General features: G+C 52.5%; 2 protein-coding genes across 2 annotated transcripts in view; both read left to right on the top strand.

Annotated features, from left to right (window-relative positions):
• LOC146396428 (uncharacterized) overlaps positions 1-1,764 on the top strand; it is a 3,916-nt gene extending 2,152 nt beyond the window's left edge. Inside the window, exons 3-4 of the mRNA XM_084993540.1 lie at positions 1-1,657; positions 1,718-1,764. The exon at positions 1-1,657 is cut by the window's left edge and continues 1,047 nt beyond it. Of these exons, the coding sequence (XP_084849666.1) occupies positions 1-1,592 (1,592 nt within the window). The 3' untranslated portion in view covers positions 1,593-1,657; positions 1,718-1,764. The remainder of the gene's footprint in view (positions 1,658-1,717) is intronic.
• A 41,182-nt stretch (positions 1,765-42,946) lies between these two features.
• LOC146396427 (uncharacterized) lies at positions 42,947-46,952 on the top strand. Its single transcript, XM_084994167.1, has 3 exons — positions 42,947-43,158; positions 43,627-43,825; positions 44,077-46,952. Exons 1-3 carry the CDS (start codon positions 43,003-43,005, stop codon positions 46,836-46,838), a joined length of 3,117 nt encoding a protein of 1,038 aa, XP_084850293.1. The 5' UTR covers positions 42,947-43,002; the 3' UTR covers positions 46,839-46,952.
• Positions 46,953-71,100: the final 24,148 nt, after the last annotated feature.

Genomic DNA, 71,100 nt, shown 5'->3' with positions numbered 1-71,100 from the left:
AGGATGAATACCCGGCTCCTCCTACAGGAGGACGAGGCTCTCATGCAGATGCACTGGCCCTGCCGGATGAATATCCTTCTCCTCCTCCTGGAGGACGAAGCTCTCATGAGGACTCATCAGCCGGGCCCAATGAAAATCCTGCTCTTCCTCCTGGATTACGAGGCTCTCATGACGACTCAGCAGCCGTGCAGGATGTAAATCCTGCTCCTCCTCCTGGAGGACGAGGCTCTCAGGAGGACTCACGAGCTGGGAAGGATGAAAATCTTGTTCCTCCTCCTGGAGGACGAGGCTCTCATGATGTCTCACCAGCCGGGCAGGTTGAACCTCCTTCTCCTCCTCCAGGAGGACGAGGCTCTCATGATGTCCCACCAGCCGGGCAAAATGAACATCCTGCTCCTCCTACAGGACGATGCTCTCATGCAGACACACCAGCCCAGCAGGATCAAGATCCTGCTCCTCCTCCTGGAGGACGAGGCTCTCAGGAGGACCCCCCAACCGGGCAGGATGAAAGTGCTGCTCCTCCTCCAGTTGGACGAGGCTCTCAGGAGGACTCACCAGCCGGACAGGATGAAAAACCTGCTCCTCCTCCTCGAGGACGAGGCTCTCAGGAGGACTCACGAGCTGGGCGGGATGAAAATGCTTCTCCTCCTCCTGGAGGACAAGGCTCTCAGGTGGACTCACCAGCCAGGCAGAATGAAAATCCTGCTCCTCCTCCTGGAGGACGAGGCTCTCAGAAGGACTCATCAGCCGGGAAGGATGAAAATCTGGATAATCCTCCTGGAGGACAAGGCTCTCTGGAGGACTCAGCAGCCACGCAGGATGAACATTCTGCTCCTCCTACAGGAGGACAAGGCTCTCCTGAGGACTCAGCAGCCGTGCAGGATGAACATCCTGCTCCTCCTCCCGGAGGACGAGGCTCTCAGGAGGACTCAGCAGCCGTGCAGGATAAACATCCTGCTCCTCCTCCTAGAGGACCAGGCTCTCCTGAGGACTCACGTGGCGGGCAGGTTGAAATTCCTGCTCCTCCTCCAGGAGGACGAGGCTCTCAGGAGGACTCACTTGCTGGGCAGGATGAAAATCCGGCTAATCCTCCTGGAGGACGAGGCTCTCACGAGGACTCACTAGCTGGGCAGGATGAGAATCCTGCTAGTCCCCCAGAAGTCTCCCGTCCACTCGAACCCTCGCCAGCCCTGCAGGGGGCACTTGGCGCTGCTCTGGCCAAATTCCCGGACACTGATGTGCCTTTCCCTGTGCTAGATGGCAACATTGTCCCGGCCCCTGCTGGGGACAAAGGGCCCGAGGAGCATTCAGCAGCCCTTTGGGGAGTGCCTGCCCTGACTGCTACCGCACCCCCTGTACCAGGTCCTGGCCTGGCTCTTTCAAGAACCCTCGGCCCAGTTCCAAAACCACCTTCCCCAAGGTCCCCTCTGCCCCTGCCAGTGCCCTCCCCATCAGCTTCCCCCAAACCCCATCCCCTTGCTCCCCCTCCTGACATGGACGCTCCTTCCCCTCTCCTGATTTCTCTTTGGAGATGTGTCCAATTTCTCTTTCTGACTCATGTCATTTATGCTATAGTTCACTTTGTGTTTTGACCCTAGAGTTGTTAGAACCTTGAAACAAAATAACAATAAAAAAGGAAGTAGTTATTGATAGGGAAGTAATAAAAAGCACAAATTATTATATAAATCTAAAAAGGCAGCAGTTATTGAAAGGGAAGTAATAAAAAGCACAAATTAATAAATAAAGCTAATTATTCTCAATCAATCATTGAGAAGAGAAAAGTGATTTGTGTGTGTGTGTCTTTTGGCCTTTGTCTTCTGTCTTTTGAGGGCTTCCCCCATGGCATATGGAGGTTCCCAGGCTAGGGGGTGGATCGGGGCCAGAGCTGCCGGCCTCCAGCACAGCCGGAGCAACAGGGGATCCAAGCCGTGTCTGGGGCCCACACCACAGATCACGGCCACGCCGAATCCTTTCCCCGTGGAATGAGGCCAGGGATGGAACCCACTTCCTCAGGGATACACGTCGGGGGCGAGACCTGCTGAGCCACGACGGGAACTCCGAGAGCCAGGAAACCATTGGAGGACCGTCCAATGTCAGCTGAATTGACGGCAGGGGCGGGGGTTGTGCACTTGTGCACAGCAGCTGCCCTTTCACCAAGCGCAGGGTCGCATTCATTCTTGGATGTGGTTGCACAGTATCCAGATCATGCTGATTCCCAGAGCTGAGGAATGACAAGGTTGCCATGGTTTAAACATGCCCACCAAAGCAAACGGGCTCATTCCTCGGGTTGAGGTGCCCCATCCAGGTCCCATCTCGTTGCGTTGGGGCGGAGGGGCTTGCTCTCTCAACCTGTTTCTTCTGCAGCCGTCTTGTACCTGCCCTCATGCGGACAGGAGGAGAGGTTGCTTCCACCACCTCCCCAGGGAGCAAAACCAGCAGCAGAAGTACAAGGCACCGGTGCACTCTCACACACATACAAGTGTGGGCACTGACTTGCTTAGAGCGTTTCACATCAAACTTGAAAGGTGAAAACAGGAGTTCCTGTCATGCTGCAGTGGAAACGAATCCCACTAGGACCCATGAGGCTGCGGGCTCGATCCCTGGCCTCGTTCCGTGGGTTAAGGATCTGGCATTGCCATGAGCTGTGGCGAAGTTTGCAGAGAAGGCTTGGATCCTGCGTGGCTGGGGCTGGGGCTGGGGCTGGGGCTGGGGCTGTGGGAGGCAGCTGCAGCTCCAACTGGACCCCTAGCCTGGGAACCACCATATGCCCCGGGTGCAGCCCTCCAAAGCAGAACAGAAAAAGAAAGCACGAAAGAATGTAAGAAAAGAAACAAAACAATGAGAGAAATAGAACAAAGATAAGGAGTGCCTGTGGCGGCTCAGCAGAAATCAAGCCACCTGGTATCCATGAGGATGCAAGTTGCATCCCTGGCCTCGCTCACTGGCTAAACCAACCAGTGCTGATTAGCCCCCGAGCCTGGGACCTTCTGTGTGCCTGGCCCTGTGACCCAAAAAGGACAGATAGCAAGACGGAAAGTGACACCAAACAAAAAAGCAAGCAAGCAAGCAAGCGAGACTGCCGATACCAAATGGGAGGAGGGAGAGAGATGGCCCAGATCTCTGCCTCCCCAAACCCTGGGCCCGAAAGCGGGGCCACTCTAGCAGGTCCTGTGTGCCTCCTCCCCTGCGGGGGCTGTGGGGTGGTGGCACGGCTGAGGGACAGCGAGGCTTTCCGGACCCTGATACAGGCTCTGTCCTCCAGCCAGGACCCAGGGCTCCCCCATGGCAGTGCAGCTCATCCACGGCTGACAGGATGGACCCTTCCGGGCCTGTGACCCTCACGGCCCCGGGAGGAGGCCAAACAGCCAGGCAAGGCCCCCAGCGGACGAGCGGGTGCTGAGCCGAGTGTGGAGGGTCAGGCAGGGGCAACGAAGGCAAGGAGAAGGGCTCGATGAGATCCCGCAGGAGCCAGGGTCTCATGGAGGCCGAGGGGGCAGGGGCAACGTGGCAGGGCCGCCCGGCAGAGCAGCCCTGGAAGAGGCCTGCTGAGGCGGGTGTTGAGGTTGCTGGCAGGGGTGGAAGCGCATAAGAAGACCTTTGGGGGCATGTGCTGCCGGGGGTGTGCCAGGCTCCTCTGGCCTGCCCCACATCTGGCTTTGGGCCCCTGAAGAGGGATGCCGTCATCCCAAGGACACGGTGAGCTGGAACCCAAGCCTGGACCTGGCTTCTGTCCCCAACGTGGCTCGCGCCTTGCGTTGAACAAAAGCAAAGAGGGTGAGAGTCACTCCGAAGGACAGCATGATGTGGACGGGATTTGATTGGATGCTTGTGTATTGAGGGCTGCAACCTTGGCACAGGGAGGGTTCCAGGCTAGGTGTGGAATTGGGGCTACAGCTGCTGGGCTGGGCCACAGCCACAGCCACAGCCATGCAGGATTTGAGCCACATCTGAGATACATACCACAGCTCACGGCAATGTTTATTATACATTATATGTATATATGTATAAAAATTTTCTTTTAGTTCTTACCTGTACCTGTTGAATATGGAAATTCACAGCCAGGAGGGATGGAATCTGATCTGAACCTATGACCTACACCACCATTGCTGAAATGCCAGATCCTGTCCCCACTGCACAGGGCTGGAGATCCTATGGGTGCCTCCACAGACACGACTGGATCATGACCCCACTGAGCCCCAGGGGGAACTCCAGCCAATCTTTTGGAAAATAGATCTTCCTATTAGGAAAGAGAATATGTGTATACGTCCAGATGGAACGTCCATCCTTATGAGGAGTTCCCGTTGGGGCTCAGTGGGAAGGAAACAGCCCAGGATCCATGAGGACACAGGTTTGATGGCTGGTCTCGCTCCATGGCTGAAGGAACCGGCATGGCCGTGAGCTGTGGTGTAGGTCGCAGACGAGGCTCCAATCCTGGATTGCTATAGCTGTGGTGGCGGCCGGTAGCTGCAGCTGCAATGCCACGCCAACCTGGGAACTTCCATATGCCACAGGTGAGGCCCGAAAACACAAATACAAATGAAGAAAGCGAATTCTTAAGAAATCCATTTTGGAGAAAAATGAAACTTTGTGTTTGTGTGTGTGTGTGTGTCTTTTTTCTTTTGTCTGTTCAGGGCCACACCCTCGGCATGTGCACCCTCCTTTGCTAGAGGTCCTATGGCTAGTGGACATCGTTTTGGAAATCCTAGCTAGTCAGGGCCCTCCGAGTAGAAAAAGACAGAGAAGGGAGCCACACTGGAAAGGAAGAAGACAAGCCATCCCTATTTTTAGACGAGAGGATCCCATACCTAGAGCATCCTCAAGACGCTCCCGGGAAACTGGTAGAGCTCATCAGTGAATTTTGTAAGGCCACAGGATACACGAGTACTACCGAGAAAGAGACTGCATTTCTATATACCAACAACGAATGACCGGAGAGAGAAATTACGGGAGAATCCTGTTTACTGTTGCATCCCAAAGAGTAAAATACTGAGGAATACACCTACTAGAGAGACAAGAGACCCATGCTCTGAAAACTCAAAGATGCTGATGCAAGCAATCAAGGATGACACATATCGATGGAGAGACTCGCCATGCTCTTGGACTGGAAGATTCCACATGATCATAATTGCTATCCCACCCAAGCGCATCCGCAGACTCAATGCAATCCCTATCCACGGACCAAGGACATTTTTCACAGAACTTGAACAAAATATTGTAAAGTTGGTTCGGTAGCACAAAAGCCCCAGAAGAGCCAAAGACATCCTGCAAAAGAGAAATGGAGCTGCAACAGTCAGGCTCCCTGAACTCAGACTCTACCAAGAAGCAGCAATCCTCAAAACCGCACGCTGCTTCCACAGAGAAAGACATGTACATCAGTGGAACAGGATGGAAAGCCCAGAAGGAAACCCCCCTCGCACCTACAGCCAACTCATCTGTGTGACAAAGGAGGCCAGACTATGCAGTGGACAAAAGACCGCCTGTTCAAGAAGGGGTGCCGGGAAGACGGGACAGCCGCAAGGAAAAGAATGAAATGAGAACACTCCCTAACACCAGACACAAAAACAAGCTCCAAATGCATCAAAGACCTAGAGACACGACCAGACACTATAAAACGCTTAGAGGAAAACATAGGCCAAACACTCCCCGACATAAACGACAGCAACCTCTTCTCAGACCCACCTCTTAGAGCACTGACGATAAAAACGACAATACACCAATGGGACTCAAGGAGCCTCAAAAGTTTCTGCACAGCAACGGAAACCCCAAACCAAACAAAAAGACTTCCCCCGGAATGGGAGAAAATCTCTGCAAATGAATCGACCCACAAGGGATTCATCTCCAAAATTTATAAACACCGCCCACCACTCCATACCGGAGCAACACGGCAACCCCTTCAAAAAATGGAAAGAAGATCTCAACAGCCAATTTTCCAAAGCAGACATATGGGGGCAAAAAAAAAAAAAAAAAAAAAAAAAAAAAAAAAACAAATCACCTGAGAAGATGTTCAACATCACTCACTGTTAGAGAAACGTGAATCAAAACCTCCGTGAACTGGGCAGAACGGGAGAAAAGAGGAGAGTGAGAGAAGGTGAATCCGAGCTGGATGGGCACTCCGGAAAGGGTACTGCGAAGGAGAAAGTGTTCCCGCACCCTGGAAAGTCACATACCGGTTGAAAGATCAAACAAACTGGAGGGTCTCCAGATGCAGAGAAGAGTGTAGCAGCAAGTTGGAGTACGGAAAAGCCGATCAAGAACCCAACGGACCATCTGAACTACGGGCACAGTCACCAAAAATTGAGACGCCTGGGTGGGGGCTGGGCACCGAGACCTTGGCACCGGAGGTTAGTCCCCGGGCTGGGGGGGCGGGGCAGAGCAGAAACTGCTTGGGAGGTCTAGAAACCATTTGACGGGGCAGAGACTGCCTGGGAGACTAGAAAACAAAGCTGTCGCAGAGGAAGGGAACAATACTCTAGGGGCGGGGAAGTGGAAAGCCGCATCAGAGGGAACCTGGGAGAAGAGCCTGGTCTGCGCCCGTGCTGGGGAGGGGAGAGAAGGAGGGGTGGGTCCCCATAGAATACCCCCCACACCACAGCAAGCTTACAGGTCCGCTAGCTAGCTGAAAGCTGTGCTTCCCAGTGCATCCCCTCCCCCCACCCCCGCCACCCCCTATGCTCTCCCCAAACCTGGGGCTGCCTGCCATCCAGGAGGGCTGGCCTCAACAATTGCCTGAAGCCTACCACTGCAGGGGCTGTCCCTGCACAGGCCTGCTTGCCCTTTGGAGGGGCTACACTTCCACAGAGCAGCACCAAACACCACCAGCCCCCGAGAAAAGGCCTGCAGCCCAGAAAAGCCAGAACAAGCCTAGCCAGGCCGTGAATAGATTGGCCTAATTCTCGGACAGTTTTTCTGAGTCGGGCTGCCCCGGGGAGGAGCCTCTTGGGTCTCCAACGGCCCTGCTACCCGCCCAAGCCCCCAGGGGGTGCTGAGACCTAGTGGACCAGCTGCATAGGACTGCCAGCTCCAGGCAGGACCCCCTGCAGCCCAGAAAAGCTGCAACAAGCCTGGCCGAGTTGGGAAAAGATCTCAGACGGTCTTTCTGAGTCGGGCTGCCCTGGGGAGGAGCCTCTTGGGTTTCCAGTGGCCCTGCTACCCGCCCAAGACCCCAGGGGGTGCCCCACTCCCGCAGAATAGCTGCTCAGCACCACCAGCCCCCTGGAAGAGCCCCTGCAGCCCAGAAAAGCTGCAACAAGCTCGGCCAGACTGTGAAAAGATCCGCCTACATTCTCAGGCTGTCCTTCTGAGTTGGGCTGCCCTAGGGAAGAGCCTCTTAGGTTCTCAGTGACCCAGATAGCTGCTCCAGTCCCCAGGGGGTGATGCACCCCTGAAGAGCAGCTGCCCAACACCGCCAACCCCTGCAAGAACCCCACAGCCTAAAAACACCAGAGCAAGCTCTGCATGACCAAGTGAAATCTGCTACCATCGTGGAGTGGACCTCCCAGTCCTGTCTGCCCTCAGGAAGCCCTCCTTTGCTTCAAAGAAACACTGTTAGCCCCATCAACACTCCAGAAAAGCCACACTGCCTCAAAAAAGATTGACCAACAACGCCAGCCCTCAGGAAATATTCCACGGCAGTGACAAGGCAAACACTGCCCGATCACGGAGAGTACAACTCCCTCAGGAGAAAGAAAACCACAAGCAAGATGAAGAAGCTGAGAAACCACCCCCAGTCAAACCAACAGGAGAACTCACCTAAAACAGTCAGCAATGAAACAGATCTCTGCAGTCAGACAGACCTGGAGTTCAAAAGAGAAATAGTGAAAATACTGAAGGAATTAAGAGAAGATATGAACAGTAATGCAGATACCCTCAGAAAGGAACTAGAAAAGATAAGGAGGAGCCAAGAAAAACTAGAACATTCATTTGCAGAGATGCAAACTGAACTAGGGGCAGTAAAAACCAGAATGACTAATGCAGAAGAACGAATCAGTGATATGGAAGATAGAATAATGGAAATCACTCTATCCGGTCAACAGACAGAAAACCTAATCAAAAAACTGGAAAGCAATATAGAGACCTATGGGATAATATAAAGTGGGCCAATCTACGCATAATAGGAATTCCTGAAGGAGTAGAGAAAGATAAGGGGATGGAAAATATATTTGAAGAAATTATCGCTGGAAACTTCCCAAATCTAAAGGATACTGGGTTCAAGATACAAGAAGCACAGAGGGCCCCAAACAAACTGAACCCAAACAGACCCACACCAAGACACATCATAATAAAAATGGCAAAAGTTAGTGATAAAGAGAGGATCCTAAAGGTAGCAAGAGAAAAACAGAATGTTACCTACAAGGGAACCCCCATAAGAATATCAGCTGATTTCTCTACAGAAACACTACAGGCCAGGAGGGAATGGCAAGAGATATTTAAAGTGCTAAAAGGAAAAAATACGCAACCTAGAATACTCTATCCAGCAAGAATATCATTTAAAATAGAAGGGGAAATAAAAATTTTTCCCAACAAACAAAAACTTAAAGAATACAGCAACACAAAACCCAGGTTAAAGGAAATATTGAAAGGGCTTCTCTAAACCAAAAAGAAAGGAAGGAAAGGGAAGAAAAAAGAAAAGAAAAAAAAAAGAAGAAGAAGAAGAGGAAGAACTAGGACTGAGGAAACCGCAATCAGAGAGCAGTCACTCAAATAAGCCAGCATACAGATTTAATCATGAACGTGCTTCAAACAAAATAAAATTAAAAAGAAAAAAATAAAAAAGAGTCATCAAAACCACAAGATGTGGGCAAGGGATGTTAGGAAGTAAATAACCCTTTTTGTTTGTTTGTATGTTTCTCTTCTTAATTTTAATATAGTAATGAAGTGTTTGAACTTACAGCACCATCAGGCTAAAACACACAATTATGGGAAGGGGTTAGCATATTTAAAAAACAGGGCAACCACAAGCCAAAACCAAATATTGCATTTGCAAAAAATGAAAAAAAAATACACTCAAGCAGATAACAACAGGAGACCATCCAACCAAAAAAAAAAAAAAAAAAGAAAGGAAGAATGGAGAACCATAGAATCAACTGGAACACGAGGTTCAAATGGCAATAAATAATCATCTATCAATTATCACCTTAAATGTCAATGGACTGAATGCCCCAATCAAAAGACACAGAGTGGCTGAGTGGATAAAAAGGCAAAAACCTTCAATATGCTGCCTACAAGAAACTCACCTTAGGACAAAAGATACATATAGATTGAAAGTGAAAGGCTGGGGAAAAATAGTTCACGCCAATAGACAAGACAGAAAAGCAGGAGTCGCAACACTCATATCAGACAAAATAGACTTTAAAACAAAAGACATAAAGAAAGACAAAGAAGGACACTATTTAATGATTAAGGGATCCATCCAAGGAGAGGATGTTACTATCATCAACATATATGCCCCAAATATAGGAGCACCCAGACACATACAACAAATATTAACAGACATAAAGGGAGATAGTGATGAGAATACAATCATAGTAGGAGACCTAAATACCCCCCTCACATCAATGGACAGATCCTCTAGACAGAAAACCAATAAAGCAACAGAGATCCTAAAGGAAACAATAGAAAAGTTAAGACTTAATTGATATCTTCAGGACACTACATCCAAAAAAAGCAGAATACACATTCTTCTCAAATGCTCATGGAACCTTCTCAAGAATCGACCACATATTGGGACACAAAGCGAATCTCAATAAATTTAGGAGCATAGAAATTATCTCAAGTATCTTCTCTGACCACAATGCCATGAAATTAGAAATCAACCATGGGAGAAGCAAAGAGAAAAAACCTACTCCATGGAGACTCAACAACATGCTACTAAAAAACCAATGGGTCAATGAGGAAATCAAGAAGGAAATTAAAAACTACCTTGAAACAAATGATAATGAAGACACAACCTCTCAAAATCTATGGGATGCTGCGAAAGCAGTGCTCAGAGGGAAATGTATAGCAATACAGGCCTTTCTCAAAAAAGAAGAAAGATCCCAAATGGACAACTTAACCCTTCACCTAAATGAATTAGAAAAAGAAGAACAAAAAAGTCCTAAAGTCAGCAGAAGGAAGGAAATTATAAAGATCAAAGAAGAAATCAATAAAATAGAGACTCAAAAAACAATAGAGAAAATTAATAAAACCAAGAGCAGGTTCTTTGAAAAGGTGAACAAAATTGACAAACCCCTGGCCAGACTCACTAAAAAGAGGAGAGAAAGAACCCAAATAACCAAAATTATAAATGAAAAAGGAGAAATCACAACGGATACAGCAGAAATACAAAAAACCCGAAGAGAATACTATGAACAACTATACGGCAACAAGTTTGACAATCTGGAAGAAATGGACAATTTTCTAGAATCTTACAGCCTGCCAAAACTGAATCAAGTAGAAACAGACCAACTGAACAGACCAATCACTAGAAATGAAATTGAAGAGGTCATAAAATCACTCTCTACCAATAAAAGTCCAGGACCAGATGGCTTCACAGGTGAATTCTATCAAACATACAAAGAGGAATTGGTGCCCATCCTCCTTAAACTCTTTCAAAAGGTTGAAGAAGAAGGAATACTCCCAAAGACATTCTATGAGGCCACCATCACCCTCATTCCAAAAGCAGACAGAGATACCACCAAAAAAGAAAACTATCGGCCAATATCATTGATGAATATAGATGCAAAAATTCTCAACAAAATCTTAGCCAACCGAATCCAACAACATACCAAAACAATTATACACCATGGCCAGGTTGGGTTCATCCCAGGTTCACAAGGATGGTTCAACATACGCAAATCAATCAGCATCATACACCACATTAACCCAAAAAAAGTCAAAAATCATATGATCATCTCAATAGATGCAGAAAAAGCATTTGACAAAGTCCAACATCCATTCATGATCAAGACTCTCGCCAAAGTGGGTATAGAGGGAACATTCCCGAATATAATCAAAGCCATTTATGATAAACCCACAGCAAATATAATCCTCAATGGGGAAAAACTGAAAGCCTTCTCACTCAAATCTGGAACAAAACAGGGATGCCCACTCTCACCACTGCTCTTCAACATAGTTTTGGAAGTCCTGGCCACAGCAATTAGACAAACAAAAGAAATCAAAGGCATCCATATAGGAAGAGAAGAGATCAAACTGTCACTGTATGCAGATGACATGATACTATACCTAGAAAACCCTAAGGACTCAACCCCAAAACTCCTTGAACTGATTAATAAATTCAGCAAAGTGGCAGGATATAAGATTAACATTCAGAAGTCAGTTGCATTTCTGTATACCAGCAATGAAACATTAGAAAAGGAATACAAAAATACGATACCTTTTAAAATTGTACCTCACAAAATCAAATACCTCGGAATACACCTGACCAAGGAGATAAAGGACCTATATGCCGAGACTATAAAACTTTAATCAAAGAAATCAAAGAAGATGTAAAGAAATGGAAAGATATTCCATGTTCCTGGATTGGGAAAATCAATATTGTAAAAATGGCCATACTACCCAAAGCAATCTACAGATTCAATGCAATCCCTATCAAATGACCCAGGACATTTTTCACAGAACTAGAACAAACAATCCAAACATTTATATGGAACCACAAAAGACCCAGAATCGCCAAAGCAATCCTGTGAAACAAAAACCAAGCAGGAGGCATAACTCTCCCAGACTTCAAGAAATACTACAAAGCCACAGTCATCAAAACAGTGTGGTACTGGTACCAAAACAGACAGACAGACCAATGGAACAGAATAGAGAATCCGGAAATAAACCCTGACACCTATGGTCAATTAATCTTTGACAAGGGAGGCAAGAACATAAAATGGGAAAAGGAAAGTCTATTCAGCAAGCATTGCTGGGAAACCTGGACAGCTGCATGCAAAGCAATGAAACTAGAACACACCCTCACATCATGCACAAAAATAAACTCCAAACGGCTGAAAGACTTAAATATACGACAGGACACCATCAAACTCCTAGAAGAAAACAGGCAAAACACTCTCTGACATCAACATCATGAATATTTTCTCAGGTCAGTCTCCCAAAGCAATAGAAATTAGAGCACAAATAAACCCATGGGACCTCATCAAACTGAAAAGCTTTTGCACAGCAAAGGAAACCCAAAAGAAAACAAAAAGACAACTTACAGAATGGGAGAAAATAGTTTCAAATGATGCAACTGACAAGGGCTTAATCTCTAGAATATATAAGCAACTTATACAACCCAACAGCAAAAAAAAAAAATCAATCAATGGAAAAATGGGCAAAAGACCTGAATAGACATTTCTCCAAAGAAGATATACAGATGGCCAACAAACACATGAAAAAATGCTCAACATCGCTGATTATAAGAGAAATGCAAATCAAAACTACCATGAGATATCACCTCACACCAGTCAGAATGGCCATCATTAATAAGTCCACAATTAACAAGTGCTGGAGGGGCTGTGGAGAAAAGGGAACCCTCCTGCACTGTTGGTGGGAATGTAAACTGGTACAGCCACTATGGAGAACAGTTTGGAGATACCTTAGAAATCTATACATAGAACTTCCATATGACCCTGCAATCCCACTCTTGGGCATCTATCCGGACAAAGCTCTACTTAAAAGAGACACGTGCACCCGCATGTTCATTGCAGCCCTATTCACAATAGCCAGGACATGGAAACAACCCAAATGTCCATCGACAGAGGATTGGATTCGGAAGATGTGGTATATATACACAATGGAACACTACTCAGCCATAAAAAAGAATGACATCATGCCATCTGCAGCAACATGGATGGAACTAGAGAATCTCATCCTGAGTGAAATGAGCCAGAAAGACAAAGACAAATACCATATGATATCACTTATAACTGGAATCTAATATCCAGCACAAATGAACATCTCCTCAGAAAAGAAAATCATGGACTTGGAGAAGAGACTTGTGGCTGCCTGATGGGAGGAGGAGGGAGTGGGAGGGATCCTGAGCTTGGGCTTATCAGACACAACTTAGAATAGATTTACAAGGAGATCCTGCTGAATAGCATTGAGAACTATGTCTAGATACTCAAGTTGCAACAGAACAAAGGGTGGGGGGAAAAAACGTAATTGTAATGTCTACATGTAAGGATAACCTGACCCCCTTGCTGTACAGTGGGAAAAAAAAAAAAACCACCTTGAGGTACCACCTTACACCAGCCAGAATGGCCATCCTCAAAAGGTCTACAAACAATGAGTGTTGGAGAGGGTGTGGAGGAAAAGGAACCCTAGGACACTGTTGGTGGGAATGTCAATGGGTGCAACCGCTGTGGAAAACAGGATGCTGATTCCTCAGAAAGCGAAACATAGAACCACCACCCTTGGATCCAGCAATCCCACTCCTGGGCCTCTATCCAGAGAAAACCATGACTCGCAAAGACACAGGTACACCAGTGTTCATCCCAGCACTCTTTGCAATAGCCAAGACATGGAAACCACCCAAGTGTCCATTGACAGAGGAGTGGATCAAGAAGCTGTGGTACATACACACCATGGAACATTCCTCAGCCATTGAAAGGAAAGAAAGAAGGGCATTGGTAGCAACCTGGATGGACCTGGAAATCATCGTGTGACGGGAAGTCATCAGACAATGAGACCCCAACATCAAAAGCTTTCCGTGACATGTGGACTCTAAAACAGGGCAGAATGAACTTCTTTGCAGAACAGATCCTGACTCACAGACTTTGCAAAACTTACGGTTGCCACATGAGAGAGTGGTGGTGGTGCGGGGATGCACTGAGGGTTTGGGATGGATGAGCTCTACAATTTGGTTTGATGATTGTTGGACACCTAGAAATGTAATAAAATTCATTAAGTTTTTGTTTACCAAAAGGAAGAAGCAGCCCCTTTCAACCCCTCAGAACCGAGGCCCTGCCACAGGGGACCCTTGAAGATGATCAGGATTTGGGAGCTGACCAGAGGCACACAATTCCCACTTGTGGCCTGGTGATCTTATTTCAGCCACCCAACACCCCAGTCCATGAAGGTGATGGCTGTTGTTAAGCCTATCTTTTTTCGGTTTCTTCTTAGGGCTGCATCTATGACACATGGAAGTTCCCAGGCCAGGGGTCCAATCGGAGCTACAGCAGTTGGCCTACACTTCAGCAGCAGAATCACCAGACTCAAGGCAGCTCTGTGACCTACACCACAGCTCACAGCAATGGCAGATCCTTAACCCACTGAGCAAGGCCAATGCTCAATCCCCGACCCCCACTGAAACGATGCCAGGGCTCAATCGTGCAACCTCACACATCATAGTCGCATGTGATACTGCCCCACCCAGAGGGGAATGACACAAGTCCGTATTTAGAGTTGCATACATGAACATACATACACACACACACACACACACACACACACACACATATATATATATATATATATACACAAACACACACATGGATATATTTGTGTGTGTGTGTGTGTGTGTGTGTGTGTGTGTGTGTGCACGTATTGTGAACTCAGCTGCATCTGGGGCATAGGGAAGTGCCCGGCCAGGGATGGAATCTGAGCTGACCTACACCACCATTGCTGAAACGCCAGATCCTGTCCCCACTGCACAGGGATGGAGATCCAACGGGTGCCTGCACAGACACGACTGGATCATGACCCCACTGAGCCCCAGTGGGAATTGCAGCCAATGTTTTTGGAAAGAAGCTCTTCCTATTAGGAAGGAGAATATGTGCATATGTCGAGGTGGAAAGTTCATTGCTATGAGGGGTGCCCGTTGGGGCTCAGTGGTAAGGACCCTGCCTAGTAGCCATGAGGACACAGGTGTGATGGCTGGCCTCACTCCGTGGGTGAAGGATCCGGCATTGCCGTGAGCTGTGGTGTAGGTCGCAGAGGAGGCTCGGATCCTGCACTGCTATGGCGGGGGTGGAGGGGGGGAGGCCAGCAGCTGCAGCTCCGATGCCATCTAGGCCTGGGTACATCCCCTATGCCACAGGGGTGGCCTTCAAATGCAAACCGAATTAAAGAGAGCTAATGCTTAGGAAATCCGTAATGGAGAACAATGCAACTGTGGGTGTGTGCGTGTGTCTTGTGTTGTTTGTCTTTTCAGGGCTTCCCCCTCGGCATGTGCAGAGTCCTGTGCTAGAGGTCCTATTCCTAGTCGACATAGTTTTGGAAGTCCTAGCTAGCCAGGGCCCTCAGAGAAGCACAAGACACAAAAGGAATCCACATGGGAAAGGAAGCAATCAAGGGATCCCTATCTGCACACGACATGATCCTATCCCCGCAGACCCCTCAAGACGCTCCCAGAAAACGGTGAAAACGCCTCAGTGAATGGGGCCAAGTCGCAGGAGGCACCATGAAGGCACAGAAACCGAATGTCTTTCTATACCCTGGGAACGAGAGCTCCCAGAGAGACATCGGGGAAACGATCCCATTTGCCGTCACCTCCCAAAGAATAGACGACTGAGGAAGAGACCTCCCTAGAGAGACGCAAGACCTGTCCTGGGAACCCCCCAAGAGGCTGATGCAAGCAATCCAAGAGGACACAAACTGATGGCAAGACACACCTTGCTCTTGGATTGCAAGAGCCTATAGTATCCCAAGGACCATGCTCCCCAAGGCAATCCGCAGAGTCACCGCCATCCCTGTCAAATGCCCAAGACCGCTGTTCACAGCACCAGACCATGGGGTTGGTGGGGGAGGGGAGCTGGAGCAGCCCAGAGGGACCCTGGGGGAGGCATGGGGAAGGAGGAAGGCCCGTTGGGGGGACCCCAGGAAGTGACCTCACTTCCCTGGCGACAGAGGCCAACGGAACTTGGAAGCTGGGGAGCCGGGCACCTACTGGTCCAGTCCAGGAGAGGACGGAGGAGGGATGGACTGGCTCTGCTGCATCCCGCTCTCCCGAGGCCGAGGCCGAGGCCGAGGCCGCAGGCGTCGTCACGGCAGAGATGGCCTCTGCCAAGCCTGCAGAACCTGGATGAGAACGCGAGGCGGACGCCTATGGGCCGTTGCCCGCAGGGACCCAGAGGTACCACCGGGAGAGGGAGCTCCAGCCAAGGGCAGGGCCCTCTCTGATCCCACAGGGGAGCCCCAAGCCCCCTCCCTGGATGACCTTGTGCAGTGGCGGGTGGTGAGGGGTGGGCCCACCTCAAGCAAGAGCCGGCTGATGTGGGCTTGGAGGCCTGCTGGGCAGGGCCTGTCCACACCCCAGGACACAGCTGCCTAGGGAGAAGCAGGGGGCTGAGGGGGGTAGGTGTGGAGTCAGGGCCGAGCCCTGCATGCAAGCGGTACCCCCAGCCCTCCAGGGGGCTCTCGTTCCTCCCGGGTCAGGGGGGAGCCACTGGTGAGTGGCAGGGGTGTGGTGTTTGAGCAGGCAAGGCCTCCCCTGATCTGGGAGCAGAAGGTCAAGGGGGCAGAAGAAGCAGCGAGAAGCTCACAGCCCCACAGGGCTCTGACGCCTCGGGGCCGGGCCCTCTGGTGCTCACTGTCATTGCAGGGTCCCCCACCTGAGACCCGCCAGGAACAGGGTGAGGAAGGCAGAAGGCCACCCAAGGAACCTCCACACAGACTGCTCCCCGGGGTCCTCTGCCGGGCTGGTGGGGAGCACAGGAGCGCCAGCTGTGGCCATGAAGACACCGTCCACATGAGCCTGACAACCCTGGAAGGCCTGGCCCCCCCTGAGGCCCAGCCTGAAGGTGAGAAGAGGGGGCCGGGGCTCTGGGCACGTGGGGGGAGCTGAGGTGTGGGCCGCACAGGGGGGAGTCCCCAGAGGATGGTGTTGGGCCAGGAGCCAAGACAAAGGCACACGCCCCGCCTGCAGGAGAGCAGAGCCAGCAGGTGCTGGCCGGGACTTGTCGGGAAGGCTCTGGGAAGACTGCTCTCCTTGGAAGAGCACATGGGAAGGCGGGCAGGCACCAAAGCTCTTCCTCTCTCACACCTCCAGCAGGAGACCTGGAATCCGAGGCCAAGACGCCAACCGAGCCGAAAGACCCTGGAGCAGCCCCCAGAGGAGGTCCAGAACCACAGGAGGACTCAGCACCCGGCCAGGGAGGACCTGTCGCTCTTTCAGAGGGACACTCATGTCCTCATGGGGACTCACCCCCCGGGGAGGATGAACCCTCTGCTCCTCTCCCAAGAGGCCCAGCTCCTCTTGAGGAGCCACCACTCGAGCAGGATGGTACCACGGCACCTCCTGCAGGAAGACCAGGCCCCCAGGAAGACTCAGCCCACGGGCAGGATCAACCTGCTTCTCCTCCTGATGGAGGACCAGAGCCTCATGACCTCTCACCTCCCAGGAAGGATGAAAATCCGGCTCTTCCTCCAGGAGGACGAGGCTCTCAGGAGAACTCTCCAGTCGGTCAGGATGAAAATCCGGCCCCTCCAACAGGAGGACGAGGCTCTCATGCAGAAACACAAGCCCAGCAGGATGAAAATCCTGCTCCTCCTACAGGAGGACGAGGCTCTCAGGAGGACTTACCTCCCGGGCAGGAGGAACATCCTGCTCCTCCTCCAGGAGGCTCAGGTCCACAGGAACACTCCCCAGCCCTGCAGGGGGCATCTGGTGTGGGTCTGGCCACACCCCCAGACACTGATGTGCCTTTCCCTGTGCTGGACGGCATCGTTGCCCCGGCCTCTGCCAGCAACAAAGGGCCCGAGGAGCATTCAGCAGCCCTTTTGGGAGCACCTGCCCTGACTGCTCCCACACCCTCTGGACTACGTCCTGGCCTGGCTCTTTCAAGAACCCTCAGTCTGGTTCCAAAACCACTTTCCCCATGGTCGCCTTCAGTCCTGCCAGTGCCCTCCCCATCAGCTCCCCCAAAATCCCATCCCCCTGCTCCCCTTCCTGACATGGACTCTCCTTCCCCTCTCCTGATTTCTCTTTGGAGATGTGTCCAATTGCTCTTCCTGTTTCATATCATTTATGGTATAGTTCACTCCGTGTTTTGAGCCTAGAAATTTTAGAATGTTGAAACAAAATAAAAATTAAAAAATAAAGTAGTTATTGATTAGGGAAGTAATCAAAAGCACAAGTTAACAAATAAAGCTAATTATTATGAATCAATCCTTGAGAAGAGAGAAGTGATTTGTGTGCGTGTCTTTTGTCTTTTGTCTTCTGTCTTTTGAGGGCTGCCCCCACGGCATGTGGAGGTTCCCAGGCTAGGGGGTGGATCGGGGCCAGAGCTGCCGGCCTCCAGTACAGCCAGAGCAATAGGGGATCCAAGCCGTGTCTGGGACCCACACCACAGACCACGGCCATGCCGGATCCTTTCCCCTCGGAGTGAGGCCAGGGATCAAACCCGCTTTCTCAGGGATTTGCGTCAGGTGCGTGAACTGCTGAGCCACAACAGGAACTCCGAGAGCCAGGAAACCGTTGGAGGACCGTCCAAAAGTCAGCTGAATTGACAGCAGAGGCGGGGAGGTGTGCACTTGGGCACAGCAGCTGCCCTTTCACCAAGCGCAGGGTCGCATTCATTCTTGGATGTGGTTGCACAGTATCCAGATCATGCTGCTTCCCAGAGCTGAGGAATGACAAGGTTGCCATGGTTTAAACATGCCCACCAAAGCAAACGGGCTCATTCCTCGCGTTGACGGGCCCCATCCAGGTCCCATCTCGTTGCGCTGGGGCGGAGGGGCTTGCTCTCTCAACCTGTTTCTTCTGCAGCCGTTTTGTACCTGCCCTCACGTGGACAGGAGGAGAGGCTGCTTCAACCACCTCCCCAGGGAGCAAAACCAGCAGCAGAAGTTCAAGGCACCGGTGCACTCGAATGCACATAGACGTGTGGGCACGGATCTGCTTAGAGCGTTTCACATCAAACTTGAAAGGTGAAAACAGGAGTTCCTGTCATGGTGCAGTGGAAACGAATCCCACTAGGACCCATGAGGCTGCGGGCTCAATCCCTGGCCTCGTTCCGTGGGTTAAGGATCTGGCATTGCCGTGAGCTGTGGTGGAGGTTGCAGAGGAGGCTTGGATCTTGCATGGCTGGGGCTGGGGCTGGGGCTGGGGCTGGGGCTGGGGCTAGGGCTGGGGCTAGGGCTGTGGCAGGCAGCTGCAGCTCCAACTGGACCCCTAGCCTGGGAACCACCTTATGCCCCGGGGGCAGCCCTCCAAAGCAAAACAGAAAAAGAAAGAACGAAAGAATGTAAGAAAAGGAATAAAACAGTGAGAGAAATAGAACAAAGATAAGGAGAGCCTGTTCTGGCTCGGCAGAAATCAACCCACCTGCTATCCATGAGGATGCAAGTTGCATCCCCGGCCTCACTCACTGTCTAAACCATCCAGTGTTGATCTGTCTCCTAGCCTGGGAACGTCTATGTGCCTTGCCCTGTGGCCCTAAAGAGACAGACAGCAAGACAGAAAGTCACACCAAAAGCAGAAGCAAGCAAGCAGGCAAGCAAGCAAGGCAGCCAAAACCAAATGGGAGGAGGGAGAGAGATGGCCCAGACCGCTCCCTCTCCAAACCCTGGGCCAACAAGCGGGGCCACTCTAGCAGGTCCTGTGTGTCTCCTCCCCTGCGGGGGCTGTGGGATGATGGCACGGCTGAGGGACAGCGAGGCTTTCCGGACCCTGATACAGGCTCTGTCCTCCAGCCAGGACCCAGGGCTCCCCCTTGGCAGTCCAGCTCATCCACGGCTGACAGGATGGACCCTTCCGGGCCTGTGACACCCACGGCTCCGGGAGGAGGCCAAACAGCCAGGCAAGGCCCCCAGTGGACGAGTGGGTGTTGAGCCGAGTGTAGAGGGTCAGGTAGGGGCAACGAAGGCATGGAGAAGGGCTCGACGAGATCCCGCAGGAGCCAGGGTCCCATGGAGGCCGAGGGGGCAGGGGCAACGTGGCAGGGCCGCCCGGGGGAGCAGCCCTGGAAGAGGCCTGCTGAGGCGGGTGGCGAGGGGGCCGGCAGGGCTGGAAGCGCAGAAGAAGACCTTTGGCGGCATGTGCTCCCGGGGGTGTGCCAGGCTCCTCTGGCCTGCCCCACATCTGCCTTTGGGCCCCTGAAGAGGGATGCCATCATCCCAAGGACCCGGTGAGCTGGAACCCAAGCCTGGACCTGGCTTCTGTCCCCAGAGTGGCTCGCGCCTTGTGTTGAAACAAAAGCAAAGAGGGTCAGAGTCACTCCGAAGGAGAGCATGATGTGGATGGGATTTGATTGGATGCTTGTGTAGTGAGGGCTGCAACCTTGGCACAGGGAGGGTCCCAGGCAAGGGGTGGAATCGGGGCTACAGCTGCTGCCCTGGGCCACAGCCACAGCCACAGCCACAGCCATGCAGCATTAGAACCACATCTGCGATCTATACCACAGCTCACAGCAATGTTTATTACACATTGGATGTACATATGTATATAAAATTTTTTTTGGTTCTTACCGGTACCTGTTGAATATGGAAATTCACAGCCAGGGATGGAATCTGAGCTGAACCTATGACCTACACCACCATTGCTGAAATGCCAGATCCTGTCCCCACTGCACAGGGATGGAGATCCTACGGGTGCCTCCACAGACACGACTGGATCATGACCCCACTGAGCCCCAGGGGGAACTCCAGCCAATCTTTTGGAAAATAGATCTTCCTATTAGGAAAGAGAATATGTGTATACGTCCAGATGGAACGTCCATCCTTATGAGGAGTTCCCGTTGGGGCTCAGTGGGAAGGAAACAGCCCAGGATCCATGAGGACACAGGTTTGATGGCTGGTCTCGCTCCATGGCTGAAGGAACCGGCATGGCCGTGAGCTGTGGTGTAGGTCGCAGACGAGGCTCCAATCCTGGATTGCTATAGCTGTGGTGGCGGCCGGTAGCTGCAGCTGCAATGCCACGCCAACCTGGGAACTTCCATATGCCACAGGTGTGGCCCAAAAACACAAATACAAATGAAGAAAGCGAATTCTTAAGAAATCCATTTTGGAGAAAAATGAAACTTTGTGTTTGTGTGTGTGTGTGTCTCTTTTTTCTTTTGTCTGTTCAGGGCCACACCCTCGGCATGTGCACCCTCCTTTGCTAGAGGTCCTATGGCTAGTGGACATCGTTTTGGAAATCCTAGCTAGTCAGGGCCCTCCGAGTAGAAAAAGACAGAGAAGGGAGCCACACTGGAAAGGAAGAAGACAAGCCATCCCTATTTTTAGACGAGAGGATCCCATACCTAGAGCATCCTCAAGACGCTCCCGGGAAACTGGTAGAGCTCATCAGTGAATTTTGTAAGGCCACAGGATACACCAGTACTACCGAGAAAGAGACTGCATTTCTATATACCAACAACGAATGACCGGAGAGAGAAATTACGGGAGAATCCTGTTTACTGTTGCATCCCAAAGAGTAAAATACTGAGGAATACACCTACTAGAGAGACAAGAGACCCATGCTCTGAAAACTCAAAGATGCTGATGCAAGCAATCAAGGATGACACATATCGATGGAGAGACTCGCCATGCTCTTGGACTGGAAGATTCCACATGATCATAATTGCTATCCCACCCAAGCCCATCCGCAGACTCAATGCAATCCCTATCCACGGACCAAGGACATTTTTCACAGAACTTGAACAAAATATTGTAAAGTTGGTTCTGTAGCACAAAAGCCCCAGAAGAGCCAAAGACATCCTGCAAAAGAGAAATGGAGCTGCAACAGTCAGGCTCCCTGAACTCAGACTCTACTACAAAGCAGCAATCCTCAAAACCGCACGCTGCTTCCACAGAGACAGACATGTACATCAGTGGAACAGGATGGAAAGCCCAGAAGGAAACCCCCCTCGCACCTACAGCCAACTCATCTGTGTGACAAAGGAGGCCAGACTATGCAGTGGACAAAAGACCGCCTGTTCAAGAAGGGGTGCCGGGAAGACGGGACAGCCGCATGGAAAAGAATGAAATGAGAACACTCCCTAACACCAGACACAAAAACAAGCTCCAAATGCATCAAAGACCTAGAGACGCGACCAGACACTATAAAACGCTTAGAGGAAAACATAGGCCAAACACTCCCCGACCTAAATGACAGCAACCTCTTCTCAGATCCACCGCTTAGAGCACTGATGATAAAAACAACAATACACCAATGGGACTTCAGGAGCCTCAAAAGTTTCTGCACAGCAACGGAAACCCCAAACCAAACAAAAAGACTTCCCCCGGATCGGGAGAAAATCTTTGCAAAAGAATCGACCCACAAGGGATTCATCTCCAAAATTTATAAACACCGCCCACCACTCCATACCAGAGCAACACAGCAACCCCTTCAAAAAATGGAAAGAAGATCTCAACAGCCAATTTTCCAAAGCAGACATATGGGGGCAAAAACAAAACAAAAAAAAAAAACACAGAAACAAAACACCTGAAAAGATGTTCAACATCACTCACTGTTAGAGAAACGTGAATCAAAACCACCGTGAGGTACCACCTAACACCAGCCAGAATGGCCATCCTCAAAAGGTCTACAAACAATGAGTGTTGGAGAGGGTGTGGAGGAAAAGGAACCCTAGGACACTGTTGGTGGGAATGTCAATGGGTGCAACCGCTGTGGAAAACAGGATGCTGATGCCTCAGAAAGCGAAATATAGAACCACCACCCTTGGATCCAGCAATCCCACTCCTGGGCCTCTGTCCAGACAAAACCATGACTCGCAAAGACACAGGTACACCAGTGTTCATCCCAGCACTCTTTGCAATAGCCAAGACATGGAAACCACCCAAGTGTCCATCGACAGAGGAGTGGATCAAGAAGCTGTGCTACATACACACCATGGAACATTCCTCAGCCATTAAAAGGAAAGAAAGAAGGGCATTGGTAGCAACCTGGATGGACCTGGAAATCATCGTGTTATGTGAAGTCATCAGACAATGAGACCCCAACATCAAATGCTTTCCGTGACATGTGGACTCTAAAACAGGGCAGAAGGAACTTCTTTGCAGAACAGATCCTGACTCACAGACTTTGTAGAACTTATGTTTAACAAATGAGACAGTTTGTGGGGGTGGGGTGTTGCACTGAGCGTTTCGGATGGACGAGCTCTACGAATTGGTTGTGATGATTGCTAGACACCTTCAAACGTAATAAAATTTCTTATGTATTTAAAAAATTAGTAGCAGCGCCTTTCCACCCCACCTGCCACAGGGGACCCATGAAGATGATCAGGATTTGGGAGCTGACCAGAGGCACACAATTCCCACTTGTGGCCTGGTGATCTTATTTCAGCCACCCAACACCCCAGTCCATGAAGGTGATGGCTGTTGTTAAGCCTATCTTTTTTCGGTTTCTTTTTAGGGCTGCACCTGTGACATATGGAAGTTCCCAGGCCAGGGGTCCCATTGGAGCTATATCAGCTGGCCTACACCACATTTGCAGAATCACCAGATTCAAGGCAGGTCTGCCACATACACCTCAGCTCATGGCAATAGCAGATCTGTAACCCACTGAGCGAGGCCAGGGATCGCGCCCAGGTCCTTATGGATGCTAGTCGGGTTTTCTCCCACTGAGCCACAAAGGGGAACTCCTCATTAAGCCTGTCTTAGGCCGACAAGTGAACCGAGGACCAGAGAAGTGACGTGACTTGCCCAAGGAGGCACAGTTGTCTGAGAAAAGTCCAAGACCTAGCCGCTCATCATTACGGCGGCTCATCCATGTGATTCTTGTAATTCTGGTTCATTCGCTTTTATTGCTGTGCAGTGTTCGCTGGGTGACTCTCCCAAGCTTATTTCTCCATTTGTCTGTGAAAGGACATCTCGATGTTTTCCACTGTCTTCACTGTAATTCTTGGGCACCTAAGCCTCCGTTCATACAGGGAGATACCATCTCCTTCTGCCATGGGTGAGAGGATTTTTCTAAGACGGAACCGGAAGAATCGATTTGCTGGGTTGTGGAGCGTGTGCATCGTTTACTTTACACAATAGAGCTAAATCACTCTTCCAGGGGATCTCTCGTCCAACTGTATGAGAGCACCTGTTGGTCCACCCACATTTGACATTGTCAGACTTAAACCTTTGTTCATTTTCCCATTTCGTGAGTATGAAACAGCATCTCCTTGCTGTTTGTGTTTCTTTTCAGTGGCGGTTGGTGAGGTTGAACATCTTTCATGTTGGCTAGCGTTTGAGTTTCCTCTGTGAGTTGCCTGTCCATTTTCCTTGCCCATTTTCCCATTGGGTGTGGAGGGATTTCTTAGAGAGCGTGACGGCAAATTCCTTCTCAGTTGCACACTCGGCAACGGTCTAGTCTCAGCCCTTGGCATATCTCTTCATTTGCTCCTGGAGTCTCTTGATTTGAACAGGTCTTTTTATTTTTTGAATTTACATGAACCCATTCCCTTTTCCTGGGGGAAACCAAGGATTTCTAAGGGCCGGTGGTGGGAGAGAGAAAGGCTGTGGGTTCTTGTGGGAGGGTAGGTGTCTGCTGGGAATGAGGATGTGCGTGCGTCTGGGCTGGAAAGCTCTCAGGGCGGGTGGGAGCTGCGTGGTCCCAGAGCCCCGTTAGAGGACGTGTCAGAGGCATGTGAGGGTGGTAGGTCCTCCCACCTGGGAGACCATGTAGTATTCATTTAAACTGGGACACTTTTGGAGTTCCTGTCATAGCTCATCAGTTAACAAAGCTGACTGGTATCCAGAAGGAGGTGGGTTTCATCCCCGGCCTCCCTCCATGGGTTAAGGATCCGAAGATGCCTTGAACTGTGGTTTACTTCGCAGGTGGGGCTCAGATGTAACCACCTGGGCAGGACAACCCTGCAGCTGCTCCTGCAGGAGGCCTGGGTCCTCATGAGGACTCACGAGTCCTGAGGGAGAACCTGCCACTGCTCTGGAGAATCCCCAGACACTGATGTGAGATTCCCTCTGCTGGTCGGAAACGTTTCCCCAGCCTTTGCAGGAGAACATGCCCCTGAGGAGCATTCAGCAGCCGTGCAGGGAGAGCCTGCCCTGACTGCTCCTGTACCCCCTAGACTAGGTCCTAGACTGCCAATACCAAATGGGAGGAGGGAGAGAGATGGCCCAGATCTCTGCCTCCCCAAACCCTGGGCCTGAAAGCGGGGCCACTCTAGCAGGTCCTGTGTGTCTCCTCCCCTGCGCGGGCTGTGGGGTGGTGGCACGGCTGAGGGACAGCAAGGCTTTCCGGACCCTGATACAGGCTCTGTCCTCCAGCCAGGACCCAGGGCTCCCCCTTGGCAGTCCAGCTCATCCACGGCTGACAGGATGGACCCTTCCGGGCCTGTGACACTCACGGCTCCGGGAGGAGGCCAAACAGTCAGGCAAGGCCCCCAGCGGACGAGCGGGTGCTGAGCCGAGTGTGGAGGGTCAGGCAGGGGCAACGAAGGCATGGAGAAGGGCTCGACGAGATCCCGCAGGAGCCAGGGTCCCATGGAGGCCAAGGGGGCGGGGGCAGCTTGGCAGGACCGCCCGAGGAGAGCAGCCCTGGAAGAGGCCTGCTGAGGCGGGTGGCGAGGGGGCTGGCAGGCCTGGCAGGGCAGAAGGAGACCTTTGGGGGCGCGTGCTGCTGGGGGTGGGCCGGGCTCCTGTGGCCTGCCCCACACCTGGGTTTGGGCTCCCCAAGAGGGCTGCCGTCATCCCGAGGCCGCGGTGAGCTGGAGCGGGGCCCGAGTGGGAACCCAAGGCTGGACCTGGCTTCTGTCCCCTGAGTGGCTCGCCCCTTGCATTGAAACAAAGGCAAAGTGGGTCGGAGTCACTCCGAAGGGAAGGATGATGTGGATGGGATTTGACCGGATGCTTGTGTATTGAGGGCCGCACCCGTGGCATAGGGAGGGTCCCAGGCAAGGGGTGGAATGGGAGCTGCAGCTGCTAGCCTGCCCCACAGTCACAGCCACACCAGATCGGAGGTGCTTCTGCGACCTACACCACAGCTCACGGCAGGGCCGCATCCTTACCCGTGGAGCGAAGCCTCATTCCCTCGGATCTGAGTCGGGGTTGTTACCGCTGAGCCACACAGGAACTCCCAGTGGATGACTCCGTGGTTGGAGTCCTGTTACACCCACAATATCGTCTGATCCCCTCCTCCAACCAGCGAGGTCTATAGTACAGGTCGTTTTGGTCCCTTTTGATAATGAGAACTTTGTGGAACAGAGAGACGTCGCCAGCAGCTTGAAGCTGCGAGCAACGACCGGAGGCAGACACCCAGCGCTTCACATCATGCCTGGGCCCTTCGCAGGACGGACAGTTGCCTCTCAGGGGCAGCCGAGACAGTCGTGCCCTCCACACTCGGCCCGGGTCTTTTTTTAATTTATTGTTCTTCTTTTCATTACTCAGATGAATTAATCACACCTGTTGTTGTATAATGATCATAACAATCCAATTTCACAGGATGTCCCCTTTATAACCCAAGCACATCCCCCACCCCCCAAACTTTCTCCTCTGGAAACCGTAATGTTTTCAGTATCTGTGAGTCAGCATCTGCTCTGCAAAGAAGATCAGTCTGCCCTTTGTTCAGATTCCACGTGTCCCTGAAAGCATTTGATGTTGGGGTCTCATTGGATGGCTGACCTCCCTTAGCATGCTAATTTCTGGGTCCATCCATGTTGCTAAAATGGCTGGTATGTCATTCATTTTAGTGGCCGAGTCACATTCTGTTGTGTGTATGGACCACATCTCCTTGATCCACTCCTCTGTCGATGGACACTTAGGTTGTCTCCATGTCTTGGCTATTGCAAAGAGTGCTGCGATGAACACCGGAGTACGGGTGTCTCTGCGAGTCATGGTTTTCTCTGGGTAGAGGCCCAGGAGTGGGATTGCTGGATCAAATGGTACTTCTAGGTTTCGTTTTCTGAGGCATCTCCATCCTGTTTTCAACAGTGGTTGCACCCATTTACAATCCCACCAGCAGTGTCCTAGGGTTCCTTTTTCTCCACACCCTCTCCAACACTTACTGTTTGTAGACGTTTTGATGGTGGCCGTTCTGGCTGGTGTAAGGTGGTACCTCATGGTGGTTTTGATGTGCATGTCTCGAAGGATGAGTGATGCTGAACATCTTTTCATGTGTTTTCTGGCCATCTGTATGTCTTCTTTGAGAACTGTCTGTTGAGATCTTCTTTCCCTGTTTGGAAGGGGTTGTTTGCTGTTTTGGTGTGGAGCTGCAGAAGGTGATTATAACCGTTAGAGAGGAACCCCTTGTCAGTTGATTCACTTGCAAAGGTTTTCTCCCATTCTGTGGGAAGTCCTTTCGTTTTGTTTAGGGTTTCCTTTGCTCTGAAGAAACTTTTAAGTTTGCTTAGGTCCCATTGGTATGTTTTGGTTCTTAGTGTCATTAGTCTAAGAGGTGCATCTGAGAAGATGTTGCTGTCGTTTATGTCGGGGAGTGTTTGGCCTATGTTTTCCTCTAGGCGTTGCAGAGTATCTGGTCGGCTCACTAGGTCTTTAATCCATTGGGAGCTTGTTTTTGTGTCTGGTGCTAGGGAGTGTTCTCATTTCATTCTTTTCCATGTGGCTGTCCTGTCTTCCCGGCACCCCTTGTGGAACAGGCGGTCTTTTGTCCGTTGCATAGTCTGGCCTCCTTTGTCATAGATGAGGTGGCTGTAGGTGTGGGGTGGGTTTCCTTCTGGGCTTTCCATCCTGTTCCACTGATGCATATTTCTGTCTTTGTGCAAGTAGCGTGCGGTTTTGAGGATTGTTGCTCTGTGGTATAGTCTGAAGTCCAGGAGCCCGAATCCTCCAGCTCCCTTTCTCTTTTTCAGGATGTCTTTGGCTCTTCTGGGGCTTTTGTGCTTCCAATCTAACTTCAAAATGCTTTGTTCCGGTTCTGGGAAAAATGTCCTTGGTAATTGGATGGGGATTGCATTGACTCTGTAGCTTGCCTTAGGAAGTATAATCTGGTTGATAATATGAAGTCTTCCAATCCACGAGCATGGTATAGCTTTCCATCTATTTGTATCATCTTTGATTTCTTTCATCAGTGTCTTAAAGTTTTCAGAGTACAGGTCTTTTGTCTCTTGAGGTAAGGTTCCTCCTAGGTATTCTATCCTTTGGGATGCAATGGTAAACGTGAATGCTCCCCTGATTTCTCTTTCTGCTCTTTCCTTGTTCGTGTATAGAAATGGCATCGATTTCTGTGCATTAATTTTGTATCCTGTGACTTTGCCAAATTCACAGATGAGCTCTCACAGTGTTCTGGGAGAGTCTTTAGGAGTCTCTAGGTATGGTATCATGTCGTCTGCAAACAGGGATGGTTTTACTTCTTCCTTTCCAATTTGGATTCCTCGTATTTCTTTTCCTTCTCTGATTGCCATGGCTAGGACTTCCCAAACTATGTTGAGGAGTAGTGGTGAGTGCGGACATCCTTGTCTTATTCCTGATCTCAGGGGGTATTCTTTCAGCTTTTCGCCATTGAGCATCATGTTTGCTGTGGGTTTGTCATCTACGGCCTTTATGATGTTGAGGTAGGTTCCTGCTATGCCCACTTTCTGAAGGGTTGTTATCAGAAACTTGGGTGTTGGATCTTGTCAAAGGCTTTTCCCGCATCTCTTGAGAGGATCATGTGGTTTGTCTTCTTCGGTTTGTTAATGTGGTGTATCACACCGATGGATTTGCAGATATTGAAGAACACGTGCGTCCTGGGGCTGAATCCCACTTGATCGTGATGTACAATCCTTGGAACGTATTGATGGATGCGGTTTGCTAGTATTTTGTTGAGGAGTTTTGCATCGATGTTCCTCAGTGAAATTGGCCTGTAGTTTTCTATTTTGTGGTGTCTCTGTCGGGTTTTGGTATCAGAGTGATGGTGGGCTTATAGAAGGAGTTTGAGAGTGTCCCTTCCTCTGCAATTTTTGGAAATGGTTTCAGAAGGATAGGTGTTAGCTCCTCTCTACATGTTTGATAGCATTTGGCTGTGAAGCCATCTGGTCCTGGACTTTTGTTTGTTGGGCGCTTTGTAATAGCAGTTTCCATTTCAGTTCTTGGAATTGTCCATTCATCCTTTTCACTTTTCTTTTCACTGGAACTGGGACACTTTTGGAGTTCCTGCCATAGCTCATCGGTTAACGAAGCTGACTGGTATCCAGAAGGAGGTGGGTTTCATCCCTGGCTTCCCTCCGTGGGTTAAGGATCCGGTGTTGCCATGAACTGTGGTGTACGGCCCACGCGGGGCTCAGATGTCACCCCCTGGGCAGGATAACCCTGCAGCTGCCCCTGCAGGAGGCCGAGGCCCTCATGAGGACTCACCCCCCGGGCAGGACGAACACACTGCTCCCCTCCCAGGAGGCTCAGACCCTCATGAGGAGTCACCCCCCGGGCAGGATGAAATTGCTGCTCCTCCTCCTGGAGGCCCAGGCCCTCTTGAGGACTCACCCTCCCGGGCAGGATGAACACATTGCTCCTCTCGCAGGAGGCTCAGACCCTCATGAGGAGTCACCCCCCGGGCAGGGTGAACTTGGTGCTCCTGCTGCAGGAGGCCCAGGGCCTCATGAGGACTCACGAGCCCTGCAAGGAGAATCTGCCACCGCTCTGGCAGCTTCCCCAGACCCTGAGGAGAGGTTCCCTCTGCTGGTTGGAAACCTTTCCCAGGCCTCTGCAGGAGAACAAGGGCCCGAGGAGAATGCAGCAGCCCAGCAGGCAGAGCCTGCCCTGACAGTCCCAGCACCCCCATACTGGGTCCTGGCCTGGCTGTGGCAGGAACCCCAGGCCACTTTAGAAAAGCACCTTCCCCAAGGTCCCCTCAGGCGCTCGAAGGGCCCTCCCCATCAGCTCCCCCAAAACCCCATCCCCCTGCTACCCCTCCCGAAATGTTCTCTCCTTCCCCTCTCCTCATTTGTCTTTGGATGTCTGCTCAATTTCTGTTCCTCTTCCATATCGTTTATAGTATATTTGCCTTTACGTTTGAAGCCTACAAATTGACCATTGACGAAAAAATCAAACAATAAAGTAGTTATTATTAGGAAAGGAAAAATACAGCCACAATAAATAAAGTGAATCACAAGGAATTCATTCTTTGAGCAGAAAGAAATGATGTTTTGGTGTGTCCTTTGTCTTTTGAGGGCCGAACCCTGAGCACGTGGATGTGGCCAGGCCAGGGGGTCCATCAGAGCCAGAGCTGCCGGGCTCCACCACAGCCACTGCAACAGGGGACCTGAGCCACGTCTGCGACCTACACCACAGGTCACAGCAGGGCCGGATCCTGAACCATGGAGCGAAGCTGCATCCTCTTGGATCCCAGTCGGGGTTGTTACCACTGAGCCACGACGGCAACTCCCAGTGGATGATGACTTGGTCGGAGTCCTATGACACCCACAGCATCGTTTGATCCCCTCCACAAACCAGTGAGGCCAATAGCACAGGCTGTTTGGGCCCCTTTTGGTAATGAGAAGTTTGCGGACTAGAGCGACGTCCCCGGCAGCTTGAAGCTGCGAGCAACGAGCGGAGGCAGACGAAGCCAGACTCCCAGGACGTCCCGTCCCACCTGGGCCCTTCGCAGGACAGACAGTTGCTTCTCAGGGGCAGCCGAGAGAGTCGGGACCTTCACCCTCGGCCCGGGATTAAAGGAATGGTCGCCAAAGCTTTGGCAGGCTTTTCCCCCTTGCAGGGTGAGGGAGGCCGGTCGAGGCCAGCCCCTGGTGTCCACGGAGCCCTCAGGGTGCTGGGCGCCCATGGGGGCCCAGGTGCAGGTCTGCTCACTGCGCACTGGGGAGTGTCCGTGCCGGGGCAGCCCAGGTGGGAGGTCCTACACGATGGAAGGTCCTGGGAGTTTGTACTGGAGGTCTGTCCTAAGCCAAATCCTGGGTCGAGAACTGAGCCGCCCGAGTTTTCCAAGTCTTCCTCATGGCCAATAATTTTTCTATACTCTCCTGAGTTTGGGTGAGGTTTTTTTTGTTTGTTTGTTTGTTTGTTTGTTTTTTGCACTGGAGGGTCCACACCCACCGCATGTGGAAGTTCCCAGGAAGGGGTGGAATTGGAGCTACAGCTGAAAGCCACAGCCACAGCCACAGCCACAGCCACAGCCCCAGACATGTGGGATTCGAGGCATGACTGTGACTGACACCACAGCTCACGGCAATGCCCAAATCCCGAACCCCACTGAAGTGAGGCCAGGGCTCAAGCGTGCATCCTCACGCATCCTAGTCCCATTTGATTCTGCCCCACCAACGGGAGCATGACACCAGTCTACATTTAAAGTATCATATATGTACATATGTGTGTACACGGATATATGTATATATATGTGTGTGGGGGGGTACATATATGTATATATATATAGGGAGAGAGAGAGAGAGTTCTCAGCTGCATCTGGCGCACATGGAAGTTCCTGGCCAGGGATGGAATCTGAGCTGAACCTGTGACCTACACCACCATTGCTGAAATGCCAGATCCTGTCCCCACTGCACAGGGATGGAGATCCAACGGGTGCCTCCACAGACACGACTGGATCATGAACCCACTGAGCCCCAGGGGGAATTCCAGCCAATGTTTTTGGAAAGAAGCTCTTCCTATTAGGAAGGAGAATATGTGCATATGTCGAGGTGGAAAGTTCATTGCTATGAGGGGTGCCCGTTGGGGCTCAGTGGGAAGGACCCTGCCTATTAGCCATGAGGACACAGGTGTGATGGCTGGCCTCACTCCGTGGATGAAGGATCCGGCATAGCCTTGAGCTGTGGTGTAGGTCGCAGAGGAGGCTCGGATCCTGCATTGCTATGGCAGGGGTGGAGCAGGGGAGGCCAGCAGCTGCACCTCCGATGCCATCTAGGCCCGGGTACTTCCCCTATGCCACAGGGGTGGCCTTCAAATGCAAACAGAATTAAAGAGAGCTCACAAAATCAAATACCTCGGAATACACGTGACCAAAGATGTAAAGGCCCTATATGCCGAGAACTATAAAACTTTAATCAAAGAAATCAAAGAAGATGTAAAGAAATGGAAAGATATTCCATGTTCCTGGATTGGGAAAATCAATATTGTAAAAATGGCCATACTACCCAAAGCAATCTACAGATTCAATGCAATCCCTATCAAATGACCCAGGACATTTTTCACAGAACTAGAACAAACAATCCAAACATTTATATGGAACCACAAAAGACCCAGAATCGCCAAAGCAATCCTGAGAAACAAAAACCAAGCAGTAGGCATAACTCTCCCAGACTTCAAGAAATACTACAAAGCCACAGTCATCAAAACAGTGTTGTACTGGTATCAAAACAGACAGACAGACCAATGGAACAGAATAGAGAATCCGGAAATAAACCCTGACACCTACGGTCAATTAATCTTTGACAAGGGAGGCAGGAAAATCAAATGGGAAAAGGAAAGTCTATTCAGCAAGCATTGCTGGGAAACCTGGACAGCTGCATGCAAAGCAATGAAACTAGAACACACCCTCACACCATGCACCAAAATAAATTCCAAATGGCTGAAAGACTTAAATATACGACAGGACACCATCAAACTCCTAGAAGAAAACATAGGCAAAACACTCTCTGACATCAACATCATGAATATTTTCTCAGGTCAGTCTCCCAAAGCAATAGAAATTAGAGCAAAAATAAACCCATGGGACCTCATCAAACTGAAAAGCTTTTGCACAGCAAAGGAAACCCAAAAGAAAACAAAAAGACAACTTACAGAATGGGAGAAAATAGTTTCAAATGATGCAACTGACAAGGGCTTAATCTCTAGAATATACAAGCAACTTATACAACACAACAGCAAAAAAGCCAATCAATCAATGGAAAAATGGGCAAAAGACCTGAATAGACATTTCTCCAAGGAAGATATACAGATGGCCAACAAACACATGAAAAAATGCTCAACATCGCTGATTATAAGAGAAATGCAAATCAAAACTACCATGAGATACCACCTCACACCAGTCAGAATGGCCCTCATTAAGAAATCCACAAATAACAAGTGCTGGAGGGGCTGTGGAGAAAAGGGAACCCTCCTGCACTGTTGGTGGGAATGTAAACTGGTACAGCCACTATGGAGAACAGTTTGGAGATACCTTAGAAATCTATACATAGAACTTCCATATGACCCTGCAATCCCACTCTTGGGCATCTATCCGGACAAAGCTCTACTTAAAAGAGACACATGCACCCGCATGTTCATTGCAGCCCTATTCACAATAGCCAGGACATGGAAACAATCCAAATGTCCATCGACAGATGATTGGATTCGGAAGATGTGGTCTATATACACAATGGAATACTACTCAGCCATAAAAAAGGATGACATCATGCCATTTGCAGCAACATGGATGGAACTAGAGAATCTCATACTGAGTGAAATGAGCCAGAAAGACAAAGACAAATACAATATGATAGCACTTATAACTGGAATCTAATATCCAGGACAAATGAACATCTCCTCAGAAAAGAAAATCATGGACTTGGAGAAGAGACTGGTGGTTGCCTGATGGTAGGGGGAGGGAGTGGGAGGGATCGGGAGCTTGGGCTTATCAGACACAACCTAGAATAGATTTATAAGGAGATCCTGCTGAATAGCATTGAGAACTATGTCTAGATACTCATGTCGCAACAGAAGAAAGGGTGGGGGGAAAAACTGTAACTGCAATGTATACATCTAAGAATGACCTGACCCCCTTGCTGTACAGTGGGAAAATAAAAAAAAAAAAAAAAAGAATTAAAGAGAGCTAATGCTTAGGAAATCCGTCATGGAGAACAAGGCAACTTTGGGTGTGTGCGTGTGTCTGGTGTTGTTTGTCTTTTCAGGGCTTCCCCCTCGGCATGTGCAGAGTCCTGTGCTAGAGGTCCTATTCCTAGTCGACATAGTTTTGGAAGTCCTAGCTAGCCAGGGCCCTCAGAGAAGCACAAGACACAAAAGGAATCCACATGGGAAAGGAAGAAGTCAAGGGATCCCTATCCGCACATGACATGATCCTATCCCCGCAGACCCCTCAAGACACTCCCAGAAAACGGTGAAAGCGCCTCAGTGAATGGGGCCAAGTCGCAGAAGGCACCATGAAGGCACAGAAATCAACTCCCTTTCTATACCCTGGGAACGAGAGTTCCCAGAGAGACATCGGGAAAACGATCCCATTTGCCGTCACCTCCCAAAGAATAGATGACTGAGGAAGAGACCTCCCTAGAGAGACGCAAGACCCGTCCTGGGAACCCCCCAAGAGGCTGATGCAAGCAATCCAAGAGGACACAAACCGATGGCAAGACACACCTTGCTCTTGGATTGCAAGAGCCTATAGCATCCCAAGGACCATGCTCCCCAAGGCAATCCGCAGAGTCACCGCCATCCCTGTCAAATGCCCAAGACCTCTGTTCACAGCACGAGACCATGGGGTTGGTGGGGGAGGGGAGCTGGAGCAGCCCAGAGGGACCCTGGGGGAGACATGGGGAAGTAGGAAGGCCAGTTGGGGGGACCCCAGGAAGTGACCTCACTTCCCTGGCGACAGAGGCCAACGGAACTTGGAAGCTGGGGAGCCGGGCACCTACTGGTCCAGTCCAGGAGAGGACGGAGGAGGGATGGACTGGCTCTGCTGCATCCCGCTCTCCCGAGGCCGAGGCCGCAGGCGTCGTCACGGCAGAGATGGCCTCTGCCAAGCCTGCAGAACCTGGATGAGAACGCGAGGCGGACGCCTATGGGCCGTTGCCCGCAGGGACCCAGAGGTACCACCGGGAGAGGGAGCTCCAGCCAAGGGCAGGGCCCTCTCGGAGCCCACAGGGGAGCCCCAAGCCCCCTCCCTGGATGACTTTGTGCAGAGGCGGGTGGTGAGGGGTGGGCCCGCCTCAAGCAAGAGCCGGCTGACGCGGGCTTGGAGGTCTGCTGGGCTGGGCCTGTCCACACCCCGGGACCCAGCTGGCTGGGGAGAAGCAGGGGTCTGAGGGGGGTAGGTGTGGAGTCAGGGCCGAGCCCTGCGTGCAAGCGGTACCCCCAGCCCTCCAGGGGGCTCTCGTTCCTCCCGGGTCAGGGGGGAGCCACTGGTGAGTGGCAGGGGTTTGGTGTTTGAGCAGGCAAGGCCTCCCCTGATCTGGGAGCAGAAGGTCAAGGGGGCAGAAGAAGCAGCGAGAAGCTCACAGCCCCACAGGGCTCTGACGCCTCGGGGCCGGGCCCTCTGACGCTCACTGTCATTGCAGAGTCCCCCACCCGAGACCCGCCAGGAACAGGGTGAGGAAGGCAGAAGGCCACCCGAGGAACCTCCACACAGACTGCTCCCCGGGGTCCTCTGCCGGGCTGGTGGGGAGCACAGGAGCGCCAGCTGTGGCCATGAAGACACCGTCCACATGAGCCTGACAACCCTGGAAGGCCTGGCCCCTCCTGAGGCCCAGCCTGAAGGTGAGAAGAGGGGGCCGGGGCTCTGGGCACGTGGGGGGAGCTGAGGTGTGGGCCGCACAGCGGGGAGTCCCCAGATGATGGTGTTGGGCCAGGAGCCAAGACGAAGGCACACGCCCCGCCTGCAGGAGAGCACAGCCAGCAGGTGCTGGCTGGGACCTGTCGGGAAGGCTCTGGGAAGACTGCTCTCCTTGGAAGAGCACATGGCAAGGCGGGCAGGCACCAAAGCTCTTCCTCTCTCACACCTCCAGCAGGAGACCTGGAATCCGAGGCCAAGACGCCAGCCGAGCGGAAAGACCCTGGAACAGCCCCCAGAGGAGGTCCAAGACCACAGGAGGACTCAGCACCTGGGCAGGGAGGAAATGTAGCTCCTTCAGAGGGACACTCCTGTCCACATGGGGACTCACCTCCCGGGGAGAATGAACACTCTGCTCCTCTCCCAATAGGCCAAGCTCCTCTTGAGGAGTCACCACCCGGGCAGGGTGGAAACAAGGTGCCTCCTGCAGGAGGACCAGGCCCCCATGAAGACTCAACTCATGGGCAGGATCAACCTGCTGCTCCTCCTGAAGGAAGACAAGAGCCTCCTGAGGTCTCACCTCTCGGGCAGGATGAAAATCCTGCTCTTCCTCCTGGAGGACGAGGCTCTCATGAGGCCTCATCAGCCTGGAAGGATGAAAATCCTGCACCTCCTGCTGGAGGACCAGGCTCTCATGAGGACTCACTAGCTGGCAGGGAGGAAAATGCTTCTCCTCCTCCTGGAGGACAAGGCTCTCAGGTGGACTCAGCAGCCTTGCAGGATGAAAATCCTGCTCCTCCTCCTGGAGGCCAAGGCTCTCAGAAGGACTCCTCAGCCGGGAAGGATGAAAATCTGGTTAATCCTCCTGGAGGACGAGGCTCTCAGGATGTCTCACCAGCCGGGCAGGATGAACATTCTGCTCCTCCTACAGGAGGACAAGGCTCTCATGAGGACTCACCAGCCGGACCCAATGAAAATCCTGCTCCTCCTCCTGGAGGACAAGGCTCTCAGGTGGACCCACCCGCCAGGCAGGATGAAAATCCTGCTCCTCCTCCTGGATTACGAGGCTCTCATGACGAGCCAACAGCCGTGCAGGATGAAAAACCTGCTCCTCCTCCTGGAGGACAAGGCTCTCAGGTGGATTCACCAGCCAGGCAGGATGTTAATCCTGCTCCACCTCCTGGAGGACGAGGCTCTCATGAGGACTCAGAAGCCAGGCAGGATGAACATCCTGCTCTTCCTCCTGGAAGACCAGACTCTCCGGAGGACTCACGAGCCGGGAAGGATGAAAATCTAGTTCCTCCTCCTGGAGGACGAGGCTCTCATGATGTCTCTACAGCCGGGCAGGTTGAACATCTTGCTCCTCCTACAGGAGGGCGAGGCACTCATGAAGACTCCCCAGCGGGGCAGATTGAATATCCTGCTCCACCTCCAAGAAGACGAGGCGCTCATGATGTCTTACCAGCCGGGCAGGATGAACATGCTGCTCCTCCTACAGGAGGACGAGGCTCTCAGGAGGACTCCCCAGCCGGGCAGGTTGAAAATCCTGGTGCTCCTCCTGGAGGACGAGGCCCTCAGGAGGACTCACGGGACGGGAAGGATGAAAATCCTGCTCCTCCTCCTGGAGGGCGAGGCGCTCAGGAGGACTTACTAGCTGAGCCGGATGAACAACCTGCTCCTCCTCCAGGAGGACCAGGTTCTCAGGAGGACTCACGAGCCGGGAAAGATGAAAATCCTGTTCCTCCTCCTGGAGGACGAGGTTCTCATGATGTCTCGCCAGCCGGGCAGAATGAACATCCTGCTCCTCCTACAGAAGGACGATGCTCTCGGGAGAACTCTCCAGCCAGGCAGGATGCATATCCGGCTCCTCCAACAGGAGGACGAATCTCTCATGCAGACACACCAGCCCAGCAGGAGGAAAATCCTGCTGCTCCTGCGGTTGGACGAGGCTCTCAGGAGGACTCAGCAGCCTGGAAGGATGAAAAACCTCCTCCTCCTGGAGGACCAGGCTCTCATGAGGACTCACTAGCTGGCCGGGAGGAAAATGCTTCTCCTCCTCCTGGAGGACAAGGCTCTCAGGTGGACTCACCAGCCAGGCAGAATGAAAATCCTGCTCCTCCTCCTGGAGGCCAAGGCCCTCAGAAGGACTTATCAGCTGGGAAGGATGAAAATCTGGAAAATCCTCCTGGAGGACGATGCTCTCTGGAGGTATCACCAGCTGGGCAGAATGAAAATGCTGCTCCTCCTCCTGGAGGACCAGGCTCTCAGGAGGACTCACGTGGCGGGCAGGTTGAAAATCCGGCTAATCCTCCTGGAGGACGAGGCTCTCATGAGGACTCACTTGCTGGGCACCTTGAAAATCCTGCTCCTCCTCCAGGAGGACGAGGCTCTCAAGAGGACTCACTTGCTGGGCAGGATGAATATCCGGCTAATCCTGCTGGAGGACGAGTCTCTCCCGAGGACTCACTAGCTGGGCAGGATGAGAATCCTGCTAGTCCTCCAGAAGTCTCCCGTCCACTCGAACACTCACCAGCCCTGCAGGGCGCACTTGGCGCTGCTCTGGCCGATTTCCTGGACACTGATGTGCCTTTCCCTGTGCTAGATGGCAACGTAGCCCCGGCCTCTGCTGGGGACAAAGGGCCTGAGGAGCATTCAGCAGCCCTTTGGGGAGTGCCTGCCCTGACTGCTCCCGCACCCCCTGTACCAGGTCCTGGCCTGGCTCTTTCAAGAACCCTCGGCCCAGTTCCAAAACCACCTTCCCCAAGGTCCCCTCTGCCCCTGCCAGTGCCCTCCCCATCAGCTTCCCCCAAACCCCATCCCCTTGCTCCTCCCCCTGACATGGACTCTCCTTCCCCTCTCCTGATTTCTCTTTGGAGATGTGTCCAATTTCTCTTTTTGATTCATGTCATTTATGCTATAGTTCACTTTGTGTTTTGAGCCTAGAGTTGTTAGAACCTTGAAACAAAATAACAATAAAAAAAGGAAGTAGTTATTGATAGGGAAGTAATAAAAAGCCCAAATTAATAAATAACGCTATTTATTCTCAATCAATCATTGAGAAGAGAGAAGTGATTTGTGTGTGTGTGTCTTTTGTCCTTTGTCGTCTGTCTTTTGAGGGCTTCCCCCATGGCATATAGAGGTTCCCAGGCTAGGGGGTGGATCGGGGCCAGAGCTGCCGGCCTCCAGCACAGCCAGAGCAACAGGGGATCCAAGCCGCGTCTGGGACCCACACCACAGATCACGGCCACGCCGGATCCTTTCCCCTGGGAATGAGGCCAGGGATTGAACCCGCTGCCTCAGGGATACACGTCAGGGGCGAGACCTGCTGAGCCACGACGGGAACTCCGAGAACCAGGAAACCATTGGAGGACCGTTCAAAGTCAGCTGAATTGACGGCGGGGGCGAGGGTTTGTGCACTTGTGCACAGCAGCTGCCCTTTCACCAAGCGCAGGGTCGCATTCATTCTTGGATGTGGTTGCACAGTATCCAGATCATGCTGATTCCCAGAGCTGAGGAATGACAAGGTTGCCATGGTTTAAACATGCCCACCAAAGCAAACGGGCTCATTCCTCGGGTTGAGGGGCCCCATCCAGCTCCCATCTCGTTGTGCTGGGGCGGAGGGGCTTGCTCTCTCAACCTGTTTCTTCTGCAGCCGTCTTGTACCTGCCCTCATGCAGACAGGAGGAGAGGTTGCTTCAACCACCTCCCCAGGGAGCCAAACCGGCAGCAGGAGTTCAAGCCATCCGTGCACTCGAACACACATACAAGTGTGGGCACCGATCTGCTTCGAGCATATCATAGCAAACTTGAAAGGTGAAAACAGGAGTTCCCCTCCTGGCGCAGTGGAAACGCATCCCACTATGACCCATGAGGTTGTGGGCTCGATCCCTGCCCTAATTCAGTGGGTTAAGGATCTGGCGTTGCCATGAGCTGTGGGTGGAGGTCGCAGAGGAGGCTTGGATCTTGCGAGGCTGTGGCTGGGACTGTGGCCAGGAGCTGTAGCTCCGTCTCGACCCCTAGCATGCGAACCACCGATGCCCCGGGTGCAGTCCTCCAAAGCAAAACAGATAAAGAAAGAATGAAAGAAAGTAGAAAAGAAAAGAAAAAAAAAAACAGTGAGAGAAATAGAACAAAGCTAAGGAGTGCCTGTGGCGGCTCAGCAGAAATCAACCCACCTGGTATCCATGAGGATGCAAGTTGCATCCCCGCCTCACTCACTGGCTAAACGATCCAGTGCTGTTTAGCCCCCGAGCCTGGGAACGTCTATGTGCCTGGCCCTGTGGCCCTAAAGAGACAGACAGCAAGACGGAAAGTGACACCAAACAAAAAAGCAAGCAAGCAAGCAAGCGAGACTGCCAATACCAAATGGGAGGAGGGAGAGAGATGGCCCAGATCTCTGCCTCCCCAAACCCTGGGCCCGAAAGCGGGGCCACTCTAGGAGGTCCTGTGTGCCTCCTCCCCGGCAGGGGTTGTGGGGTGGTGGCACGGCTGAGGGACAGCGAGGCTTTCCGGACCCTGATGCAACCTCTGTCCTCCAGCCAGGACCCAGGGCTCCCCCTTGGCAGTCCAGCTCACCCACGGCTGACAGGTTGGATCCTTCCGGGCCTGTGACACTCACGGCTCCGGGAGGAGGCCAAACAGCCAGGCAAGGCCCCCAGCGGACGAGCGGGTGCTGAGCCGAGTGTGGAGGGTCAGGCAGGGGCAACGAAGGCATGGAGAAGGGCTCGACGAGATCCCGCAGGAGCCAGGCTCCCATGGAGGACGAGGGGACAGGGGCAACGTGGCAGGGCCGCCCGGGGGGAGCAGCCCTGGAAGAGGCATGCTGAGGCGGGTGGCGAGGGGGCCGGCAGGCCTGGAAGCGCAGAAGGAGACCTTTGCGGTCTCGCTTGTAGTATACTTGACTTTACGTTTGAAGCCTACAAGCTGACCCTTGAAAGTAAAAATCAAACAATAAAGAAGTTCTTGTTAGGAAAGAAAAATAAGCCACAATAAATCAAGTAAATCACAAGGAATTCAATCATTGAGCAGAAAGAAACGATGTTTTGGTGTGTCTTTTGTCTTTTGAGGGCGGAACCCTGAGCAGGTGGATGTGGCCAGGCCAGGGGGTTCATCAGAGCCAGAGCTGCCCGGCTCCACCACAGCCACTGCAACAGGGGACCTGAGCCACGTCTGCGACCTACACCACAGCTCACGGCAGGGCCGGATCCTGAACCACGGAGCGAAGCTGCATCCTCTTGGATCCCAGTCGGGGTTGTTACCACTGAGCCACGACGGCAACTCCCAGTGGATGATGACTTGGTCGGAGTCCTATGACACCCACAGCATCGTTTGATCCCCTCCACAAACCAGTGAGGCCAATAGCACAGGCTGTTTGGGTCCCTTTTGGTAATGAGAACTTTGCGGACTAGAGCGACGTCCCCGGCAGCTTGAAGCTGCGAGCAACGAGCGGAGGCAGACGAAGCCAGACTCCCAGGACGTCCCGTCCCACCTGGGCCCTTCGCAGGACAGACAGTTGCTTCTCAGGGGCAGCCGAGAGAGTCGGGACCTTCACCCTCGGCCCAGGATTAAAGGAATGGTCGCCAAAGCTTTGGCAGGCTTTTCCCCCTTGCAGGGTGAGGGAGGCCCGTCGAGGCCTGCCCCTGGTGTCCACGGAGCCCTCAGGCTGCTGGGCGCCCATGGGGGCCCACGAGCGTGTCTGTTCACTGCGCAGTGGGGAGTGTCCGTGCCGGGGCAGCCCAGGTGGGAGGTCCTACATGGTGGAAGGCCCTGGGAGTTTGGAGTGGAGGTCTGTCCTAAGCCAAAACCTCAGTCGAGAACTGAGCCGCCCGAGTTTTCCAAGTCTTCCTCATGGCCAATAGTTTTTCTATAATCTCCTGAGTTTGGGTGAGGTTTTTTTTGTTTGTTTGTTTGTTTGTTTGTTTTTTGCACTGGAGGGTCCACACCCACCGCATGTGGAAGTTCCCAGGAAGGGGTGGAATTGGAGCTACAGCTGCCAGCCAGAGCCACAGCCAGAGCCAGAGCCACAGCCACAGCCAGAACCACAGCCCCAGCCCCAGACATGTGGGATCTGAGGCACGACTTTGACCGACACCACAGCTCACGGCAATGCCCAAACCCTGCCCCCACTGAAGTGAGGCCAGGGCTCAAGCGTCCATCCTCACGCATCCTAGTCCCATTTGATTCTGCCCCACCAACTGGGGCATGACACCAGTCTATATTTAAAGTATCATACATGTACATACATACATATATGTATATATATGTATGTACACGGATATATGTATATATGTGTGTGTGTGTGTGTACATTCATACATACGTGTGTATATATATATATATATAGAGAGAGAGAGAGAGAGAGAGACAGTGAGACAGAGAGAGAGAGAGAGAGAGATAGAGAGAGGGAGAGAGAGAGAGAGTTCTCAGCTGCATCTGTGTCATATGGAAGTGCCCGGCCAGGGATGGAATCTGAGCTGAACCTGTGACCTACACCACCATTGCTGAAATGCCAGATCCTGTCCCCACTGCACAGGGATGGAGATCCAATGGGTGCCTCCACAGACACGACTGGATCATGACCCAACTGAGCCCCAGGGGGAATTCCAGCCAATGTTTTTGGAAAGAAGCTCTTCCTATTAGGAAGGAGAATATGTGCATATGTCGAGGTGGGAAGTTCATTGCTATGAGGGGTGCCCGTTGGGGCTCAGTGGTAAGGACCCTGCCTAGTAGCCATGAGGACACAGGTGTGATGGCTGGCCTCACTCCGTGGGTGAAGGATCCGGCATAGCCTTGAGCTGTGGTGTAGGTCGCAGAGGAGGCTCGGATCCTGCATTGCTATGGCGGTGGTGGAGCCGGGGAGGACAGCAGCTGCAGCTCCGATGGCTTTCAAATGCAAACAGAATTAAAGAGAGCTAATGCTTAGGAAATCCGTCATGGAGAACAAGGCAACTTTGGGTGTGTGCGTGTGTCTGGTGTTGTTTGTCTTTTCAGGGCTTCCCCCTCGGCATGTGCAGAGTCCTGTGCTAGAGGTCCTATTCCTAGTCGACATAGTTTTGGAAGTCCTAGCTAGCCAGGGCCCTCAGAGAAGCACAAGACACAAAAGGAATCCTCATGGGAAAGGAAGAAGTCAAGGGATCCCTATCTGCACACGACATGATCCTATCCCCGCAGACCCCTCAAGACGCTCCCAGAAAACGGTGAAAGCGCCTCAGTGAATGGGGCCAAGTCGCAGGAGGCACCATGAAGGCACAGAAATCAACTGCCTTTCTATACCCTGGGAACGAGAGCTCCGAGAGAGTCATCGGGAAAACAATCCCATTTGCCGTCACCTCCCAAAGAATAGACGACTGAGGAAGAGACCTCCCTAGAGAGACGCAAGACCCGTCCTGGGAACCCCCCAAGAGGCTGATGCAAGCAATCCAAGAGGACACAAACCGATGGCAAGACACACCTTGCTCTTGGATTGCAAGAGCCTATAGCATCCCAAGGACCATGCTCCCCAAGGCAATCCGCAGAGTCACCGCCATCCCTGTCAAATGCCCAAGACCGATGTTCACAGCACGAGACCATGGGGTTGGTGGGGGAGGGGAGCTGGAGCAGCCCAGAGGGACCCTGGGGGAGGCATGGGGAAGGAGGAAGGCCCGTTGGGGGGACCCCAGGATGTGACCTCACTTCCCTGGCGACAGAGGCCAACGGAACTTGGAACCTGGGGAGCCGGGCACCTACTGGTCCAGTCCAGGAGAGGACGGAGGAGGGATGGACTGGCTCTGCTGCATCCCGCTCTCCCGAGGCCGAGGCCGAGGCCGAGGCCGCAGGCGTCGTCACGGCAGAGATGGCCTCTGCCAAGCCTGCAGAACCTGGATGAGAACGCGAGGCGGACGCCTATGGGCCGTTGCCCGCAGGGACCCAGAGGTACCACCGGGAGAGGGAGCTCCAGCCAAGGGCAGGGACCTCTCGGAGCCCACACGGGAGCCCCAAGCCCCCTCCCTGGATGACTTTGTGCAGAGGCGGGTGGTGAGGGGTGGGCCCGCCTCAAGCAAGAGCCGGCTGACACGGGCTTGGAGGCCTGCTGGGCAGGGCCTGTGCACACCCTGGGACCCAGCTGGCTGGGGAGAAGCAGGGGGCTGAGGGGGGTAGGTGTGGAGTCAGGGCCGAGCCCTGTGTGCAAGCAGTACCCCCAGCCCTCCAGGGGGCTCTCGTTCCTCCCGGGTCAGGGGGGAGCCACTGGTGAGTGGCAGGGGTGTGGTGTTTGAGCAGGCAAGGCCTCCCCTGATCTGGGAGCAGAAGGTCAAGGGGGCAGAAGAAGCAGCGAGAAGCTCACAGCCCCACAGGGCTCTGACGCCTCTGGACCCGGCCCTATGATGCTCTCTGTCAATCCAGAGTCCCCCACCTGAGACCCGCCAGGAACAGGGTGAGGAAGGCAGAAGGCCACCCGAGGAACCTCCACACAGACTGCTCCCCGGGGTCCTCTGCCGGGCTGGTGGGGAGCACAGGAGCGCCAGCTGTGGCCATGAAGACACCGTCCACATGAGCCTGACAACCCTGGAAGGCCTGGCACCCCCTGAGGCCCAGCCTGAAGGTGAGAAGAGGGGGCCGGGGCTCTGGGCACGTGGGGGGAGCTGAGGTGTGGGCCGCACAGGGGGGAGTCCCCAGAGGATGGTGTTGGGCCAGGAGCCAAGACGAAGGCACACGCCCCGCCTGCAGGAGAGCACAGCCAGCAGGTGCTGGCTGGGACCTGTCGGGAAGGCTCTGGGAAGACTGCTCTCCTTGGAAGAGCACATGGCAAGGCGGGCAGGCACCAAAGCTCTTCCTCTCTCACACCTCCAGCAGGAGACCTGGAATCCGAGGCCAAGACGCCAGCCGAGCGGAAAGACCCTGGAACAGCCCCCAGAGGAGGTCCAAGACCACAGGAGGACTCAGCACCTGGGCAGGGAGGAAATGTAGCTCCTTCAGAGGGACACTCCTGTCCACATGGGGACTCACCTCCCGGGGAGGATGAACCCTCTGCTCCTCTCCCAATAGGCCCAGCTCCTCCTGAGGAGTCACCACCCGGGCAGGGTGGAACCAAGGTGCCTCCTGCAGGAGGACCAGGCCCCCATGAAGACTCAACTCATGGGCAGGATCAACCTGCTGCTCCTCCTGAAGGAAGACCAGATCCTCCTGAGGTCTCACCTCTCGGGCAGGATGAAAATCCGGCTCCACCTACAGGAGGACGAGGCTCTCAGGAGGACTCACGAGCCGGGAGGGATGAAAATCCTGCTCCTCCTGCTGGAGGACGAGGCTCTCATGAGGCCTCACCAGCCTGGAAGGATGAAAAACCTCCTCCTCCTGGAGGACCAGGCTCTCAGGAGGACTCACTAGCTGGCCGGGAGGAAAATGCTTCTCCTCCTCCTGGAGGACAAGGCTCTCAGGTGGACTCACCAGCCAGGCAGAATGAAAATCCTGCTCCTCCTCCTGGAGGCCAAGGCTCTCAGAAGGACTCCTCAGCCGGGAAGGATGAAAATCTGGTTAATCCTCCTGGAGGACGAGGCTCTCAGGATGTCTCACCAGCCGGGCAGGATGAACATTCTGCTCCTCCTACAGGAGGACAAGGCTCTCATGAGGACTCACCAGCCGGACCCAATGAAAATCCTGCTCCTCCTCCTGGAGGACAAGGATCTCAGGTGGACCCACCCGCCAGGCAGGATGAAAATCCTGCTCCTCCTCCTGGATTACGAGGCTCTCATGACGAGCCAACAGCCGTGCAGGATGAAAAACCTGCTCCTCCTCCTGGAGGACAAGGCTCTCAGGTGGATTCACCAGCCAGGCAGGATTTAAATCCTGCTCCACCTCCTGGAGGACGAGGCTCTCATGAGGACTCAGAAGCCAGGCAGGATGAACATCCTGCTCTTCCTCCTGGAAGACCAGACTCTCCGGAGGACTCACGAGCCGGGAAGGATGAAAATCTAGTTCCTCCTCCTGGAGGACGAGGCTCTCATGATGTCTCTACAGCCGGGCAGGTTGAACATCTTGCTCCTCCTACAGGAGGGCGAGGCACTCATGAAGACTCCCCAGCGGGGCAGATTGAATATCCTGCTCCTCCTCCAAGAAGACGAGGCTCTCATGATGTCTTACCAGCCGGGCAGGATGAACATGCTGCTCCTCCTACAGGAGGACGAGGCTCTCAGGAGAACTCTCCAGCCGGGCAGGATGAAAACACGGCTCCTCCAACAGGAGGACGATGCTCTCATTCATACACACCAGCCCAGCAGGATGAATATCCTGCTCCTCCTACAGGAGGACGAGGCTCTCAGGAGGACTCCCCAGCCGGGCAGGTTGAAAATCCTGGTGCTCCTCCTGGAGGACGAGGCCCTCAGGAGGACTCACGGGACGGGAAGGATGAAAATCCTGCTCCTCCTCCTGGAGGGCGAGGCTCTCAGGAGGACTTACTAGCTGAGCCGGATGAAAAACCTGCTCCTCCTCCAGGAGGACCAGGTTCTCAGGAGGACTCACGATCCGGGAAGGATGAAAATCCTGCTCCTCCTCCTGGAGGGCGAGGCTCTCAGGAGGACTTACTAGCTGAGCCGGATGAAAAACCTGCTCCTCCTCCTGGAAGACCAGACTCTCAGGAGGACTCACCAGCTGGGCAGGATGAAAATCCTGCTCCTCCTACAGGAGGACGAGGCTCTCAGCAGGAATCACCAGCTGGGCAGGTTGAATATCTGGCTCCTCCTAAAGGAGCACGAGGCTCTCATGCAGACGCACTGGCCCTGCAGGATGAATATCTTTCTCCTCTTCCTGGAGGACGAGGCTCTCATGAGGACTCACCAGCCGGGCCAGATGTTAATCCTGCTCCTCCTCCTGGAGGACGAGGCTCTCAGGAGGACTCACCAGCTGGGCGGGATGACAATGCTTCTCCTCCTCGTGGAGAACGAGGCTCTCAGGAGGACTCACTTGGCGGTCAGGATGAAAATTCTGCTCCTCCTCCTGGAGGAGAAGGCTCTCAGCAGGACTCAGCAGCCGTGCAGGTTGAAAATCCTGCTGCTCCTCCTGGAGGACGAGGCTCTCAAGAGGACTCACTTGCTGGGCAGGATAAGAATCCGGCGAATCCTCCTGGAGGACGAGGCTTTCACGAGGAATCACTAGCTGAGCAGGATGAGAATCCTGCTAGTCCTCCAGAAGTCTCCCGTCCACTCGAACACTCACCAGCCCTGCAGGGGGCACTTGGCGCTGCTCTGGCCGAATTCCCGGACACTGATGTGCCTTTCCCTGTGCTAGATGGCAATGGTGCCCCGGCCTCTGCTGGGGACAAAGGGCCCGAGGAGCATTCAGCAGCCCTTTGGGGAGTGCCTGCCCTGACTGCTCCCGCACCCCCTGTACCAGGTCCTGGCCTGGCTCTTTCAAGAACCCTCGGCCCAGTTCCAAAATCACCTTCCCCAAGGTCCCCTTCGCCCCTGCCAGTGCCCTCCCCATCAGCTTCCCCCAAACCCCATCCCCTTGCTCCCCCTCCTGACATGGACTCGCCTTCCCCCCTCCTGATTTCTCTTTGGAGATGTGTCCAATTTCTCTTTCTGATTCATGTCATTCATGCTATAGTTCACTTTGTGTTTTGAGCCTAGAGTTGTTAGAACCTTGAAACAAAATAACAATAAAAAAAGGAAGTAGTTATTGATAGGGAAGTAATAAAAAGCACAAATTAATAAATAAAGCTAATTATTCTCAATCAATCATTGAGAAGAGAGAAGTGATTTGTGTGTGTGTGTCTTTTGTCCTTTGTCTTCTGTCTTTTGAGGGCTTCCCCCATGGCATATGGAGGTTCCCAGGCTAGGGGGTGGATCGGGGCCAGAGCTGCCGGCCTCCAGCACAGCCAGAGCAACAGGGGATCCAAGCCGTGTCTGGGACCCACACCACAGCTCACGGCCACGCCGGATCCTTTCCCCTGGGAATGAGGCCAGGGATGGAACCCGCTGCCTCAGGGATACACGTCAGGGGCGAGACCTGCTGAGCCACGACGGGAACTCCGAGAGCCAGGAAACCATTGGAGGACCGTCCAAAGTCAGCTGAATTGACGGCGGGGGCGGGGGTTTGTGCACTTGTGCACAGCAGCTGCCCTTTCACCAAGTGCAGGGTCGCATTCATTCTTGGATGTGGTTGCACAGTATCCAGATCATGCTGATTCCCAGAGCTGAGGAATGACAAGGTTGCCATGGTTTAAACATGCCCACCAAAGCAAACGGGCTCATTCCTCGGGTTGAGGGGCCCCATCCAGCTCCCATCTCGTTGTGCTGGGGCGGAGGGGCTTGCTCTCTCAACCTGTTTCTTCTGCAGCCGTCTTGTACCTGCCCTCAAGTGGACAGGAGGAGAGGAAGCCTCGACCACTTCCCCAATGAGCCAAACTGGCAGCAGGACTTCACGTCAACCATGCACTCGAACACACATACAAGTGTGGGCACGGATCTGCTTAGAGCGTTTCACATCAAACTTGAAAGTTGAGAAAAGGAGGTCCCATCGTGGCACAGTTGAAATAATCCCACTAGGACTCATGAGTTTGCATGCTTGATCCCTGGCCTCCCTCAGTGGGTTAAGGATCTGGCATTGCCGTGAGCTGTGGTGGAGCTTGAAGAGGAGGCTTGGATCCTGCGTGGCTGTGGCTGGAGCAGGGACTGTGGCAGGCAGCTGCAGTTCCACCTGGACCCCTTCTCTGGGAACCACCATATGCCCCGGGTGAGGCCCTCCAAAGCAAAACAGAAAAAGAAAGAATGAAAGAATGTAAGAAAAGAAACAAAACAGTGAGAGAAATAGAACAAAGATAAGGAGAGCCTGTTGTGGCTTGGCAGAAATCAACCCACCTGGTCATCCCGAGGACCCGGTGAGCTGGAGCGGGGCCCGAGCGGGAACCCAAGGCTGGACCTGGCTTCAGCCCCGAGGGTGGCTCGCCCCTTGCATTGAAACAAAAGCAAAGTGGGTCGGAGTCACTCTGAAGGGAAGGATGATGTGGATGGGATTTGACTGGATGCTTGTGTACTGAGGGCCGCACCCGTGGCACAGGGAGCGTCCCAGGCAAGGGGTGGAATCGGAGCTGCAGCTGCTGTCCTGCGCCATAGCCACAGCCACAGCCACAGCCATGCGGGATCCGAGGCACCTCTGCCACCCACACCACAGCTCATGGCAATGCCCGATCACCGAACCCCACTGAAGGGAGGCCCGGGGATCGAACCTGCATTCTCACTCGGCCTAGTCCCATTTTATTCTCCTGCACCACCACGGGTTGCCACCAGTCTTTGTTTAGTTTGGTATACATTATATCTACACATGTCTCTACAATTTTTTTTCTGTCTCAGCTGTACATGGGGCATGTGGAATTTTCTGGCCAGGGGTTGAATCCGAGCCGCACCTGTGACCTACACCACGGCTGACGAAATGCCTGATCCTTTCCCCACCGCACAGGCCTGGAGAGCCAACTGGTGCCTCCACAGACATGACTGGAGCATGAACCCACTGAGCCCCAGTGGGAGCTCCAGCCAATCTTTTTCTCTCTGGAAAGTAGAACTTCCTATTAGGAAGGAGACGATGTGTACAAGTCGAGCTGGAAAGTTCATTCTTTTTGTTTTTGTTTCTTCATTTGTTTTCTCAATTTTTATTATACACAAAACCCCCAAACACCACCAAGCTCAAAGACATGTGTAAAAGCATTGTATCTTTAGAAAGGCCAGAAGACATGATCAAAATAAAATGACTTTGAAAACATTGTAAATATGTCTGTTGTCTTCAAAATTGGTTTGGGTTGTTGCTCATTCACTAAGACTGTGCTTTCCAAACGTTAACATGCATAACATCACCTGGAGATCTTATTCAAATATAGATTGGGATCCAGGGGTTTGCCTGGCGCCACCTTATCTGTTGGATTCCTTACTTGATTTTATCTTATTTTCTTTATTCATTTTTGAGGATGTGAGGAGCTTGCTTATTGATTCATTGACAGCAGCTACATTTGGCTTCAAAATTTCCTAATAGCTTTTCTTTTTTTTCAATTTTTATTTTTCGTACAGAATAAACAACATATACTTAAACACAGTTACATTCACACAGATTATTATATCATGGATCTGAAGAAACAGATTCGGTGATTCCCTCTGGAGAAGTGGATTAGAAAATATGCTGAGACAAATAGGAAAGTTCTATACTTGATCCCATGTTGTGTGGCTTTCACGTTTACTATTTAGTATTATCTCTTACATTTCAGCTTTTCTTTAAATATTAGCATTATAGTAAAATTGTGTATATTGTGCAACTACAATTTATACAGAAGAAAGCCTTATACACCATTAAGTATTTTATACAGCATAATTAAAAGCATGACCGCCGGAGGCCAGCTCTGGCGGCCAGGGAGTGTGCACTTCCCGATCGGAGAGGGACAGGTGTCGGTGAATGTACAATACGGAGACAGCCTCTTTGTCCCTTCTTTTTTTTTTTTTCTGTCTTTTTGCTATTTCTTTGGGCCACTCCCATGGCATATGGAGGTTCCCAGGCTAGGGGTCCAATTGGAGCTGTAGCCACAGTCCTACGCCAGAGCCACAGCATCGTGGGATCCAAGCCGCATCTCCAACCTACACCACAGCTCACGGAAAGTCCGGATCATTAACCCACTGAGCAAGGGGAGGGACCGAACCCACAACCTCATGGTTCCTAGTCGGATTCGTTAACCACTGCGCCACGACGGGAACTCCTCTTTGTCCCTTCTTTCAGGGCACTGGACTGCTCAAATTTTATTGGCATAAGTGGTTGATTATATAGACAGCTTCTTGCTAAAGATTACATCACAGTGTTAAAAGTACATTGGTCAACTCTTACATGGTATAGCAGCCATACATCATGTTTTAAGATCTTTGTTTTAACTAAACTTAGTGGGTACAATTTGGGGCAATTAGCTACAATACATCATGTTTAAAGATCTCTATCTTTTTTTTGTTTGTTTGTTTTTGCTATTTCTTTGGGCTGCTTCCGCGGCATATGGAGGTTCCTAGGCTAGGGGTCCAATCGGAGCTGTAGCTGCAGGCCTACCCAGAGCCACAGCTACGCGGGATCCGAGCCGCGTCTGCAACCTACACCACAGCTCATGGAAACGCCGGATCTTAACCCGCTGAGCAAGGCCAGGGATCGAACCTGCAACCTCATGGTTCCTAGTCGGATTCGTTAACCACTGCGCCACGACGGGAACTCCCTAAAGATCTCCTTCTTAACTGAACTTAGTGAGTACAATTTAAGGGCAGTTAGGTACAACACATCATGGACAGGAGGAGACAGTACAAATCATCCCATGGCCAGCCAGTCTTTACAATGTGAAGAGTTCACAGACGCAAGAATTTGGCATTCACAAACCTTGTTTGTAGACTGGTGCTTATCTTTAAAGCGTTATGGCAGGGAAACAGTGTAAGACAATATAAACCAAATTAACTAGATATCACTTAAACCTTCTCTAACTCATAGCTAGGTGTCTTTTGGTCAAGAATAATATATGTCTAACTTCCATGAACCTCATTAGAATCCTAACTCTCAAGTTTACTGTATAACTAATTCATAGATAAACACTATGTTTTAACTAAGTTGGATTTAAATAGGGGAAAGTCCTTCAGGATGAAATTCTTATTATATTATTGTTGTGATTCTGTTAAATCACAAATCACCACAGGAAAATAAGACTGGGAAAGAAGAATAATAAGTAAATAACCAGGAAGGGCTGAGGAAAACTGAATAGCAAGGGCATAACAGAAAAGACTAAGTCATCCATGGAACAATCCCCACTCAGCAACACAAAATGGAAATTATTTCCTGGGAAATTTCGTTTTCCACCTATGTCTGCAGGCGAGCCTTATTGTCTTCTGGGGCCTGTCCTCGGAATAGTGCCGTGCAAGCAGGCATCCCCTTGTTTAGGAGCCTGCCCTCAGAATTGTACCCTTCAGACAGGCCCCTTTTCCTGATTCGGAGCTTGTCCTCGGAACTGCACCGTTCAGGCAGGCCTCTTTGTTTGATTAGGAGACTGCCCTCGGAGTTGCACCGTTCAGGCAAGCTCCCTTCCTCGGCTTCTTGGATCTTCTCGGCTCCCCGCACATGACTTAACTGGTCAAAATAACAAAAATACTACACCCTCTGAAAATCAGTAAAATATACAATGCATACTTTGGTTACAAAACAGAGTATATCAATGTATCCTCACAATTTGTTACATCTTATTGATTCTTCAATATAGGCGATATGCCATTCTAGGTGATGTGATCAACAAGACATTACAGACCTTGCATTGTACCGTGAAGGGAGATGGTTCTTAATAATAACATTGTAGAACTGTATTATTGCATTGTACAGTGGCATTATTTAATTATAATTAGCATAAATTCTTTGATGGCGAGGAAATCAGAATCAGACGTAAGAAGACTTTGGCATTCCACGAATGATGTCAAATGACCCCCTGCATGGTGGGTTATGCACTTCTTTACTATGAGATATATTTCTTGCCAGAGATGCCTTGTTTGTGTCTCAACTGTAGGTTTTTGGTTTGCAGGTATTCTCAAGTTTTGATATGAGAGTCTATATGTATGTGAGATTGTTTTAAGTTGTTGTTCTCTTCCTTGCAAGTTCATCTCCAGCGTCCTGCATTTGCACCCACCTCTTCTCCTGAGTTCTGATTTGGGTGGTATAATTGCGCATGGATGATTTCGTATCTTTGCTGTATACATACCTTGACCGGTGAGCCTTGTCCTTTGTGGTAGGTTTGTTTCCTGTTGCTGCCTTTTCTTTTCAGCCCAGAGAAGTTCCTTTAGTATTTGCTGTGAGGCCCGTTTAGTGTTGCTGAATTCTCTCTGCTTTTGCTTATCTGTGAAGGTTTTGCTTTCTCCTTCAAACCTGAATGAGAGCCTTGCTGGGTAGAGTCATCTTGGTTGGAGGGTTTTCCTTTCATCACGTTAAGTCTATCATGCCCCTCCCTTCTGGCCTGCAGAGTTTCTGCTGAAAAACCTGCCGAGAATAACCTTATCAGGGTTCCCTTGTGTGTGACTTGGTTCTTTTCCCTAGCTGCTTTCAAGATTTTCTCCTTGTCTTTAATTTTGGTCAGTTTGATCAATATGTGTCTCAGTGTATTCCTCCTTGGGTCTGTTTTATATGGTGCTTGTTGTGCTTGCTGGATTTGAGTGAGTGGTTCCTTTCCCATGTGAGGGACGTTTTTGGCTATTATCTCTTGCAATATGTTTTCTGTCCCCTTCTCTCCCTCGTGTCCTACTGGCACCCCTATAATGTGGATGTGGGTGCGTTTAACGTTGTCCCAGAGTCCTCTGAGACTCTCTTCATTTGTTGTCAATCTTTTTTCTCTTCTGCTCCACATCTGTAATTTCCACTAATCTGTCCTCCACCTCGCTTATTCGTTCTTCTGCCTCCTGTATATTCTGCTGTTGGCTGCCTCCTGTGAATTTTTTACTTCAGTGATTGCATTCTGCATCTCTTCTTGGTTAAGTTTGATATCTTGTATCTCTTTGCTCAGTGTTTCCTGTAAGTTATCCATCTCTGCCTCCAGTTTATTTCCAATGTCTTGCATCATCTTCAGCATCAATAGTCTGAAGTCTTTTTCCTGGAGGCTGAGCATCTCCTCATCACTTAGCTGAATTTCTGGGGTTTTTCCTTTCTTCCTCATCTGAGTTATAGTTCTCTGTCTTTTCATTTTTATAGGTTGTTGGTGTGGTGATCTTTTTACCGATTATAAGAGTGGTAGCCTCTCTTACTTCTGGTGTTTGCCCCCCTTGTGGCTGAAGTGGGTATGGGGGCTTGCTGCAGGCTTGCTGATGGGAGGGGCTGAGGCCTGCCCACTGGTAGGTGGAGGGGATTCTCATCCCTCTGGTGGGTGGGGCTTAGTCTGTGGATGGGATGAGAGGCAGCTGTGTGCCTGAGGGGTCTTTAGGGAGCCTGTTTACCGAGGGGCGGGGCTGTGATGCCCCCTGGATTGTTCTTTGCCCTGAGGCTTCTCAGGCTGACGGATGGGTGGGGCCAGATATTCCCATCATGGCCACCTCCAGAGAAAGGCAGCTGCTGAATATTCCTGAGAGCTTTGCCTTCCATGGCCTTCCCTCACAACAAGGCACATTCACCCCTGTTTTCCCAGGATGTCCTCCAAGAACCGCAGTCAGGTTTGACCCAGATGCTTATAGAGACCTCACTCTGCCTTGCGACTCAGTGCACATGAAAGTCCGTGTGTGCCTTTTACAAATGGGGTCTCCATTTCCCCCAGTCCTGTGGAGCTCCTGCACACAGGCTCCACTGGCCTTCAATGCCAGATACAACTGGGGCCTCTCTTCCAGTGCTGGATCCCTGCACGTGAGGGTTTGAGGTGGGGCTCAGATCTCTCATGCCTGTCGGTGAGTCTCTCTCTGTGAACCAGTTATTTCTCAGTCTGTGGAGCTTCCCACCCGGGAGGTATGGGGTTGTTTATATCGTGAAATCGCCCCTCTTAGCTCTTTGTGTGGCCTCCTCTTTTCTTCTGGAGTAGGGGATCTTTTTTAAGGTTTCCGGTCCATTTGAGTGGAGATTGCTCAACCATTAGTTGTGAACGCTGTTGTTTTTAAGAGAGAAGTAGAACTCCAGTCCTATTCTGCCATCTTAATCCAGAATCGGAAAGTTCACTCCTATGAGGAGTTCCCCTTGGGGCTCAGTGGTAAGGAACCTGCCTAGTATCCCTAAGGACACAGGTGTGATGGCTGGCTGCTCTCCGTGGGTGAAGGATCCGGCATTGCCGTGAGCTGTGGTGTAGGTCGCAGACGAGGCTTGGATACTGCATTGCTGTGGCTGGGGTGGAGGTCGGCAGCTGCAGCTTTGAAACCACCCCGGCCTGGGAAATGCCCATATGCCAAAGGTATGGTGCTAAAACACAAATACAAATAAAGAAAGCAAATTCTTAAGAAATCCATTTTGGAGAAAAATGAAACTTTGTGTTTGTGTGTGTGTGTGTCTCTTTTTTCTTTTGTCTGTTCTGGGCCGCACCCTCAGCATGTGCACCCTCCTTTGCTAGAGGTCCTATGGCTAGTTGACATCGTTTTGGAAATCCTAGCTAGTCAGGGCCCTCCGAGTAGAAAAAGACAGAGAAGGAAGCCACACTGGAAAGGAAGAAGACAAGCCATCCCTATTTTTAGACGAGAGGATCCTATACCTGGAGCATCCTCAAGACGCTCCCAGGAAACTGGTAGAGCTCATCATTGAATTTGGCAAGGCCACAGGATACACGAGTACTACCGAGAAAGAGACTGCATTTCTATATACTAACAGTTAATGATCGGAGAGAGAAATTACGGGAGAATCCTGTTTACTGTTGCATCCCAAAGAATAAAATACTGAGGAATACACCTACTAGAGAGACAAGAGACCCATGCTCTGAAAACTCAAAGATGCTGATGCAAGCAATCAAGGATGACACATATCGATGGAGAGACTCGCCATGCTCTTGGATTGGAAGATTCCACATGATCATAATTGCTATCCCACCCAAGCGCATCCGCAGACTCAATGCAATCCCTATCCACGGACCAAGGACATTTTTCACAGAACTTGAACAAAATATTGTGAAGTTGGATCGGTAGCACAAAAGCCCCAGAAGAGCCAAAGACATCCTGCAAAAGAGAAATGGAGCTGCAACAGTCAGGCTCCCTGAACTCAGACTATACCAAGAAGCAGCAATCCTCAAAACCGCACGCTGCTTCCACAGAGAAAGACATGTACATCAGTGGAACAGGATGGAAAGCCCAGAAGGAAACCCCCCTCGCACCTACAGCCAACTCATCTGTGTGACAAAGGAGGCCAGACTATGCAGTGGACAAAAGACCGCCTGTTCAAGAAGGGGTGCCGGGAAGACGGGACAGCCGCATGGAAAAGAATGAAATGAGAACACTCCCTAACACCAGACACAAAAACAAGCTCCAAATGCATCAAAGACCTAGAGACGCGACCAGACACTATAAAACGCTTAGAGGAAAACATAGGCCAAACACTCCCCGACCTAAACGACAGCAACCTCTTCTCAGACCCACCTCTTAGAGCACTGACGATAAAAACAACAATACACCAATGGGACTTCAGGAGCCTCAAAAGTTTCTGCACAGCCACGGAAACCCCAAACCAAACAAAAAGACTTCCCCCGGATCGGGAGAAAATCTTTGCAAAAGAATCGACCCACAAGGGATTCATCTCCAAAATTTATAAACACCGCCCACCACTCCATACCAGAGCAACACAGCAACCCCTTCAAAAAATGGAAAGAAGATCTCAACAGCCAATTTTCCAAAGCAGACATATGGGGCCAAACAAACAAACAAACAAACAAAACACCTGAAAAGATGTTCAACATCACTCACTGTTAGAGAAACGTGAATCAAAACCACCGTGAGGTACCACCTTACACCAGCCAGAATGGCCATCCTCAAAAGGTCTACAAACAATGAGTGTTGGAGAGGGTGTGGAGGAAAAGGAACCCTAGGACACTGTTGGGGGGAATGTCAATGGGTGCAACCGCTGTGGAAAACAGGATGCTGATGCCTCAGAAAGCGAAACATAGAACCACCACCCTTGGATCCAGCAATCCCACTCCTGGGCCTCTATCCAGAGAAAACCATGCCTCGCAAAGACACAGGTACGCCAGTGTTCATCGCAGCACTCTTTGCAATAGCCAAGACATGGAAACCACCCAAGTGTCCATCGACAGAGGAGTGGGTCAAGAAGCTATGGTACATACCCACCATGGAACATTCCTCAGCCATTAAAAGGAAAGAAAGAAGGGCATTGGTAGCAACCTGGATGGACCTGGAAACCATCGTGTTACGTGAAGTCATCAGACAATGAGACCCCAACATCCAAAGCTTTCCGTGACATGTGGACTCTAAAACAGGGCAGAAGGAACTTCTTTGCAGAACAGATCCTGACTCACAGACTTTGTAGAACTTACAGTTTCCAAATGAGAGAGTTTGGGTGGTGCGGGGATGCACTGAGCGTTTGGGATGGATGAGCTCCACAATTTGGTTTGATGATTGTTGGACACCTAGAAATGTAATAAAATTCATTAAGTGTTTGTTTACAAAAAGGAAGAAGCAGCCCCTTTCAACCCCTCAGAACCGAGGCCCTGCCATAGGGGACCCTTGAAGACGATCAGGATTTGGGAGCTGACCAGAGGCACACAATTCCCACTTGTTGCCTGGTGATCTTATTTTTTCAGCCACCCAACACCCCAGTCCATGAAGGTGATGGCTGTTGTTAAGCCTATCTTTTTTCGGTTTCTTCTTAGGGCTGCATCTGTGACATATGGAAGTTCCCAGGCCAGGGGTCCAATCGGAGCTACAGCAGCTGGCCTACACTTCAGCAGCAGAATCACCAGATTCATGGCAGCTCTGTGACATACACCACAGCTCACAGCAATGGCAGATCCTTAACCCACTGAGCGAGGCCAATGCTCAATCCCCGACTCACACTGATACGAGGCCAGGGCTCATCGTGCATCCTCACACATCCTAGTCCCATTTGATTCTGCCCCACCCAGAGGGGAATGACACCAGTCCATATTTAGAGTATCATACATGAACATACATACATACAAATATATATATATATATATGTATATATACACACACACACACACACACACACACACAAACACATGGATATAATTATGTGTGTGTGTGTGTGTGTGTGTGTGTGTGTCTGTGTGTATTGTGTTCTCAGCTGCATCTGGGTCATAGGGAAGTTCCCGGCCAGGGATGGAATCTGAGCTGAACCTGTGACCTACACCACGATTGCTGAAATGCCAGATCCTGTCCCCACTGCACAGGGATGGAGATCCAATGGGTGCCTCCACAGACACGACTGGATCATGAACCCACTGAGCCCCAGTGGGAATTCCAGCCAATGTTTTTGGAAAGAAGCTCTTCCTATTAGGAGGGAGAATATGTGTATAAGTCGAGGTGGAAAGTTCATTGCTATGAGGGGTTCCCGTTGGGGCTCAGTGGTAAGGACCCTGCCTAGTAGCCATGAGGACACAGGTGTGATGGCTGGCCTCACTCCGTGGGTGAAGGATCCGGCATTGCCGTGAGCTGTGGTGTAGGTCGCAGAGAAGGCTCGGATCCTGCATTGCTATGGCGGGGGGGGAGGGGGGGGGGAGGCCAGCAGCTGTAGCTGTGATGCCATCCAGGGGTGGCCTTCAAATGCAAACAGAATTAAAGAGAGCTAATGCTTAGGAAATCCGTCATGGAGAACAATGCAACTGTGGGTGTGTGCATGTGTCTTGTGTTGTTTGTCTTTTCAGGGCTTCCCCCCTCGGCATGTGCAGAGTCCTGGGCTAGAGTCGCAGGAGGCACCATGAAGGCACAGAAATCAACTGCCTTTCTATACCCTGAGAACGAGAGCTCCCAGAGAGACATCGGGAAAACGATCCCATTTGCCGTCACCTCCCAAAGAATAGACGACTGAGGAAGAGACCTCCCTAGAGAGACGCAAGACCCGTCCTGGGAACCTCCCAAGAGGCTGATGTAAGCAATCCAAGAGGAAACAAACTGATGGCAAGACACACCTTGCTCTTGGATTGCAAGAGCCTATAGTATCCCAAGGACCATGCTCCCCAAGGCAGTCCGCAGAGTCACCGCCATCCCTGTCAAATGCCCAAGACCGCTGTTCACAGCACGAGACCATGCGGTTGGTGGGGGAGGGGAGCTGGAGCAGCCCAGAGGGACCCTGGGGGAGACATGGGGAAGGAGGAAGGCCCGTTGGGGGGACCCCAGGAAGTGACCTCACTTCCCTGGCGACAGAGGCCAACGGAACTTGGAAGCTGGGGAGCCGGGCACCTACTGGTCCAGTCCAGGAGAGGACGGAGGAGGGATGGACTGGCTCTGCTGCATCCCGCTCTCCCGAGGCCGAGGCCGCAGGCATCGTCACGGCAGAGATGGCCTCTGCCAAGCCTGCAGAACCTGGATGAGAACGCGAGGCGGACGCCTATGGGCCGTTGCCCGCAGGGACCCAGAGGTACCACCGGGAGAGGGAGCTCCAGCCAAGGGCAGGGCCCTCTCGGAGCCCACAGGGGAGCCCCAAGCCCCCTCCCTGGATGACTTTGTGCAGAGGCGGGTGGTGAGGGGTGGGCCCACCTCAAGCAAGAGCCGGCTGATGTGGGCTTGGAGGCCTGCTGGGCAGGGCCTGTCCACACCCCGGGACCCAGCTGGCTGGGGAGAAGCAGGGGGCTGAGGGGGGTAGGTGTGGAGTCAGGGCCGAGCCCTGCGTGCAAGCGGTACCCCCAGCCCTCCAGGGGGCTCTCGTTCCTCCCGGGTCAGGGGGGAGCCACTGGTGTGTGGCAGGGGTGTGGTGTTTGAGCAGGCAAGGCCTCCCCTGATCTGGGAGCAGAAGGTCAAGGGGGCAGAAGAAGCAGCGAGAAGCTCACAGCCCCACAGGGCTCTGACGCCTCGGGGCCGGGCCCTCTGACGCTCACTGTCATTGCAGAGTCCCCCACCTGAGACCCGCCAGGAACAGGGTGAGGAAGGCAGAAGGCCACCCGAGGAACCTCCACACAGACTGCTCCCCGGGGTCCTCTGCCGGGCTGGTGGGGAGCACAGGAGCACCAGCTGTGGCCATGAAGACACCGTCCACATGAGCCTGACAACCCTGGAAGGCCTGGCACCCCCTGAGGCCCAGCCTGAAGGTGAGAAGAGGGGGCCGGGGCTCTGGGCGCAGTGGGGGGAGCTGAGGTGTGGGCCGCACAGCGGGGCGTCCCCAGAGGATGGTGTTGGGCCAGGAGCCAAGACAAAGGCACACGCCCCGCCTGCAGGAGAGCACAGCCAGCAGGTGCTGGCCGCGACTTGTCGGGAAGGCTCTGGGAAGACTGCTCTCCTTGGAAGAGCACATGGCAAGGCGGGCAGGCACCAAAGCTCTTCCTCTCTCACACCTCCAGCAGGAGACCTGGCATCAGAGGCCAAGACGCCAGCCGAGCCGAAAGACCCTGGAGCAGCCCCCAGAGGAGGTCCAGAACCACAGGAGGACTCAGCAGCCGGGCAGGGAGGACCTCTGGCTCTTTCAGAGGGACGCCCACGTCCTCATGGGGACTCACCTCCCGGGGAGGATGAACCCTCTGCTCCTCTCCCAAGAGGCCCAGCTCCTCTTGAGGAGTCAACACCCCGGCAGGGTGGAACCAAGGCGCCGCCTGCAGGAGGACCAGGCCCCCATGAAGACTCAGCTCATGGGCAGGATCAACCTGCTGCTCCTCCTGAAGGAAGACCAGAGCCTCCTGAGGTCTCACCTCCCAGGCAGGATGAAAATCCTGCTCTTCCTACAGGAGGACGAGGCTCTCAGGAGGACTCAGCAGCCGGGCAGGATGAAAATCCTGCTCCTCCTCCTGGAGGACGAGTCTCTCAGGAGGACTCACGAGCTGGGCGGAATGAAAATGCTTCTCCTCCTCCTGGAGGACAAGGCTCTCAGGTGGACTCACCAGCCAGGCAGAATGAAAATCCTGCTCCTCCTCCTGGAGGACGAGGCTCTCAGAAGGACTCATCAGCCAGGAAGGATGAAAATCTGGCTAATCCTCCTGGAGGACGAGGCCCTCAGGGTGTCTCACCAGCCGGTCAGGATGAACATTCTGCTCCTCCTACAGGAGGACAAGGCTCTCATGAGGACTCAGTAGCCGGGCAGGATGAAAATCCAGCTCCTCCTACAGGAGGACCAGGCTCTCATGAGGACTCAAGAGCCGGACCCGATGAAAATCCTGCTCCTCCTGCTGGACTACGAGACTCTCATGAGGACTCACTAGCTAGGCGGGATGAAAATCCTGTTCCTCCTCCTGAAGGACGAGGCTCTCATGATGTCTCACCAGCCGGGCAGGTGGAACATCCTGCTCCTACTACAGGAGAACGAGGCTCTCATGAGGACTCACCAGCTGGGCAGGATGAATACCCGGCTCCTCCTACAGGAGGACGAGGCTCTCATGCAGATGCACTGGCCCTGCCGGATGAATATCCTTCTCCTCCTCCTGGAGGACGAAGCTCTCATGAGGACTCATCAGCCGGGCCCAATGAAAATCCTGCTCTTCCTCCTGGAAGACGAGGCTCTCATGACGACTCAGCAGCTGTGCAGGATGTAAATCCTGCTCCTCCTCCTGGAGGACGAGGCTCTCATGATGTCTCACCAGCCGGGCAGGTTGAACCTCCTTCTCCTCCTCCAGGAGGACGAGGCTCTCATGATGTCCCACCAGCCGGGCAAAATGAACATCCTGCTCCTCCTACAGGACGATGCTCTCATGCAGACACACCAGCCCAGCAGGATCAAGATCCTGCTCCTCCTCCAGTTGGACGAGGCTCTCAGGAGGACCCCCCAACCGGGCAGGATGAAAGTGCTGCTCCTCCTCCAGTTGGACGAGGCTCTCAGGAGGACTCACCAGCCGGACAGGATGAAAAACCTGCTCCTCCTCCTCGAGGACGAGGCTCTCAGGAGGACTCACGAGCTGGGTGGGATGAAAATGCTTCTCCTCCTCCTGGAGGACAAGGCTCTCAGGTGGACTCACCAGCCAGGCAGAATGAAAATCCTGCTCCTCCTCCTGGAGGACGAGGCTCTCAGAAGGACTCATCAGCCAGGCAGAATGAAAATCCTGCTCCTCCTCCTGGAGGACGAGGCTCTCTGGAGGACTCAGCAGCCGTGCAGGATGAACATTCTGCTCCTCTTACAGGAGGACAAGGCTCTCCTGAGGACTCAGCAGCCGTGCAGGATGAACATCCTGCTCCTCCTCCCGGAGGACGAGGCTCTCAGGAGGACTCAGCAGCCGTGCAGGATAAACATCCTGCTCCTCCTCCTAGAGGACCAGGCTCTCCTGAGGACTCACGTGGCGGGCAGGTTGAAATTCCTGCTCCTCCTCCAGGAGGACGAGGCTCTCATGAGGACTCAGTAGCCGGGCAGGATGAAAATCCAGCTCCTCCTACAGGAGGACCAGGCTCTCATGAGGACTCAAGAGCCGGACCCGATGAAAATCCTGCTCCTCCTGCTGGACTACGAGACTCTCATGAGGACTCACTAGCTAGGCGGGATGAAAATCCTGTTCCTCCTCCTGAAGGACGAGGCTCTCATGATGTCTCACCAGCCGGGCAGGTGGAACATCCTGCTCCTACTACAGGAGAACGAGGCTCTCATGAGGACTCACCAGCTGGGCAGGATGAATACCCGGCTCCTCCTACAGGAGGACGAGGCTCTCATGCAGATGCACTGGCCCTGCCGGATGAATATCCTTCTCCTCCTCCTGGAGGACGAAGCTCTCATGAGGACTCATCAGCCGGGCCCAATGAAAATCCTGCTCTTCCTCCTGGAAGACGAGGCTCTCATGACGACTCAGCAGCTGTGCAGGATGTAAATCCTGCTCCTCCTCCTGGAGGACGAGGCTCTCATGATGTCTCACCAGCCGGGCAGGTTGAACCTCCTTCTCCTCCTCCAGGAGGACGAGGCTCTCATGATGTCCCACCAGCCGGGCAAAATGAACATCCTGCTCCTCCTACAGGACGATGCTCTCATGCAGACACACCAGCCCAGCAGGATCAAGATCCTGCTCCTCCTCCAGTTGGACGAGGCTCTCAGGAGGACCCCCCAACCGGGCAGGATGAAAGTGCTGCTCCTCCTCCAGTTGGACGAGGCTCTCAGGAGGACTCACCAGCCGGACAGGATGAAAAACCTGCTCCTCCTCCTCGAGGACGAGGCTCTCAGGAGGACTCACGAGCTGGGTGGGATGAAAATGCTTCTCCTCCTCCTGGAGGACAAGGCTCTCAGGTGGACTCACCAGCCAGGCAGAATGAAAATCCTGCTCCTCCTCCTGGAGGACGAGGCTCTCAGAAGGACTCATCAGCCAGGCAGAATGAAAATCCTGCTCCTCCTCCTGGAGGACGAGGCTCTCTGGAGGACTCAGCAGCCGTGCAGGATGAACATTCTGCTCCTCTTACAGGAGGACAAGGCTCTCCTGAGGACTCAGCAGCCGTGCAGGATGAACATCCTGCTCCTCCTCCCGGAGGACGAGGCTCTCAGGAGGACTCAGCAGCCGTGCAGGATAAACATCCTGCTCCTCCTCCTAGAGGACCAGGCTCTCCTGAGGACTCACGTGGCGGGCAGGTTGAAATTCCTGCTCCTCCTCCAGGAGGACGAGGCTCTCATGAGGACTCAGTAGCCGGGCAGGATGAAAATCCAGCTCCTCCTACAGGAGGACCAGGCTCTCATGAGGACTCAAGAGCCGGACCCGATGAAAATCCTGCTCCTCCTGCTGGACTACGAGACTCTCATGAGGACTCACTAGCTAGGCGGGATGAAAATCCTGTTCCTCCTCCTGAAGGACGAGGCTCTCATGATGTCTCACCAGCCGGGCAGGTGGAACATCCTGCTCCTACTACAGGAGAACGAGGCTCTCATGAGGACTCACCAGCTGGGCAGGATGAATACCCGGCTCCTCCTACAGGAGGACGAGGCTCTCATGCAGATGCACTGGCCCTGCCGGATGAATATCCTTCTCCTCCTCCTGGAGGACGAAGCTCTCATGAGGACTCATCAGCCGGGCCCAATGAAAATCCTGCTCTTCCTCCTGGAAGACGAGGCTCTCATGACGACTCAGCAGCTGTGCAGGATGTAAATCCTGCTCCTCCTCCTGGAGGACGAGGCTCTCATGATGTCTCACCAGCCGGGCAGGTTGAACCTCCTTCTCCTCCTCCAGGAGGACGAGGCTCTCATGATGTCCCACCAGCCGGGCAAAATGAACATCCTGCTCCTCCTACAGGACGATGCTCTCATGCAGACACACCAGCCCAGCAGGATCAAGATCCTGCTCCTCCTCCAGTTGGACGAGGCTCTCAGGAGGACCCCCCAACCGGGCAGGATGAAAGTGCTGCTCCTCCTCCAGTTGGACGAGGCTCTCAGGAGGACTCACCAGCCGGACAGGATGAAAAACCTGCTCCTCCTCCTCGAGGACGAGGCTCTCAGGAGGACTCACGAGCTGGGTGGGATGAAAATGCTTCTCCTCCTCCTGGAGGACAAGGCTCTCAGGTGGACTCACCAGCCAGGCAGAATGAAAATCCTGCTCCTCCTCCTGGAGGACGAGGCTCTCAGAAGGACTCATCAGCCAGGCAGAATGAAAATCCTGCTCCTCCTCCTGGAGGACGAGGCTCTCTGGAGGACTCAGCAGCCGTGCAGGATGAACATTCTGCTCCTCTTACAGGAGGACAAGGCTCTCCTGAGGACTCAGCAGCCGTGCAGGATGAACATCCTGCTCCTCCTCCCGGAGGACGAGGCTCTCAGGAGGACTCAGCAGCCGTGCAGGATAAACATCCTGCTCCTCCTCCTAGAGGACCAGGCTCTCCTGAGGACTCACGTGGCGGGCAGGTTGAAATTCCTGCTCCTCCTCCAGGAGGACGAGGCTCTCAGGAGGACTCACTTGCTGGGCAGGATGAAAATCCGGCTAATCCTCCTGGAGGACGAGGCTCTCACGAGGACTCACTAGCTGGGCAGGATGAGAATCCTGCTAGTCCTCCAGAAGTCTCCCGTCCACTCGAACCCTCACCAGCCCTGCAGGGGGCACTTGGCGCTGCTCTGGCCAAATTCCCGGACACTGATGTGCCTTTCCCTGTGCTAGATGGCAACGTTGTCCCGGCCTCTGCTGGGGACAAAGGGCCCGAGGAGCATTCAGCAGCCCTTTGGGGAGTGCCTGCCCTGACTGCTCCCGCACCCCCTGTACCAGGTCCTGGCCTGGCTCTTTCAAGAACCCTCGGCCCAGTTCCAAAACCACCTTCCCCAAGGTCCCCTCCGCCCCTGCCAGTGCCCTCCCCATCAGCTTCCCCCAAACCCCATCCCCTTGCTCCCCCTCCTGACATGGACGCTCCTTCCCCTCTCCTGATTTCTCTTTGGAGATGTGTCCAATTTCTCTTTCTGACTCATGTCATTTATGCTATAGTTCACTTTGTGTTTTGAGCCTAGAGTTGTTAGAACCTTGAAACAAAATAACAATAAAAAAGGAAGTAGTTATTGATAGGGAAGTAATAAAAAGCACAAATTATTAAATAAAGCTAATTATTCTCAATCAATCATTGAGAAGCGAGAAGTGATTTGTGTGTGTGTGTCTTTTGTCCTTTGTCTTCTGTCTTTTGAGGGCTTCCCCCATGGCATATGGAGGTTCCCAGGCTAGGGGGTGGATCGGGGCCAGAGCTGCCGGCCTCCAGCACAGCCAGAGCAACAGGGGATCCAAGCCGCGTCTGGGACCCACACCACAGCTCACGGCCACGCCGGATCCATTCCCCTTGGAATGAGGCCAGGGATGGAACCCGCTGCCTCAGGGATACACGTCGGGGGCGAGACCTGCTGAGCCACGACGGGAACTCCGAGAGCCAGGAAACCATTGGAGGACCGTCCAATGTCAGCTGAATTGACGGCAGGGGCGGGGGTTGTGCACTTGTGCACAGCAGCTGCCCTTTCACCAAGCGCAGGGTCGCATTCATTCTTGGATGTGGTTGCACAGTATCCAGATCATGCTGATTCCCAGAGCTGAGGAATGACAAGGTTGCCATGGTTTAAACATGCCCACCAAAGCAAACGGGCTCATTCCTCGGGTTGACGGGCCCCATCCAGGTCCCATCTCGTTGCGCTGGGGCGGAGGGGCTTGCTCTCTCAACCTGTTTCTTCTGCAGCCGTCTTGTACCTGCCCTCATGCGGACAGGAGGAGAGGTTGCTTCCACCACCTCCCCAGGGAGCAAAACCAGCAGCAGAAGTACAAGGCACCGGTGCACTCGCACACACATACAAGTGTGGGCACGGACTTGCTTAGAGCGTTTCACATCAAACTTGAAAGGTGAAAAGAGGAGTTCCTGTCATGCTGCAGTGGAAACGAATCCCACTAGGACCCATGAGGCTGCGGGCTCGATCCCTGGCCTCGTTCCGTGGGTTAAGGATCTGGCATTGCCATGAGCTGTGGCGAAGTTTGCAGAGAAGGCTTGGATCCTGCGTGGCTGGGGCTGGGGCTGGGGCTGGGGCTGGGGCTGTGGGAGGCAGCTGCAGCTCCAACTGGACCCCTAGCCTGGGAACCACCATATGCCCCGGGTGCAGCCCTCCAAAGCAGAACAGAAAAAGAAAGAACGAAAGAATGTAAGAAAAGAAACAAAACAATGAGAGAAATAGAACAAAGATAAGGAGTGCCTGTGGCGGCTCAGCAGAAATCAAGCCACCTGGTATCCATGAGGATGCAAGTTGCATCCCTGGCCTCGCTCACTGGCTAAACCAACCAGTGCTGATTAGCCCCCGAGCCTGGGACCTTCTGTGTGCTTGGCCCTGTGGCCCAAAAAGGACAGATAGCAAGACGGAAAGTGACACCAAACAAAAAAGCAAGCAAGCAAGCAAGCGAGACTGCCGATACCAAATGGGAGGAGGGAGAGAGATGGCCCAGATCTCTGCCTCCCCAAACCCTGGGCCCGAAAGCGGGGCCACTCTAGGAGGTCCTGTGTGCCTCCTCCCCTGCGGGGGCTGTGGGGTGGTGGCACGGCTGAGGGACAGCGAGGCTTTCCGGACCCTGATACAGCCTCTGTCCTCCAGCCAGGACCCAGGGCTCCCCCTTGGCAGTGCAGCTCATCCACGGCTGACAGGATGGACCCTTCCGGGCCTGTGACCCTCACGGCCCCGGGAGGAGGCCAAACAGCCAGGCAAGGCCCCCAGCGGACGAGCGGGTGCTGAGCCGAGTGTGGAGGGTCAGGCAGGGGCAACGAAGGCAAGGAGAAGGGCTCGATGAGATCCCGCAGGAGCCAGGGTCTCATGGAGGCCGAGGGGGCAGGGGCAAAGTGGCAGGGCCGCCCGGGGGAGCAGCCCTGGAAGAGGCCTGCTGAGGCGGGTGTTGAGGTTGCTGGCAGGGGTGGAAGCGCATAAGAAGACCTTTGGGGGCATGTGCTGCCGGGGGTGTGCCAGGCTCCTCTGGCCTGCCCCACATCTGGCTTTGGGCCCCTGAAGAGGGATGCCGTCATCCCAAGGACACAGTGAGCTGGAACCCAAGCCTGGACCTGGCTTCTGTCCCCAGCGTGGCTCGCGCCTTGCGTTGAACAAAAGCAAAGAGGGTGAGAGTCACTCCGAAGGACAGCATGATGTGGACGGGATTTGATTGGATGCTTGTGTATTGAGGGCTGCAACCTTGGCACAGGGAGGGTTCCAGGCTAGGTGTGGAATTGGGGCTACAGCTGCTGGGCTGTGCCACAGCCACAGCCACAGCCATGCAGGATTTGAGCCACATCTGAGATACATACCACAGCTCACGGCAATGTTTATTATACATTATATGTATATATGTATAAAAATTTTCTTTTAGTTCTTACCTGTACCTGTTGAATACGGAAATTCACAGCCAGGAGGGATGGAATCTGATCTGAACCTATGACCTACACCACCATTGCTGAAATGCCAGATCCTGTCCCCACTGCACAGGGCTGGAGATCCAATGGGTGCCTCCACAGACACGACTGGATCATGACCCCACTGAGCCCCAGGGGGAACTCCAGCCAATCTTTTGGAAAATAGATCTTCCTATTAGGAAAGAGAATATGTGTATACGTCCAGATGGAACGTCCATCCTTATGAGGAGTTCCCGTTGGGGCTCAGTGGGAAGGAAACAGCCCAGGATCCATGAGGACACAGGTTTGATGGCTGGTCTCGCTCCATGGGTGAAGGAACCGGCATGGCCGTGAGCTGTGGTGTAGGTCGCAGACGAGGCTCCAATCCTGGATTGCTATAGCTGTGGTGGCGGCCGGTAGCTGCAGCTGCAATGCCACGCCAACCTGGGAACTTCCATATGCCACAGGTGAGGCCCAAAAACACAAATACAAATGAAGAAAGCGAATTCTTAAGAAATCCATTTTGGAGAAAAATGAAACTTTGTGTTTGTGTGTGTGTGTGTGTCTTTTTTCTTTTGTCTGTTCAGGGCCACACCCTCGGCATGTGCACCCTCCTTTGCTAGAGGTCCTATGGCTAGTGGACATCGTTTTGGAAATCCTAGCTAGCCAGGGCCCTCCGAGTAGAAAAAGACAGAGAAGGGAGCCACACTGGAAAGGAAGAAGACAAGCCATCCCTATTTTTAGACGAGAGGATCCCATACCTAGAGCATCCTCAAGACGCTCCCGGGAAACTGGTAGAGCTCATCAGTGAATTTTGTAAGGCCACAGGATACACCAGTACTACCGAGAAAGAGACTGCATTTCTATATACCAACAACGAATGACCGGAGAGAGAAATTACGGGAGAATCCTGTTTACTGTTGCATCCCAAAGAGTAAAATACTGAGGAATACACCTACTAGAGAGACAAGAGACCCATGCTCTGAAAACTCAAAGATGCTGATGCAAGCAATCAAGGATGACACATATCGATGGAGAGACTCGCCATGCTCTTGGACTGGAAGATTCCACATGATCATAATTGCTATCCCACCCAAGCGCATCCGCAGACTCAATGCAATCCCTATCCACGGACCAAGGACATTTTTCACAGAACTTGAACAAAATATTGTAAAGTTGGTTCGGTAGCACAAAAGCCCCAGAAGAGCCAAAGACATCCTGCAAAAGAGAAATGGAGCTGCAACAGTCAGGCTCCCTGAACTCAGACTCTACCAAGAAGCAGCAATCCTCAAAACCGCACGCTGCTTCCACAGAGAAAGACATGTACATCAGTGGAACAGGATGGAAAGCCCAGAAGGAAACCCCCCTCGCACCTACAGCCAACTCATCTGTGTGACAAAGGAGGCCAGACTATGCAGTGGACAAAAGACCGCCTGTTCAAGAAGGGGTGCCGGGAAGACGGGACAGCCGCAAGGAAAAGAATGAAATGAGAACACTCCCTAACACCAGACACAAAAACAAGCTCCAAATGCATCAAAGACCTAGAGACACGACCAGACACTATAAAACGCTTAGAGGAAAACATAGGCCAAACACTCCCCGACATAAACGACAGCAACCTCTTCTCAGACCCACCTCTTAGAGCACTGACGATAAAAACGACAATACACCAATGGGACTCAAGGAGCCTCAAAAGTTTCTGCACAGCAACGGAAACCCCAAACCAAACAAAAAGACTTCCCCCGGAATGGGAGAAAATCTCTGCAAATGAATCGACCCACAAGGGATTCATCTCCAAAATTTATAAACACCGCCCACCACTCCATACCGGAGCAACACGGCAACCCCTTCAAAAAATGGAAAGAAGATCTCAACAGCCAATTTTCCAAAGCAGACATATGGGGGCAAAAAAAAAAAAAAAAAAAAAAAAAAAAAAAAAACAAATCACCTGAGAAGATGTTCAACATCACTCACTGTTAGAGAAACGTGAATCAAAACCTCCGTGAACTGGGCAGAACGGGAGAAAAGAGGAGAGTGAGAGAAGGTGAATCCGAGCTGGATGGGCACTCCGGAAAGGGTACTGCGAAGGAGAAAGTGTTCCCGCACCCTGGAAAGTCACATACCGGTTGAAAGATCAAACAAACTGGAGGGTCTCCAGATGCAGAGAAGAGTGTAGCAGCAAGTTGGAGTACGGAAAAGCCGATCAAGAACCCAACGGACCATCTGAACTACGGGCACAGTCACCAAAAATTGAGACGCCTGGGTGGGGGCTGGGCACCGAGACCTTGGCACCGGAGGTTAGTCCCCGGGCTGGGGGGGGCGGGGCAGAGCAGAAACTGCTTGGGAGGTCTAGAAACCATTTGATGGGGCAGAGACTGCCTGGGAGACTAGAAAACAAAGCTGTCGCAGAGGAAGGGAACAATACTCTAGGGGCGGGGAAGTGGAAAGCCGCATCAGAGGGAACCTGGGAGAAGAGCCTGGTCTGCGCCCGTGCTGGGGAGGGGAGAGAAGGAGGGGTGGGTCCCCATAGAATACCCCCCACACCACAGCAAGCTTACAGGTCCGCTAGCTAGCTGAAAGCTGTGCTTCCCAGTGCATCCCCTCCCCCCACCCCCGCCACCCCCTATGCTCTCCCCAAACCTGGGGCTGCCTGCCATCCAGGAGGGCTGGCCTCAACAATTGCCTGAAGCCTACCACTGCAGGGGCTGTCCCTGCACAGGCCTGCTTGCCCTTTGGAGGGGCTACACTTCCACAGAGCAGCACCAAACACCACCAGCCCCCGAGAAAAGGCCTGCAGCCCAGAAAAGCCAGAACAAGCCTAGCCAGGCCGTGAATAGATCGGCCTAATTCTCGGACAGTTTTTCTGAGTCGGGCTGCCCCGGGGAGGAGCCTCTTGGGTCTCCAACGGCCCTGCTACCCGCCCAAGCCCCCAGGGGGTGCTGAGACCTAGTGGACCAGCTGCATAGGACTGCCAGCTCCAGGCAGGACCCCCTGCAGCCCAGAAAAGCTGCAACAAGCCTGGCCGAGTTGGGAAAAGATCTCAGACGGTCTTTCTGAGTCGGGCTGCCCTGGGGAGGAGCCTCTTGGGTTTCCAGTGGCCCTGCTACCCGCCCAAGACCCCAGGGGGTGCCCCACCCCCGCAGAATAGCTGCTCAGCACCACCAGCCCCCTGGAAGAGCCCCTGCAGCCCAGAAAAGCTGCAACAAGCTCGGCCAGACTGTGAAAAGATCCGCCTACATTCTCAGGCTGTCCTTCTGAGTTGGGCTGCCCTAGGGAAGAGCCTCTTAGGTTCTCAGTGACCCAGATAGCTGCTCCAGTCCCCAGGGGGTGATGCACCACTGAAGAGCAGCTGCCCAACACCGCCAACCCCTGCAAGAACCCCACAGCCTAAAAACACCAGAGCAAGCTCTGCATGACCAAGTGAAATCTGCTACCATCGTGGAGTGGACCTCCCAGTCCTGTCTGCCCTCAGGAAGCCCTCCTTTGCTTCAAAGAAACACTGTTAGCCCCATCAACACTCCAGAAAAGCCACACTGCCTCAAAAAAGATTGACCAACAACGCCAGCCCTCAGGAAATATTCCACGGCAGTGACAAGGCAAACACTGCCCGATCACGGAGAGTAAAACTCCCTCAGGAGAAAGAAAACCACAAGCAAGATGAAGAAGCTGAGAAACCACCCCCAGTCAAACCAACAGGAGAACTCACCTAAAACAGTCAGCAATGAAACAGATCTCTGCAGTCAGACAGACCTGGAGTTCAAAAGAGAAATAGTGAAAATACTGAAGGAATTAAGAGAAGATATGAACAGTAATGCAGATACCCTCAGAAAGGAACTAGAAAAGATAAGGAGGAGCCAAGAAAAACTAGAACATTCATTTGCAGAGATGCAAACTGAACTAGGGGCAGTAAAAACCAGAATGACTAATGCAGAAGAACGAATCAGTGATATGGAAGATAGAATAATGGAAATCACTCTATCCGGTCAACAGACAGAAAACCTAATCAAAAAACTGGAAAGCAATATAGAGACCTATGGGATAATATAAAGTGGGCCAATCTATGCATAATAGGAATTCCTGAAGGAGTAGAGAAAGATAAGGGGATGGAAAATATATTTGAAGAAATTATCACTGGAACCTTCCCAAATCTCAAGGATACTGGGTTCAAGATACAAGAAGCACAGAGGGCCCCAAACAAACTGAACCCAAACAGACCCACACCAAGACACATCATAATAAAAATGGCAAAAGTTAGTGATAAAGAGAGGATCCTAAAGGTAGCAAGAGAAAAACAGAATGTTACCTACAAGGGAACCCCCATAAGAATATCAGCTGATTTCTCTACAGAAACACTACAGGCCAGGAGGGAATGGCAAGAGATATTTAAAGTGCTAAAAGGAAAAAATACGCAACCTAGAATACTCTATCCAGCAAGAATATCATTTAAAATAGAAGGGGAAATAAAAATTTTTCCCAACAAACAAAAACTTAAAGAATACAGCAA

This window comes from Sus scrofa, chromosome 14 (genome assembly GCF_054392235.1).
Source record: "Sus scrofa isolate SSC_HxYL_T2T_F1_AM1 chromosome 14, Sscrofa_HxYL_maternal_Yorkshire_Landrace_v2.0, whole genome shotgun sequence".
Lineage (NCBI taxonomy): Eukaryota > Metazoa > Chordata > Mammalia > Artiodactyla > Suidae > Sus > Sus scrofa.
Note: the sequence above shows the minus strand (reverse complement) of the source record. Positions and strands in the feature narration are given on the sequence as shown.

Excerpts from the sequence above, each read along its gene's own strand:
- LOC146396427 (XM_084994167.1), top strand. The coding sequence starts at position 43,003 with ATGGACTGGCTCTGCTGCATCCCGCTCTCCCGAGGCCGAGGCCGAGGC. Across the intron at positions 43,159-43,626 it reads TTGCCCGCAGGGACCCAGAG|AGTCCCCCACCTGAGACCCG; the intron begins GTACCACCGGGA and ends CTGTCAATCCAG. Across the intron at positions 43,826-44,076 it reads CCCTGAGGCCCAGCCTGAAG|GAGACCTGGAATCCGAGGCC; the intron begins GTGAGAAGAGGG and ends CACCTCCAGCAG.